The 59691-nt window shown below is 39.0% G+C and overlaps 3 protein-coding genes, 1 non-coding gene and 1 pseudogene across 7 annotated transcripts in view; 2 read left to right on the top strand and 3 right to left on the bottom strand.

Moving 5' to 3' along the window:
* LOC149023489 (transketolase, chloroplastic-like) overlaps positions 1 to 2823 on the bottom strand; it is a 6442-nt gene extending 3619 nt beyond the window's left edge. The window contains exon 1 of the mRNA XM_089142802.1: positions 1785 to 2823. Within this exon, the coding sequence (XP_088998928.1) occupies positions 1785 to 2276 (492 nt within the window). The 5' untranslated portion in view covers positions 2277 to 2823. The remainder of the gene's footprint in view (positions 1 to 1784) is intronic.
* Positions 2824 to 2964: 141 nt separating this feature from the next.
* Positions 2965 to 6339, bottom strand: LOC149023490 (putative disease resistance protein RGA3; annotated as a pseudogene).
* A 17362-nt stretch (positions 6340 to 23701) lies between these two features.
* On the top strand, positions 23702 to 24196 carry LOC149023491 (protein SMALL AUXIN UP-REGULATED RNA 12-like). The gene has a single exon (XM_089142803.1). The coding sequence runs from the start codon at positions 23735 to 23737 to the stop codon at positions 24119 to 24121; it is 387 nt and encodes a 128-aa protein (XP_088998929.1). The 5' UTR covers positions 23702 to 23734; the 3' UTR covers positions 24122 to 24196.
* A 330-nt stretch (positions 24197 to 24526) lies between these two features.
* Positions 24527 to 49892, bottom strand: LOC149023492 (uncharacterized). Of its 4 annotated transcripts, none has more exons than XM_089144022.1 (4): positions 47999 to 49892; positions 46936 to 47214; positions 32469 to 35982; positions 24527 to 24781 (listed from the first exon to the last, which is right to left on the bottom strand). In XM_089144022.1, the coding sequence occupies exon 1, from the start codon at positions 49444 to 49446 to the stop codon at positions 48058 to 48060; it is 1389 nt and encodes a 462-aa protein (XP_089000148.1). In that variant the 5' UTR covers positions 49447 to 49892; the 3' UTR covers positions 24527 to 24781; positions 32469 to 35982; positions 46936 to 47214; positions 47999 to 48057. The 4 variants fall into 4 exon arrangements, with proteins under 4 accessions (XP_089000148.1, XP_089000147.1, XP_089000146.1 ...); XM_089144021.1 differs by lacking the exon at positions 24527 to 24781 and having other exon boundaries at positions 29382 to 33706; positions 33779 to 35982; XM_089144020.1 differs by lacking the exon at positions 24527 to 24781 and adding an exon at positions 29382 to 32394.
* A 755-nt stretch (positions 49893 to 50647) lies between these two features.
* TRNAN-GUU (transfer RNA asparagine (anticodon GUU)) lies at positions 50648 to 50719 on the top strand. The gene has a single exon. It is a non-coding gene; the product is annotated as a tRNA-Asn (tRNA).
* The last annotated feature ends 8972 nt before the right edge of the window (positions 50720 to 59691 follow it).

Consider the following 59691-nt stretch of genomic DNA (forward strand, 5'->3'; position numbering starts at 1 on the left):
AGACTATCTCAATAATTGAGCATAAATTCAAAGATCAAATAATCATTCTACTACTTGTAAAAGACAATTAGAAAGATTAAATATGAATATCCAATTGAATGTACAAAGTTTGTTTAAATTAAGTAAATATTTTTCTTGCATATCATAAATTATTAGCCCAAACCATTAGTCAACCCGAGTATAGACTGTTAGGCCAAACCGTTAGTTAGCCCGAATCCAAACCGCACCAAACCGAAACAGGCTCGAAACCGTTATTTTGTTAATGGGCCGTGTTTGGGCTAAGTGTTTTTTAGCCCGAAATCGTACGGTTGACATCCCTACCACAAATTAACACAAGTAGTTTACCCAAATAAAAACAAAGGTTGCAATTAGACTAGGATTTTTGTTTGTGGCCGCGCGGATATGGTTAGTCAACGCAAGCTGCTACTTAATGACACGTGTTGGATTAGATCCAAAGGTAATAAATAAGGAGCAGTCTGGTGATTAACTCTGTCAAGTTAAAATAGGTTTTGAATTTTACAAAAGATACCCCGATAGAAATCAAATTCACAAAATAAAACCCTAAAACCTTAATTGAGATTTTATGAATCAGAACACCCTAGCCGACTGTCCTCAATGCCGGTAGCCCAATCCACCTTGAACATGTAGGTTGCAAAGGTTACATCTAGTTCGGAGGGCATTCAAATCGTTTGCTTTGTTCTCTTTTTCCTACCGTCCTCTGTAACCGATTTGAATGCTCTAATTAAGCCCTAATTTCCCACAACTCATTCTTGAGGCCAATATGATGTGTTTTTACTTCAATCGAGAAGACACCAAGGATAAAATGGAATTTCCGGATGTTAACGATCAATTACTCTATTTGGGTTTTCCTTTTGATTCTGATTTTAGTTTAAATGTTTTTCTTTTGTAAGGTTTTCTAGCCGAACCCCCAAATCCTAACCAGTTCTATATCACCAGATTCTAGCTCTCTCCAGAAAACTTGGAAATAGATGAGTTCGGAGTTCCTGACTCTTTGACGAAAAACAGATGAGTTCCTAACTCATTTAGCAGAAAGCGATGTTTTGCAGCACCTCTACTCAGTCATCAGCGCCATGTCTCAATCGCTGAAGGACCAAGGTCAACCACTAATACCTCAACCTGACTTTGGTGCAACGGATTCTGCACTAGATCGATTTTCAAACAGATCCAGAGCTTCTGGTCCTGTAATCACAGCTCTACTCGCCCTCCTATCTATGATTTTTCCAAGGGTGTCAAATGCAAATTTAAGAAAAAAGAGGTATCTTGCCATATATGAAACTGATTTCTTCTCGCTAACAGATCGCTGCCTTTTGAGAACGCAAGGTTCATCGTTGCATCTGAATAGGGATTCACGTTCGAAGAAATCGGAAAGATCAGATCCGCAACAGAATACCCGATTCTCGTCGACAAAGAAGATGGAGTTTCCTGCTAAAGAGGGATTGCAATGGATGTAGCAGTGATAAAGACAAGTTCTAATGCCCTCCGATCTAAATGTAACCGCTTCAACCTAGACGTTTAAGCCTTAAGGCAGGCGACGAGGACGGTCTGCTAGCGTGTTCTGATTCACAAACTCCCTGGTTCGGTTTTATGGTTTCCTTTTGTGAATTCGGTTGCTATTGGGGGTATCTTTTGCAAATTTCAATACTTTTTACTGGACAGAGGTAATTACAACACTACCCCTTACTTATTATCTTTAGATCAGAATCTAAGACGTGTCAATACATCAAAAAAAAAGGAATTGCTGACAAGAGATGGAACCACTTTACCTGAACCGATGAGAAACCAGCGAGATGAAGACAAACATACTGAAGCAGACACCCATGACCAGCGCTCAAAACGAATCTGTCCCTGTTAAACCAATTTGGGTTTGCAGAGTTATACCTCATAGCATGGCGGTAAAGATGATAGCCCACTTCAGCCATTCCCAGAGCCATCCCTGGGTGCCCTGCCTTGGCATGCTGCACGGCATCAACGATCAGCATTCGAACGTTGTCCACACATCTTCGGTCCACCATTTTCTGAAACTCCCCATCTTCCAATTCATGATCAGATTGGTACGCTCTTTTGAGTTCTTCTCTCCATGATTCTTTGTAGCCTTTGATGTTATGACTGGTCACGGTGTTCTTGCGATCTGGGTTATGGGTTTTGATTTTGCAGGAGATTGTTAAGTGGCTGGAGAGATTGTTACGATGGTTGTCGATGACTTTGACATGGAAGAGAGACGGTGAAGGACGAAGGAGAAGGGAAGACATGGCCATTAGTTCTAGCTTAAACCGATGAAGATGGCCAACTGCTGAGAATTCTAGAGATGAAATGCTTTTTGAAGACTATTTTTAGGCTCATCAAATCAATCATTTGCATCCATGCATACGTGTTGAACTGATGGGTAAGTGAGGCGGCAGAAAAGGACGCGTGGCTTTCGCTCTCGATTTCTTGACTTTCTGACTCCCCAAACCGACATGGTCCGACCGGTTTCAGAATTCTGGTGCTGAAGACAGGTTTGGGTCAAAATTCTGGTCCGAACCCACTAATATCTACTCTGACGCATGTCAAATGGCTAGAGGCTAATGGGTTAATGGGCTCAGTGGGCCTAGTTTTATGGGCTCAAAGATATACAAATGCTTGCTGTGGATTCTGGACTTTGACCTTCCTTTCAAGATACATATTTTACCTTGTCTTTAACCAGAGTGAGAGAAGAGGTTTCTCTTTTCACAATTCAATTCAACTGGAGTGTAGGATCGATCAGAAGATTGATGTGAAGAAACCCTCCTCCATCCATGAATGGGAAAGCTGTATATCCAATGATCCAAGCACTATTCGAGTTACAGTAAGAATAATGCAAAGAAGGAAGCTGCAATGCACATAACTTTGAAAAGGCTTTTCTTTCTATTAAAAAAAAAAAGTTTGGAAAAAGAAGGCATAAAGAAGTTGAACTTAACTTGGCATCTCAGTCTTCCCATTGATATTGATCTCCATGGACATATACTAGATTAGTGAGGTGCTTCAGTTGGTCTCGAAGATTCTTGTGCTGAGGCCAGCCATGAAGTGTAAGGTACTGAAGGGAGACAAGGTATTGGAGATCTTCTTCCCCATTTATATAATCCAGACCCTCTGAAAACTTACCAATTTCTAAACTATGAAGCATGGTTAGCCGGTGCAACCCCTCCGGTAGAGATTTCAATTCTTCAAAGCCAGTCAATCTCAAAGTTCGAAGAGAAGACATTCCCCATACATTCGGTAGAGGCGTTAAAGGACATCTTCTTATTGTCAAATATCTAAGAGATGGAAAGACAGAAGATGGGGTTGATCCCACTTCTCCCTCAGTACTTGGAAAAATTGTTTCCAGCTTGTTGCATCCAGCAACATTCAAGGCCTCAAGAACTTGGGCATTGTTTTGTAGTAACCTTTCAGGTACAACCACAAGGCTTTGACAGTTATCAATACAAAGAAATTCGAGAGAGTCAATGTTGCTCGACAGTGACTTCAGTGCTAACTCTGTACAGTTACCAAATACTATCCTTCTAAGAGAAGGGAATCGACTTGGTGTGATTTTCAGCTCAGGGCATGACTTTACCTCCAACACCTCAAGATATGGAAAGGAGGAATTAGGCAACTCCACCTCCAACCATTCAACTAAATTAGGCATTCCAGACAGCTTTAGTTTCAAAAGTGATGGAAATGCTACTGCTGTACCTGAAGTAGAAGGTCCTCCAGTACTACCAAAATAGAATTCTTGACCAATACCTTTCACCTTTGCCATTCTACTTAATGAAAGAACCCTAAGGAAAGGTAATTCCCCAAGCATGGATGGGACATATTCAAGTCTAGAGCATCCATGGAGATCGAACTCAATCAAATTTTTGTATGTTGACAAACCTTTTGCCATCCATGTAGGACATTTTGTTCCACCAAAGTATTTCATCGAAAAGCTTTTCAAGTGTGGAGGAGGTTGTAGGCCTTCTAAGACAGCATCATCATCATTCATAGGGTTGCTGTAAATATGCATACGACTCCAAGATAATATTAGAGAACGAAGATCTTGCTTCACTCCCAAACTTGCCTCCCTAGCTTCTTCTATACCACCTGTGACATTCTCCAATTGAAATACATTCAATTTTCCTTTGAGATTATTCAGGTACTTTAGCTGTTTAATACTTCGTCCCCCATCCCTGCCCACAATGAATTTTGTTAATGTTTGTAGATTTGTCAGTCTCCCCATCTCAACTGGCATCTTGGTGCATTTGTCATATACATAAGATTCAAGATGTCTCAGACTAGACATCTTCTTCATTTCCTTTGGAAGCTCTCGAAGATCATCACATTCATCAAGTTTCAATGTCTGTAAATTGTAGAGGCTAGTGATCCAATCAGGCAATTTTTCAATTGGATTCTTAGACATGTCAAGATACCTTAAATGTTTTAATTTTCTTACTGAAAGTGGCACTTCCTTTATCTTGCAATAGCTTACAGCCAACACACGCAAGCTCTGGAACTTTGTTAACTTTTCAATATCTGAGACCAAGTTTACTTGTACTGAAGAAAGAAAAATTAACGTTCGCAATTTCGTTGCCTTCTCCAAGAGTTTTGGAATTTCATCTAATATTTCGAAACAATTCGAAAAGAGCAACAAACCATGAGTTTCATCAGAAATTTGTTCAACATCATGGATCTCCACGGTGGAATAGTCAAGCCCTCCAACAACTTCTGCAAGATCATGTACAAGATCATGCATCTTGAATCTCTCTATATCTTCGAATTTGTCCTTCCTAGCATCATGGAAGAAAGAATTCCATAATAAGATATTGAAATATTCATTTCCAACATCCTCCATTTTTTTGCTCCCAAGGAATCCCTCTGCCATCCATAATTGTATCAACTCTGTTTTGATAAAATCAAAATCCTTGGGGAATACTGAACAATATGCAAAACATCGTTTCATTTGTGATGGAAGATGATCATAACTTACCTTTAATATGGGCATTATTCCTCTACTTCTATCTTGAAGTAAATTCCGTAATTCAGACTCCATAGACAGCCACTCACACTCTTCTGTTTTGGAATGCATTAGGCTTCCTAATACCTTCACAGCTAATGGAACTCCCCCACACTTATTTACCATTCTCCTTCCAATTTCCACTAAGTTGGGAGTTTCTTGAGCGTTTCTTGTGCCCCTCCTCGGCTGAATGCTCTTCGACTAAACAATGACCAACAATCATCTTCTGATAACATTCCCAAGTGATGAACGTAAAAAGGAGTCATCATATTCACAACTTCAATGTTGCGTGTAGTCACAATCACTTTGCTTCCTACAGCACCAGATGTTAATGGTGCTATCAGTTTATCCCATTTTTCAATAAAACAATCTTCTTTCCAGACATCATCCAGTACAAGCAAGAAACATTTACCCCTCAATTGCTCTTTGAGGCTAGCTGCCATTACATTCAAGTTTGATGCATCATACCCACCTCCACCTCCAGCTGATTCTATGATTTCTTTTACTAGTCTCTGGATTTCAAATGGTTCAGACACATAAACCCACATTCTTAAATCAAAATGCTTTACAATCATGGGATCATTGTAGATCAATTGAGCAAGAGTGGTCTTCCCAAGACCTCCCATTCCTACAATAGGGAAGACTGAGAGCATCTGATCACTCTTAATAAGCATATCCACCACTTTTGATTGCTCGGTGTTCCTTCCAAATATTATTTCATCATCCCCTAGAATAGAGAACGTTTGCCGGAACTTTGGGTTCAGGGTTTTGGAATTAACTGACTGAAACGTTAAATGGTTGAGCCCAAATAAGAGATTTGCATCATTTCTAATGCCAACCAACACTTCATTGATACCCTGAAGCTTATGCGCAATTTTAAGGCGAAACACAAATGGGTTGGAGCAAGAGAAGAAGTTCCGTACCTTTCTGAACTTCATTCTATTCTGGATCTCCATTTTACATCTTAAAAGTTCATAGTTGAAATCATCCAATACATCATCTGCTTCATAAGCAACATTCTTGAGCCTCCTCATCCAGTTTTTCACTGCCTCTTGCTCCACTTGTTGATTCCCAACATCGTTTAGTAAAGCTTGAATGGTGTTGAAGGTAATCTGGAGCTTTTTCAGTTCATCCGTTACACCCCATGCTTGATTGATTTCATGGGTAGCAATATAGATTAAACTTGCCAAGATTGCTTGTATCCCAAAGTCTAGAAATGAATCAGCAGCCATGTTTTTTTTTGTAAGAACATCAGTTGCAGAACCCAGGCCGGTGAGATTGTATTGAAGTTCAGAATAGTTCTGTGAGTTTTCGCAGATTGGGGAAAACTTCCCGGTGGAACTAATAAGGAATCAGAAAATGACAAAATGAAAGATAAAAGAGTTTCTTTGGTAACAGGCTGGAGGATTTAAAGTATTGGAACCAAGTCAACCAACAAGACTCATTGATATTTTTCTGGTGAGAAGTCAAACTCATTGTCAGTAACCATCGCATCAAGTGACTTCCTTACTCCTAATTTTGCTTGCATCAAATCACTTCCTTACACCCCCACCAATCCCATTTTAACTTGCTTGAAGAGTTGTAGAACCCCTAGACCAAGACCTCAATCAGAGAGCGAATTTCAAGTCTCTTCACCAATCAAGGATTTCCTGATGCAACGTCTAGAACACTCCCAAGCTGTTCTTTCCTTGCTCAACCATTTGGCATGAATTAACATTTTCATTCCTACCTTTCCTTTGGACCTTTCAAACCAAACAATTAACCAAAATACATCTAGCCTACTCCACCTGTGAACCCTCCCATCCATAGGGTTATGGATGGGAGGGTTATGAATCAAGACACCAAATCTCATAGGAACAGCCTTAGCCCATCTACAGTGGAGTTGGAACCCATGGACCAAACTTACTTGAATGAAGCCTACTCATCCAACTTAGCTAGCTTTAACCAAATCCTCCAAATGAACCAAAACCACATGGTGAACCCACCCAGTGAACCAGTATACCCACCCATTATACCCTATCCTTTTCTTCTTCGTGCCTCATTTCCTTTAACCACCGAAAACTCTTCAAGCAGGGGATCAAATTCACATAGAGGTAGAGGAAAGCAAGGAACAAGAAAGAGTATCAGCAAATCAATGGTGTGGAGAGTGGTAAAGTCACAAAGAGACCCAAGAAGAGCAAAACAAAGAGAAATATTAAAGATATTATTGTAGGTGAAATAGATGATATTAACATTGCCCATGATGATAGGGAGGATGCCACCTATAACCATTTTTTACTAAACACACCCATGGAGGCTCGGGTTTATCAGTCCCACGGGTGGTCATGAAGATCCTAAGTTGGTACTGTCGTGGCATGGGAAGCCCACGCACAATTAGAGCTTTAAAGAATCTGATAAAATCAGACTTCCCTGACTTGGTGATTATTATGGGACAAAAATCAATCAACGAAGAATGGAGTTCATTAGAAGAAGTATTAAATTCCATAAGAGTTGTGGTGTTGATTCCAGAGGTAAATCGGGTGGTTTATGTTTGTTTTGGCAAGAAGGTTTTTCAGTAAATGTAATACAGAAGGAGAAGCATTTCATTGACAATCAAATAAATTGCCCCAACGGAAGTAGTTTCTTTATAACCTGCATATATGGTGAGCAAAATTAGTGCTTTAGGTGTTTGTAAAAATTATGCATGATTATGTGTGGGAGATTTCAACTCATTTCTGAGTTGGAAAGAAAAAATGGAGGAAATAAGGATGGTATGAGGGACATGGATGCCTTCAGGAATTTTGTGGGCAACAATGGGTTGATTGATCTAGGAGCAAATGGTTTGGTGTTCACTTGGACTAACAAGAGAGCAAGCGATGCAAATATTGAAGTGAGGCCAGATAGGGCAATGGCAAATGTATCTTGGAGAATGAACTATGAAGATGCGGTTGTGGTCATTAGGCCTACGTTTAGCTTTGACCACAATCCAATGGTGGTGGATATGGAGGGAGGGATGGCAAAAGGAACGAGACCTTTTAGACTCGAGGTGGCATGGGTGAGGTATAAGCAATGCAAGGAGGTGATTAACAAGGCTTTGCAAAAAGGAAGAGAACCCAGAACCAATTATTCTTTAAAGGAAAATTTGGAAGTATCCAAAAAGGATCTCAAAAGGTGAAATAAGGACAATTTTGGATATATCCAGCAGAATATCCTTAAGTTAAAGAGCTAGCTTGAGGAAATTCAAAGTGGCTTGTGGGGGGGGAGTTTCACTAGACCAAGAAAGAGATCTACTGCACTTAAGGAGGAATTGAGCAAAGAAGAAGTATTATGGAGACAAAAATCTCGAGTTCAATGGTTAAAGGATGGTGACTCTAATACTACTTTATTTCATGCTTCTATTATCCAAAGGAGGAAGAGAAACATAATTTTAAAGATTAGATTGGAGAATGGAGAGTGGTCCCAATCGGTGGAGGAGGTATATAGTGAATTAAACCACCATTTTGAGAATGTGGTCACTTCGGAAGGGGTTAGAGAAGATGATATTCAACTGGCTTTGAATAATATTCAGGAGGTGGTTTCTATGGAGACAAGTCATTGCTTGTGTGCCTGCGCTAACGAGGAAGAAATTCACATGGCAATCAAGGAGATGGGCCCGTTAAAAAGCCCTGAATCAGATGGCTTTCCACCCTTATTCTACCAACAATTCTAGGACATCATTAAGATGGAAGTGATTCAGTTTGTGATTGATTTCTTCAAGAAGGGTGAGCTTCACCTAGACTAAAATAGGACCTTCATCTGCCTTATTCCCAAAACTGCAGCCCTATAGAAGGTTGAACAGTATAGGCCTATTAGCCTATGCAATGTGCAGTAAAGGTGGTTACAAAGATCATGGCAACAAGGCTTCAAGGCTCTTTAGCAAGTATTATCTCACCCTTCCAGTCTACTTTTGTGCCTGATAGAATGATATTTGATACTATTTTCATAGCACATGAACTTTTTCATTATATCAAGCATAGGAAGAAGGGAAAGAAAAAATTGTTAGCTCTAAAAATGAATATGCATAAAGCTTATGACAGGCTTGAGTGGCCATTCATCCTAGCTATTTTGTTGAAAATGGGTTTCTCTTGTAGGTAGGTGGAATTAGTAATGAAATGCATAACCTCAGTTTCATACACTATACTTGTAAATGGAGCTGAGAGAGGATCTTTCTCTCCTTTCAGAGGTATTAGGCAGGGTGACCCCTCTCCCCCTTTATATTTATTATCAGTGCACAAGCTCTCACATCTATCATTACTGAAGTAGAAAGAGAGAATTTCATATATGGTATGCGTGTTAAACAAAGAGCTCCTCCTATCTCTCACTTATTGCTTGCAGATGATTGGTTGATATTTTCTGAAGTGGAACCTAAACCATGTGAACAAACTCAAGGATTGTGTAGAAAGGTATTGTAAGGCAAGCAGCCAGGCAATCAACTTCCATAAGTCATCAATCACATTTAGTTCTAATAGAATGAGAAGATTCAAAGCCATGATATCTAGATTGCTGAAAATCCCTCAAGGCCAAGGACCTTCAAAATACTTGGGACTTCCTTTAGATTTCAGGTCGTCGAAAGCACAAGTGTTTAAGGAAGTTACAGAGAGGACCTGCAATAAAATAAAGGGATGAAAGAACAAACTGTTGTCCAAAAATTACTTTTTCCCAAAATGCCCTTTTCCCTTGAAACTGGGTGGGTCACCTGAGGCAACCAGGGCAGGCAACCTGTAATATCCAGCCCTATTCTAACCTTGACCCTGACCCGGATCCACTGTTGTATTCAGGTCCGAGGACCCGAAGCGGTGGAAGAAGAGATCTATGGACCATCCTGATTGATGATCATGATTTGGAGACCGAGTCCATGGACATTGACAATGATACCCCTTGCTTAAATGCATTGTCAGTGTTTAAGGAAAGTCTGCGCATCGGAGAAGATTAACATGGTTGATGTACCAAATGACCTCCTGTGCACAATCCGAAGGTATTCCTAGAAACTAGACTTCTTGATTAAATTGTGGAAGAAAACCTCACTCAATTTGACCTTGTATAGCCTTTCAAATCCCTACTTGAAGTTGCTGTTATAAACCTGAGTTTTCTGCTGAAATCATCTTGGTCGATCATTTTGGTCGATACCATCGACCAAAAGCATCGACCAAAATGTCCCGGCCCTGCCAAGTTAATGATTCCATGGAATATTCCTTTTCTATTTAATATGACCTCGAGCCTTGAGCCTTTTGCAATCATTTTTCTCACCTGGAAACGTGGGGAGAGCTTCCCAAAGCAGCTCCTTGGTTAGTGTGAAGGGTATCTCATCAAAGACACTTAGTTTATCATTGATTCTTGCCTTCATCTTCTACACTAAGGTAAGACTCTTCAATCCACTCTCTACCCTACCATTTTTCTACTCCTTTCTATTGTCATCTTGCTGATGGGACATTTGGAATGGTGCTGCAACCTTGCAACCACCACTCCAAGTGCCTACTCATGCTCAATCCATGATTCCCTCAACCATTCATTGATGCTAATGCTTATATCTCATGCCTAACATATGTATTCCATGATTTACCTATTAACACCATACCATTTGATATCAAACTGAGCTATAAAGTGTATTATGTTCATGTTTAACATTGCCATATGATTCCAATCGAATTTCTATTAGTTCCTCTAACTATTGCATGCTATTACTCATCAATGCAATCAATTCCAACTCATACCATGATGTTTATCACTTGAACTTGATAGCTCAAATTGGGGCTTTTTAATTAGACCATTGGATTGGGTTAATTCCTTGATTTATAGTGTCCTACTACTGTTGTTAAGTATGCCTCCAAATTCCAGATTGATCCGAACGCCGGAAGACTCATTTCGGACCAAAAATCCCCAAAATCCACTATTCTCGCTCCGAGGACTATTTTGGTCGATCATTTTGGTCGATACCATCGACCAAAACCATCGACCAAAGTTGTTGCTGACAACAACCTTGGTCGGTTGTTGACTCGAATGACATCCGATCTTCCCGACTTCTTTCTAACTTATTATTGATGTCTGTTTAGGGCCTTAACACTTCTATTGGACTATTCTTGGTATTCTCAATTCATCATCAACTCATCCAAGGTAAGGATGGTTATCTCCATAAACATATAAGTCATCAAATATTGAATTGTGTTTTATTTAAAGAATGAAATCCCTTATTTTTCTTTCAATCATTATAAGACTGTTACATATGTGTTAGAACAAATAGCATTTAAATCTTTATACTCTTGTTGTGTCATCTTATCATTTTGATTTACTTATGTTTATAATGATTCGCTTCAATATCATGATTTGATTACTATTATGAATATGCATTGGATGCATGAGAAATGATGAGATTGAATATGTGATTGCTTACGTATGACTTGGGATTGGAGGGTGTCCTACCGACACTTCGTCCTTGGGCATCGGAGGGAATAGTATGGGATGTTCTCCGATGGTGCCTATCGACACTTTCCCGAGTTATTGGATGACATACATAGGGGTGTCTAGTGGTGTGGTTAGGTTCATCCTTGTCGTGTTAGACCCGAATCGGAAGGGCATTGAGACCGAACAACCCGTGGTAGTGTATGGTTGGATGGGCGCTCTAGGCCGGTAGCCAATCCGGTAGGGGACATAAATCATGCTACGGATACCTGAAAGGGGCCATTTATTGGTAGGGTTGCATATGGATAGACTTGGGCTCACGGGCGCTCAAGACCGGTAACCAATCCGTGAGAGGACGTGAGAGCTTCCCGTTTACTATATGTGGATGACCAATAGGGTTGATGAGTCCGAAATCCGGGATTTCGCTGACTCTAGTGTGAAGGATACCGGAAAGGATCGCCGGGGGCGAGGAATGGATGTACCTGAATCTGACTTGACCGACTGAGTAGATGACTTGCATTGGGCTAGGCTTTACTGTGACATGCGCCAGTACTTGACCAAATGGTGATGTGAGAGAGCGGTGACCGATTCCCCTTACCATGGTTTTGATGACTTTACCGATCTTCTCCGGGCATTCCCAAGATATGGAAATGGGAGAGTGACTGACGACCCAGAGAAGTACGGTGCTATGACTTAAAGCATGTCTACCTTAGAGACCAGCATTCATAGAGTTAGACTCATATCTGCATCATATGTTCCATATCACATTGCATTATTATATGTTCCGAATGTGTATGATTTCTAATTATGGAATAACTTCTCTTGGGAGTTCTTCGAACTCATTCCTTTTGTGCAAATGTTTTAGATTACATTCCCGGTACCGAAGATTACGATGGCACCTCCTATGAGGCGGACTATGATTCCATGTACTACCCTCCGGGTAGTGGCGTCGGTGAGGATTCGTATCCTTGGAGCCGAGGAGGATTATTATTCGCACCAGGGTTAGCCCACAGGGTTGTGCGGAGAGCGGCAGGTGTCTGGGTTTACTTCATCCGTCTTGTTGAGGAGACTACTATTAGTATAGAAGAAACCCTAGCATAGTGCCCCATTCCCCTGGTGTATTTGTGGAACCTTAGATTTTGTAATTAACTTGTCTTAAATTATTCCGGTGATACTTGGATATGTAACTAACTTGATTTAATACTTTTCCGCTGCTCTGAGAGGGTGACTACCATACCTTCTCACCCTTTATGATTTTGATCATACCTTATGTATCATCTATATTCCGCACTCTGATTTCGTTAATCTTGTCTTATTCATGATACTTTATATTAGTTGTTTTTACCATTGATTATTACTGTTCATGATTGTGTTACAGTGTATGTGGGAGGCATGGACCTCAGATCATTGATCCTTGGACTGTGGATCACATCCCGGGTATTCCAAATGGGGTACCGGCTGGGTGGATGTGACACAACCAACCCCTAGTACTTTTGTTCCAAGAGCAAAGTTAAGGCCCTGAATGCCCTAGCTCTGCCTTAGGTCCTTTTCTATGCTATAGAAGAGTCCTACCTGATTTTTCGGGACCTTCTACACTTGTCAGCAATCGTATTTTTATCCATCTACCAAATCCGTCAACGTCCCAGTTTGATTTTCTTCCAAATTGACAAAAATCCCAACTTAACATCATCTCCATCTACTTCCATTGATTCGAACATCAAACCAATGGTCCCTACCTGGATGGCCCATAGTTGCCTTCTTCCCTCACTCCGGGTTTTTTGACCTACAATATGAATTTTCGGGTTAGAATTTTGGGAGATTTTACACCAACCAACTTAGACTACGCCTCCTCTTAACCTATTGGTCATCCACATATAATGGGCAAGAAGCTCTCATGTCCTCTCACAAGTTGGTTACTGGTCTTGAGTGCCCACTACCCCACACTGATGCCACTAGTCACTCGGCATCAATACCCACACCAATAGGGTGTGATATGATGGGGTACCTAATCATATTCATCTAGACCTCCTAGTCATGGCAAATAGTAATCATGAAAAGAGTTGGGGGCATCAAAGGATAGTGTCCCCCACCACCTCCGCTGATATCCCAAGCCAAGAGCACCCCAAATAGGTATTCTCTAATTAACAATCACAACAACAGCAACCTCCCAAAAAGAAGCAAAAGGTTAAAATCAACATTCGCAATCCACAATTCAATCCAAACCCATATTGCCTCAAGCATAGAAAAAAAATTTGAAGGAAACTCAAGTTTCGACTAGGTGAAAATGGGAAACCTAGGTAGGAAACTGAGAAATTTCGAGGAAATTTAGGTTTTTTTCATGCAAGTTTCGACAGGTTTTAGGGAGTATTTTAGGGTGAGACTCTGCATTTAAACTAATTAGAGTATAAAGAACACATTGGCATTTGCATTTTGCTAAAAAAGTCAAATGTAGATATGTCATTCAATGTACATAACATCAATGTAGAGTTGTCCAAGAACTACACTATAAACTTAACTACCTAAGTACATAAAATTCAATATATCATTTCTAACTTCAAAACATCAAATACAAAGTAATTAACAATAAAAGGAAAGTACAAATAAGTGCCAAAAGGAGTGCCTCGGTGGATCCATCCTGTGAGCTGAGTAGTAGTATACTTGTAACATCATCTCCTCCAACCAACGAACATAGACATCCCATGACATTTTATGCCTAGGTTGTTAAGGTAATCAACAACTGCAACTTTATAAGTCTGGTCATCAACATGCCTAAGATAACTAGTCTGAGGGAATATGCAAATTGGATAGGGAAATCCTAATGGAGGGGGTATTTGCCGTAGTATTTGGGGAAACATGAAAGAAACAAAAAAATTGAAAATTTGTGAAAGTTATGAAACTTGCAAGAAAGAGTCTTAGGTTTCCACTAAATTTCCATGTTTCCCACGAAATTTGGGAATTTTTTTTTCTTATGAACCAGCTGGTCCAGCTAGGTTGAACCAAGTTTCTACTAGTTTCGAGGTTTCGAGGTTTCAACAAAATTTCAACAGTTTCGATCGAAACTTGGGATTTTTTTTGGTCTCCTAGTTTTTCGTTTTGAGGTTCCCAAAAATGGGAAATTTCGGTGGAAATTTTCGCAAGTTTCGACCGAATTTTGTTCTATGGCCTCAAGTTTAATCCATACATCAATATCATAAACAATCATCTTATATTCTATAATTTCAAAACTTAATCATCATTCCTAAGTCTTATAACAGCAGCATGTATATCAATATGCAAGTTTCAAATCAAATAAGAAAGCGACAATGGCTATGTGCAAGCGAACGTCCTCACCTTGCTATTGATTCGCAACTTTGAAAAGACACTCAGAGGGTAAGTTCACGCATCCCAAATAGTTCCAATTACAAGTTTGTTCAAGTTTAGAAATAACCCTAGAGGTCCTATCAAAAAGAGAAACAAAACCCGAAACTATAGGGAGTGGTTGGTCAGATGGGTTGCCTGGGGCAACTAGGAGGTATTGGTCACTTGGGCTGGTCGCCCGAGGCGACCAGGTTAGGCAACCAGTCTCTGAGTACAGACAAAATTGACTCAGATCGATAGTAGGCTTCCAAATTGGGTTCTCAACTACTCTGAAAATAGATAGAAATTTTTAAAATAATAATAGAACATGATCTATCATGATTTAAGCATCAATCAATGCAAAAGAAGCGAAAACCTAACGATCCTAGGTTACGTCTTTTCCAAATTAAATCTAGAAGAACACGGGTGAACTAGAATGAAAGGGGATCCACTCTAGGGTAAAAAGAAAAGATGAATTAGGTTGATACAGTAACTTGAAGTCTTCTACTAGGTCTAATCAATAGAGAAAATCAACGGCAAAAGAAAGTTAGAAGAATGGAGATGAGTACTAACCTTTGAGAAAATTAATCGCCGAACGGAAAGCCTTTCAGTAGATCTCCACACTACGTTTCACCTTCGCGGAACACTCTCTAACAAGCTCTGACGTCCTCTAATGGCTATGGATCATAATAACACCTTATAGAATGAAAAACATTAAATAGGGCCCCAAAAAATCTAATTTTTCAAAATTACCCTTTTCCACTTGGAACGAGGCTGGGCGACCAAGCCAATCCCCTAGAACTTAGTTCCAGGACCATAATCAAAGCCCAGAAAGCCTATGGCTCTGCCCTAGCTCCTGTTCTATACTACAAAAAAGGGTCTTACCTGATTTTCAAGACCTTCTTCATGTGTCATCAATGAACACTTGATCCATCTACCTCAACATCCGAGTTAGATCTCCTTCCAAACTCTGACACAACTCCCAACTCATCATCATATCCATCCACTTCTATTGGTTTAGATTCCAATCCAATAGTCTCTACCTGGATGGCCCTTGCCTTCGGCCCACATTCTGGGTTCTTGGACCTACAATATGGATTTTTGGGTTAGGATCTTGTGGGATTTCACAATACATGTAATGCATCACCACCCAATTCCCAATACATTACATTCACAATTATAATTTGAAATAAAACGAATAATGAATAGCATAAGCAAAGAAAATCATATTACCACTCATGCATGCATGTCTTACTATACCAATCATAAGAACACACGCAACAATCATAATAGCATGAAATGGAGTATGAATCAAATACACATAATATATAATGATTTATCCCTCACCCATCAACGATGAAAATGTCTCCAAGATTTCAATAAGATCCACAAATCAAAGTGCTAATAAGCTACACAATCCCTATAAAACATATAGGTTGAATTAGGCTTAAGTTGGAGACAAACTAGGCACCAATAGAACCATCAAACACACACTCGAGTAGGGGCGATTGGTCCAAACCCTCCAAGACCAGTCGACCGCCCCCTGACTCAAACCAAGTTGACCTCTAGGAGCTCATTTCTAAACTCCAAATTTTAAGGACTTTTGGGGCTTCAATGGAATGGTATTTATGCCCAAAAATGACCCTCAAAACACCCAACAAAGTCTCCACACAAAATCCCCAATTTGGTTAATTGAGTGTTGCCCGCATGCATCTCTTAGATGGTCAATCAGCTCAAATAAAGGAAATAATACCAATCATCACCCAATGGGGTTGGGAGATATGCTAGGAAACCTCAACAAATGCTCAATAGCATCAACTATTTCAACTCCAAACATTCACCATCATCAATGCCAACAACCATCTTAAATATCTCAAAAGAATAGTTGAAAGAAGGTTTTGTGATTATTCTTGTGATTCATGCTTCAACGTGCTCAAATCCCCAAGGATTTGACCCAAAACCAAGCTCCCCACTCCACTTGAGCTCTCATCCTCCAACAAGGATAAACAATTTGTGGAAGAGGCAAAGAAACTATAAATAAGGTTTCAAAACTCGAACTCGAAAATGCCCTTTTTTGGGTAGGGAGCTATTAGTCAACTGGACCAACCGCCTCTAGGAGACCACCCCTATATTTTCTTCATCTGAAAGTGATTTCCGTCGGGCTTTGGTAAGGAGACTTCTCTAAACATGCTTGACTTATTGGTATAATTAACCTTGGCATTGGGGTCTTCTAGCCTCGATTCTTGTGTGTGTCAAAATCGCCTTTTTAACTCATCCAAGTTAGCTTTCTCTCTCCTTTCAAAATCATTTAATGTGGCTGATTCATCTCCTCCATTATCTGTGTCCATGGATTAAACATTCAGACCTACGGCCTTGACTCCGATAGCCCACAGCTGCCTTCTACTTGCACTCTAGGTTTGTGGACCTAAAATGATGGGTTATCGAGTTAGGATTTAATAATGAATCAAGAACTAGTTTATAGTATACTATATAAAGAACTAGAAAATTTCTAATAATTTGACCTCACTTCAAAGTCCTAACTAATTGATTCTAAGAATATTAAGAATTTAGAATAAAAAACATAAAGAAGATAGAGATGTATGAATTTAATCGACAAATTCATTTTGATTGATGAGTGAAGATGATTGTAGGAAAAAAAAATACCCAATTTTTTTGGATCAAAAGAATTAGCTCACCCAAGCCCCCAAAAAGAATGATTTTGATCTGTACCTTCAACAAGGACTGTTGATCGAAGTGCAGTGAAGCTAAGAGGAACAAAGACAAATTTATAATATATAGAAGCACCAATGAGCAATCCCAGTATATGCCAGTGAGAGAACAGATTATGAAACCACCATTCAAAGTCGGACACGAGCAAGCGATGAACTGCCTCTACGTCTCTTGCGTTTAGGGCTTCATATAGGGCTTGAACAACCCCTATATTGCTGGAATTTGATCCTTCCTCCGGAATTTTGCCTGAGTTAGTCAATTCAAGCACATACACACTTGCCCAAGAACAAACCCTAGAAATTGAAAAAAGACAAAAAAAATGAGTCTCCTCAAAATTGAGGAAAGAGAAACGAAAACACCGAAAATGATAAAAACATATTCATGTCAGAAATCTCTCACAATGGTGGGTGATTTATGTTTGTGTCGTTGCTAATAATAAATAAAGTCCTATACTTACCTAGCTAGCAGAAAGTACGGGGTTAAACTACGGGGAACTAAAAGGCTAAATACCAATATTGATTTGAGCAAAACCTAATTTAAATAAATCTGAACTTTTTTTTTTTTTACTTTAACAAACATAGAGAAATTAAACCAACAATTAATGCAAAAACTTTATCTATAAATAAGTGGAGGATTTTGGGATTTCGAATTCCCAATGCTTTTCACTAGCCGATTTTAGCTCTACACTCTGAAATAAGAGATGGTCTTTCCTAGATATGCTCTATCTTTTCAAGACTATCGTCCTTCATCGAAGCTTGGCACCTTAGTTTCTAACGTATAAAGCATCATCGGTCAAACTTATACATAATTAGAAACATCAACTAAAAGGCATATGACTATTAAATTAATGAAAACAATGGTTCATCTACATCCCAAAAAAAAAAAGAACTAGCTACTCATTACAACTCTTAAAACAAATAATAGTGGAATTTGAAACTCTTGCAAGAATTGATACTACTTGCGGATGGCACTTTGTCAAAGGCTTTGGTTTATGACCAAAAACTTTGTTGAACTCTTGGACAGAATAGGGGTGGAGATTGGTTCATGCTCCTCTTCTTGGGCAATGAGAGAGGGAGATATTAGTTTTTCCCCTCTATCTGTGGTTGTCTCCTCCTTTTTATCTCCACCGCACACTATGAATTAGGGATATCCCTAATGTATGATTCTGTCAAAACTAGCAAGGCAATGTTGTCAAATGGCAATAATATCCTCATGTTCTCCAATAATATCCTTTATTCCTTTTCCTATTTTATAATTTTTGGCTGCTTCCAATTTGTGCTCTTTACCTATTAATTTGACCCTTATTTTTTCCGATTCTAGGAAAACTCAAGAGTTGAAAGTCGTATTTTTTTGTCATCTTGAATCACCTCAATCCGAGTTTTAGATTAAAGAGACATACGCCCAAAATACCTCAAGTGAGTCTGTTTGCAAGATTTCCATATCTTATTATCAATTTGCTTCCTTGGACCTCCACCTATTTCTAATCTAGCTAAGATTTGTGCTCACCTTGCATAAATTAAGATTGAATCTCATCAATCACGATTCTTGGGCACGATTGAATCACATGATTTTTATTTGATTGAAATCCACCAATATCTAACATCTTTGTCAATTTTGCTCCATATTATCTATAATAACCAAAATGACCTTATTCTTGAAAAAAACACAAAAATACCAAATTAGCTCTCTTCTAATTAATTATGAGAAATTGAATCAAATAAATAATGGTAAATGCATGATTATCAATTTTAGGCAGGGGCCAACGGTGGTAGATATTTTTCGGTAGGCAAGGTTTAGGGTTGGGTATTGGAGGGTAATTAAGTCATAACACTCCCCTATGGGCAAAGTGGTCATTTTAGTTTCAAATTAACACAATAGTTAACTGCGGGTAACAAATAATTTTTTTTTTCTTGAAAGTGGACAACCAATAATTTTTTCCACTTAAGTGGATAAACTGGAGTTCCACCTAGACCGAAAGGATAACCGAAACCGCCTCCAATTCACATCGTATCGTTTAAGGGTATCCGTTCCAAAATTTTCTTCGGAAATATCCGGATATTTTTACCGGATAGGAGTTTAACTTTTCTTTAAAAATAGATGATAATGGATTCGGATACCGGTTATCGGAAATGATTTATAATAAAAATGTAAAAATTGACAATTATCAATCAATAATCGGATATTTTTCGGTCGGATTATTATCGGATATCCGGTTTCGGATTCGGTTCGGTGCTTCCCTAAATTTTGCCGGTTGTTCGTTGGTGCGGTTTGTTCGGTTCGGTCGGGTATCCGGCTCCCCGCGGCCAGTTCCACCCCACTTGAGTGAGCTACCAAAAAAAAACTCTAAATTCTTTTTTTGGGCCTGCTTGTCTAGACCCATCACTAAATTTGGTTGGTTGTTCCTTTAATGGGCCTTGACTCTAGTAGTTTGGTCAGTGACTTATTTTTATTTGGTAGATTGTTGTGTTCCGGTTTAAACTTTAAAGTAACTAAAAATTCTCCAACACTTTGAATTAAGGTAAAATGGCCTCTTAGATGCAATTAACAAGGTTTGGATGGTGGAAGGCACAAAAGGAATGTTCAAAGATACCTTCTCAAGGATCATGTGGTGTTTGTCCAGCTTCTGCTCTCACTTTTATTGCTGTGGAATTTTTTAGAGATTGATTCAAATTCAACAATGATTTAGATAGACAAAAGATGTACGTTCTAGCATAGTCAAAAACAGCACATGCTCCTTTGGCATGTAGATGCATGTGCTAGGACTAAATGCCCGTATAAATGCTGATAGAGCCGTGTTGAGGATGAAAACTCACGTGGTTGATATGTATAAAGAGATATTCTTGAAATGTTACTTTTAAGTATGTCTCCTACTTAAACTCGTCTGTACTTAGATTTTTCTACCATTACTTCTATTGTCTCTTTTTTATTTTTTTTTTTGGTAAATTAAACTTTTATTGAAAAAGGCGGGAACAACACACTGGGCTTAACTCCCTCGAATCAAGGAACCATGGAATGGAAAGTGGCCAAAACGTCCTCCTGAAACAGACGTGGCCTTCCTAGCCAGGCGGTCAGCCGCACTGTTACCTAACCTGGGAACATAGGAAAACTTACAATCCACAAAGGACATACCCAACTTGAGTTTGGATAAAATTGATGCTCTTGTGGCTGGCTTGAGTACCCAACAAACCCAATGAACACGGTCCAACCCTGACTAAACCACATCATAAACTGAACCAGTCCAACACAAATTCCTACATATTTAAACCAGTGCAGGTGTTAAACTTAAACCCAATAAAAAAAATCATTGTCCAAAAACTGATAGGATATGATTTGCCCTCTCTGGTCTGTGTGGATTTTGGGCGTTCAACGCTGGCTCTGTTGGATTCTTTGTGGTGGTAGACTTGTATGGAAGTGGTAACTGCTTACGTTCCAGATGTCAACTGAACAAAGCATGCAATAAATGCAAGAATTTCTTCTTATCATTTTCCATTAATTCAGGTTTCCAAGAAGGGAAACGATTGAGAAGTCCAATCAAATCATTGAAGAAGAAGAAGAAGAAGAATGCCAGTGGGAAGGAAGTCGAAGTGCACTGAATCAAGAGAGGAAACCCTGGCCGAAGGGGACAGTTGGCTTACCTGTTTCAGGGCCCCACCCAGGTCTGCAGCTTTGGTGGATTTCACCATTCCATCTCATTCCAGCACTCATGTTACCCCACGAGAAACCCCTCAAACCGGGTCCATTTGACTGAAACCCAAATCAACTCAAACCGAGTCAATTGTATATACAAAACCATATCAATCCCCCTCAATTAGCTGTTATGTGCCTAATGGAGTTCACTCACAAACAATTCGACTCAGTCTGTTTTATCAGCTTTGGAGCTTTTGGTGTAATGGTCAACTAATTAAATTTTGTATGAGAGTGAAAGCTACTAGAAAAAGACTAACGTCAGCCTTGAAGGATTTTTAATTATTTGGGTTTAATTATGTTCTTATGAGGTGTTTATATGTTCTTGTCATCAACTAGAAACCATTTCTAAAAATCCAAAATAAATACCAACACGTTTCTCTTTCTCTTAGCAAGCATTGCCATCCGACAATAATGTAGCTTCCCCACTCCCGATTAACTATTATGTGTCTATTGGAGTCCATTTTAGTATATGGGCACTAGATTGTGCCAGTTTAATATTAAATAGATTAAACAACTCGACTTAGGACGAGATGTTGTAGTAGGTGAAAAGAAATCTACTACCACTTATTGTTGAATTGGACTTGTCCAAGGCAGTCCTCCTACTCCAACCTGGCAACCGATTGCAAAGGAGAATGGCAGGCAAGCAAGTATGATCCATACAATCAAAGAAATGGTCAACATGCATAAGAGTATTGTCTTCAAACATGTGTATAGTGAATCAAACTGTACTACTGATTGGATAGCTAAAAAGCTCACTCACGAAAGAAATTGCCTACTATTCTTTCAGAAACCCCATCAAGGCATTGAAGAGTTTCTCCAAGTTGATAACGACTTTACAATCCTATTTTCATAACAAAAAATAAAATAAAAATAAAAAAGGACTTGACTCAATTTGTTTCATCAACTTCGAAACTTTTGATGTAATGCTTAAACACTTAATTTTTAGCATAAAAATAAAAACTACCAAAGAAAATACTGACGTCAGCCTTGAGGGATGTTTAATTATGTGGGTTTAATTATGTTTTCAATGAGGTTTTTAAATGTTCTTGTCATTAACCAGAAACGTTTTCTGAAAACCAAAATAAATACCAGCACGTTTCTGTTTTTCTCAGCAAGCATTGCCATCGGACGACAATGCAGCTTCCCCACTCCCAACATTATACAAAGAAATTGTTTTCCACCATTGGTCTGATGGAAAATCTACACAACATTAAAGTGGGGTTCATATATATTAATATATTATGATGAGAATGAGATTTATGTCAGCTCGTGGTCCTCACATCAATATGAGATGAAAATTCAAGAAGATAAGATGAATTTGCATTCGCTTGTTCAACTCCAATGGAAGTTTTGGGTGTAAATGGATCAGATTTGGCTTGATCATAAATTAATCATTAATTGAACACATACGCGTTGTCCTCCACTTCCACAATTTACTGGTGTTTCACGTTTGATACCTTGCATTAAAAAAGAGTGAAAAGAAAACTAAAATAAGAGATCAAGGAAGCAAACAAGGCTTTCATAGCCTGAGAATTAAGGACACCATTTATCCATTCTGGCCAAACAAGAAAAAGAAGGAAAGCAAATGATCGACTCTGAACATTTCAATTCTACCCAAAAAGAAAAAAGAAAAAAGAAAAAAGTCTAAAACATTTCTGATCACTACCCATTAATAAGTGATTATCACCTAATCTTGCCATCCAACCAGTAAGGATGATTTGTGTTTCTTTGGATGTAAAAGTTCTACCCAGAAAGAATATTTAAAGGAGAACATGAATGGATGCAGCACCTTGCCCAAGAAGCTCGATATCTATCCCATGCCTCTATTAATCCATACTGGCCAAACAAGAAAAAGATAAACTCTAATAACATTTCTGAACTCCACGTATTAATTAGTGATTATCACCTAATCTTGCTATTCAACCACTAAGGACGATTTGGGTCTCTTTGGAGGTGAAAGTTCAACCCAGAAAGAATATTTAAAGGAGAATGTAAATGGATCCAGCACCTTGCCCAAGAAGCTCTATCACTATCCCATATTCCCATGCCTCTATTATATCTTATCTCTTTATCACTATAAGCTTTGTGGGCCTGTGGGGTCTAAACTTTGTAATTTTCCAAAGATCAGGAAACGCTGTCTTATTAAGGAACTAGAGAGAAGGGCTTACAACTCCATCACTGCACTACTCTCATACTTCACGGGTTCATATGATCATCTTATCATTAATTTATTGGATGGATGCTCGTACGATTTCGCAAGTAAAAGTGCAATGCCGTATGTGCATGGTTTCTGATTCCAATGATTTGTCACAACAAAACAAACTATATGGTTTTCTTATTCACAGAATAGAAGTAGTTACAGCAGGGAAGAATGGCAAGAAACGGAGAATGACAGCACATTAGCTCATCTATGATTCACCCTTCACTTCAACCATTTAATGTTGTAAAAAGCAGTAGCTGTAGCTTTTCAAATTCTTATATAAACTCTCTCTTTCACTAGTGGTGATAGCACTTCTCCCTAACATCTCCCCCCCTTCTCTCTCTCTCCCACTGAACATGAAGACCAGCAGGTTCTTACGAGGGTCTCTGAGAAACTGGAGAAAGATGAGCAGTAAAGAGTATCCTTCAGATAGTTATCATGACAAGAGTTGTTCATGGGCTTTGAGGCATTCCATGCAGGAAGAAGAAGAAACCATCCCCAAAGATGTACCCAAGGGTCACTTGGTAGTCTACGTAGGAGAAAATTATAAGAGGTTTGTGATCAGAGTCTCCTTGTTAAAGCATCCACTGTTCAAGGCATTACTGGAGCAAGCCAGTGATGAGTATGGCTTCACCTCCGACTCTAAGCTTTGTATCCCCTGCGATGAGAAATTTTTTGTTCATGTTCTTCGTTGCTGTACAAACACTCGAATTCCTGAGCGATGGATATGTTTATGTATTTGAGGATCTGAGAAAGCTTTAGCTTCCCATCCCCATCCCCAATTGTACCTCTTAGAGCAGATTTTAGTATAGATCAAGATTACTAATTCTTAGATGTGAAAAATAACTCGTCTTGCAGGTTAGAGACTCTTACTGAAAAGGGATCGCTTCAGAATAAATATGATATTTCCAATCTACTGCATAGGAGATTAGGAGGTGAGAAGTAACAACAAAATCCATTGTTCCAATCATCAGAAAGCAAATTTACGCCTAACGTTATTCATCATCCAAGCAAGAGACCACGAAAAAATGTTCTTGCAATAAAATATCAAATAGCTCAAAACCGTTTAGATTTAACGTCGGCCCACCTTTTTTCCACAAGTAGACAACATTGGTCTTAATGCAAAATATTTGCACCTTAAACCTTGCTCATCCCTCTGTTCCACTTCACCAGCTCCAGATCCAAGCTGCCAGCCTTGCACAGGCTTTCTCAGTGAACCATTTTTCATTCTCATCATGTTGCTAGTAACGAACCAAAGAGTGCATATTCAAATTCCCAGAGTAGAGGAATCACAGATAGGATCAGAGCTGCTAACTAAGCTTACTGAGTAATTGCCTCCAAACTCGTGTGCCACAACCCGTGCTAGTTGTTTCGCTCCTCTCACCTGGGATGAAGAAGTTCTCCTGTCCACAAGGAAATCACCAAAATCCGCTTATCAGTTTCATATAGAAAATCAAGTATACAAAAGTTCTCATCCATGGGTAGCATTCTTTGTTATAAAGAACAATCTGCATTTACACCACAAGCATATTCTAGCTATGCAAGAACCATGCCAGAAATATATTTAGTTGGTTTTGTTTCAGTTTGAAAAGATATACTTCCTCACCAATTCAAGACCAGAAAATTGTAAAGATACTTTCCCGTTTCCAGAGTACTTTATAGTCACCCCCAAAAACCCAGCTTATTCAAGATAATAAAGCATTTCCTGAAACAAAACTTAGCAATCTGAGCTAAATTTCAAAATTTGACCATTCAAATAATTAAAAAAGAAAACTGAATTAGAATTACATCAAGAGGGGCAAAAAATAATTTCCCGAATAACAAGAATTAAAAGTATGTCTTGAAAAGCATAAGGGAAAGGCTGAATGTGTTTAGATCACACATAATGCTAAAAAATCAAAAGGAAAACAAAATTTGTTAAAAAAAGTCATTAGAAAGGACAACCACAGATAAACCCCCTGTGTTTGCAATCAATTACATCTACTACCCTTGAAAAAAAATCAATTACAGATGCCCCCCTTACTACTTCAGCAGAGCTGTCCATTTTTAGTTCTTAATTCTTAGCAGTAGGGGGGCCATCTGTAATTAATTTTTTTCAGGGGTAGTAGATGTAATTGATTGCAAACACAGGGGTCTATATGTAATTTGCCCTATTAGAAAACCTGAAAAAATCTTCTCCCTTTACTTCCACTATAACAGGCAGGAAATCAAATAAGGAACTAATAGAGATCGATTGCAGTGCAAAAAACTAGCCACACAGCTTGCAACCACACCCCACTATATCAGGAGGTAAAATGAATGTAAAGTCATTCCAAAAATCCAACCAAAAATTGTGGGCTTATGTGATCCTAATTTTATTCTGAAACTGAAAACAAACTCCTACTTTAGACCCTCTCCCAATAACAGTACTGAAAAATAATTAGTCAACATCGAACTACAAAGTGAATCCTACTTAACCCAATGTTAAGCCACATCAGCTCTCCTGGTCTTCAAAGAACTAGGACTCCCCCACGTTAGATTGTGAACCAAAGATACCATTGCAGTTATCTCAACACTGAGGTAGAACATTGATCAGGGGGACAGTCATCTGCAACTCCATGAGTGGGGGATATTACGCTCATAAGGAGACTCACACTGCTGAGGCATCTCTGATAAAGAAAGAATGTGACATAGAGTATGTACCAGTACAGCCCCCTTTTTATCATGATGGTGTTCAATGCACCAACTAGAAATAACACAAATATCAATTTGAAGGAAGACACAAGAGTGCACAACCGCATGCAAAAAGGAACTGATTCCTCTGAAATATCATATGGCAAGCCAAGAAACTAGTACCCAGAGAGTAGATATTATTCTTTACCAGCTTGCAAAGATGAGCTCTCTGGTGGGATATCTGCCAAATGATCATTTTTCTTCACAAGTGTAATCAGAATCGATCTTCTGCTTTGAGAAGCGCCGCTCAACTTCAATTTGACTAGTTATGTTGCACAAAATTATGAGCAATACTGATAAAAAAGGTGTTGTTTATCACAGTAGAACTGAACAATTCCCTCATGTCAAATCCAAACTCCTAGCCAAACCTTCTCAATTAACCATATAACTTCAAATTCTACCCCTGCACTGGAACTAGCCAGACCAAGTTGTTTTTGCTCCTCCGTGTAACCAGGTTATGGCATACAAATGTACAAATAGTAAGATGCAGACCATCTATCAGAAGCAGAAGCAGCCCAATCAGCATCAACGAAACTGTCTATCCCCAGATAATTGTGCCTGGCATATAACAGTGGTATAACCCAGGGTCACTGGACTTGGCCCACAGGATCTAGAATTAGGGTTCAGCAGTAAATTAGGGATTCAGGGGTTCTGGTTTTGGGTTTTAGATGGAATTTGGGTTAGGCAGCAGCTAAACAAGGGTTTCTAGAGTCTGCGGCAAGGGGAAAACAGGCTGAGATCCTTGCAGTTGGGTTTCCAGGTCTTAGGGAATGAGTTAGGTTGCTGTAAGGTCTAATTAGGATCTGCCAAAGCTGCTTTGGAAGTACTTTTATTGCCATTTCACTGTTTGATAAACAGCAACAGGTATCCAGCGTTTAGGGGTTGAAATTGGGGGATAGATCTGAAATTAGGTTAGGGTTCCACTTGAAATCAAGGGTAGAGGGGAAGGATGTGATGGAGTACCTAGGGGGATTTGCGTTTTGGTTGAGTGTAGGGGTGTCAATTTGCAACCCGAACCGGCCCGAACCGATTATTAGGGTTGTGTTTGGGCTGAGCAGCCCCAACCCAAACGGGTTTGGGTTGGTTCAAGCCAACCCATGTGTGGCGTGCGCTAGCCCGAACCTATTGGCCCAAAACCGAACCAGCCCATTAAACCCGTATAAATAAAATTAATTCAAATGTGAAAACCTTGATGCCTTATAGTCTTATACGGTTTCAGGCCCCTTGTTTTTTAGGGTTTCTAAACTCTCTTTCTCACTTTCTATGTTTCTTCTTCACGAAATCAAGCAATCTCTCTCACTTTCTCTGTCTCATTTCCCCGGGTCTCTACTCTTCATCTTCTTGGCTATTCCAACAAACAAGCGACTCAAGCAATCTCTTTTCATATCTTTTGGTTGAGATTTTTGAGCGGTTCTTTTGCTTTTGCTTTCTGATCTTATTAACTTTTTATCTGCAATTTGATTTTGAACTATTCCTCCTCCATTTTTAGTTTGAATATTTCATAAACCAATCACAGTCACATGCATCTCTAATCTCTGTAATTCTGTGTGTTTTTTTCCCTTTTTTTTTCTTGCACAAAGTAGAGATCAACGTCCCAATAGCGTACAGTAATCTCTCATTAAGGCTTTAGTTTGAATATTTCCTTGCATTTGAAGGATTTAAAGTTCGCCATTGACTCTGAATTTCAGCTGAAAAAATTAATTTTGTTGCCCCCTTCTCTAATTTATTTTTTAGCAATGCCTTGATGGCAAAATAAGGTCTATGTGATGAGGTTTAAACGATGTATCTCTACAAGCACCATGAAATAAAGAGAATGGTTCAGGGTGTTCCAATCTTCCCTGTCTGTGTAGTCTTAGAGGAGGGGATACTAGAGGGTTGATTTATATAGAATTAAAGTTGATTAAAGTCTTAATGCTATTGAAGGCCACAGTATTTTCATCGTGCCTTGTTTTTGAATCTGTTGCATTGTCAAAGCACTGTCTAACAATAGGCAAGGGAGGATGGCTTTCATCAAATGGATTGTGTATTATCTTCAACAATTAAGGAAGTATCTGTTTTCCAGCAGTTCAGAGGCACCTCCTGATGCTCTGAACTTCAATTCCACTTCTTATTGATGAGTCAACAGTTGAGGACTTATCTCATTATCTGTGCATGAAACCATCGAGGTTTAAAGTATGTTAAAGACATCCATTGCTGCCAGTGAGGGTTCCCTTGAATGTCAATTGCGAGCCTTTTTTTTTCACTTTCAGTGTGTCATATATATCACCATTTTCAGATTCTATAGTGATTTTCTCTCATCATTTTTTATTTGATAAACAAAATAAATAACTTTACTACAAGATGGTTTTCAAAACAAGTCATTTTTCCTTGTATTTTGGTAAATGCTTGGAATAGATGACCCCATACAGTTAATCAACCCGAACCCAAACCCAAACTGCACAAAACTGAAACCGGCCCAAAACCGTTATTTTACTAATAGGCCGTGTTTGGGCCGAGTGATTTTCAGCCCAAACCATTGACACCCCTAGTTGAGTGGTTGGTGAGTAGTACCAATTTTAGGGTTTTGGGGTTTCTCTCGAATATGGAGATGGGGTATAGCTGAGGATTGAACTTACTTGAGGGGAGATGGATGTAGATCAAACCACCTTCCATTAGGTGCCACAGGGTTTCAAAGCCTTGAAGCACTCATGCGCAATGGCTGCAACTCTCAATAATTTTATTCATCAAAAATTGATCCGAGTTACAAGCCTAGATCTGAATTTATAATCTACTACAAGAGACTCCTACTTGGACTCATAATAAGAAACCCAACCTGACTTCTAACTAAGACTCTTATTTGAATAAACAATTAAGGAGCCCTCCACTAATTAATTAAAAGGACTTCTACATAAACTGGGACTATTTAACTTTAACTACTAGGACTCCAATACAAGACCAAAGTAGCCAAGGACTCTCCAAAATATCTGGAATTATCCAAACACTAATAGGGCTCGAACTAGGGGCGGATAATGACCAAAAATACCCCTGCTAGAGGCCCCCTTGCAGTGCCGCAAGTTGCTAGTGGGCTTGGGCTTTCTTTTGGGCTTTTCTGGAATGCCTCTGGCTGGTTACATCAAACATTCCTTTCCTTGGTTAGGACTTCAAGCACTTGAGGATGTGATATACAGCATCCAAGTACCCATTCTCGCCAACATTATATAAATTGGTTCACAACCTGAACTACATAAGTGATGTCTGGGTGAGTCAGGGAGAAGTCTGTTAAACTTGGTGATGTTCATGAGTCGCAATGCAGCAGGAATAGCAGATGAGGGAGACTCCATGTGATAGAGGGAGGTCTGCACATGTCTGCACTTTCTTTCTTATGTTCAAATTCTGTCCTCACCTGCAAGATCTCTTGCATGTTCACGTGCTGACTACAGCAAGTTGTCAGTTCCGCAATGTTTGCAGGTTTGTTCATGAATAGAAATTCAAGCAAATGACCATTCGTTAGTCCTCTAAACATGGCATCATAAGCTACTGCTTCATTTAAATCTTTGAATTGGATCGACTCCTAATTGAATCTCTTCATGTAACTACGGACTGACTCTCTTGGTTTTTGACAAATCGCTGCTACATTTGTCTGCAGTCTTGTTGCTCTTCATGCTGCTTTGGAATCATGAGACAAAAACCTTGATGACTCTCTAAAATTTCAGATTGAATTTGGTCCAAGGCTAAAAAACCAAGTTGTTGCGGGTCTTTTTAATGATGAGGGAAATAATCTGCACTTCAAGGCCTCCGATTCTCTTGCCAGCATCATGACAGAATTAAATTGGCCAAGATGCTCCAATGGATATGTACTTCCATCATTCATAACGAACTTTGCCTGCTCTTGCTTGAGAGAGTTTTCCTATCTCTCTGAGCTGAAACTTGGTCTTCCACCTCAATTGGTGGAACATGTTGACTTGAATCAAAACTTTCTCCACAGCCTTCACGATTCAGATATGGCTCTCCACGATGTTGCCTCCGAGGGATTTGGTTCAAAACCGCTTCAACTCAGGAAAGAGGAGTTTGATGCTCAACAGGTAATGTTTGTGCTGCCACACCTATCAGTGTTGGTATTCCAGCTTGACGAATGTATGTTCTCATGAGATCCCGAGTTTCAAGGATCTAATGTTGCATATTTTCCATTTGAAGTAGAATGAGTTGCAGAACAAATATTGCTTGTGAAGTTCTTGCTGGCATATCTAATGGAAGCATTGCTTGCTAGTTCTGAAGCTCCAAGAGGCGAGGAAAATATCCTTCAAGAGTTTTTTGCTACTGACAAGTTTGCATCGTAGGTGTTGGTGGTGGCAATGTCACTTCTTTCGTTTTTCTTTTGTAGTGCTTCCCCCTTGATGATCTCTCTGACTCGCCTCTATGCCTAAATGAATAGTGCATCATCCTATTCTTCTGGTAAATAAGCCATCACTTTTTGCTCTTTTCCCACAGATGGCACCAAATGAGAGGGGACAGAGAGTATGGCTCTTCGTCAACCATTTTTACATTAAGGCTCCTTGTCCGCCATATCTTAAAGGCTTCTCTTCAACATAGAGGCTCTTAGTCAGCCATTTCTCATAAATGTTATTCACCACTTAGACTTTTCACAGGTCACTTAAGACTTTTCACAAGTTAGGCTTTTCATAAGCCACCGAGACTTTTCATAAGTCACTCAGGCTTTTAATCAGCCATTTCTATGAAAATTCTTGGTCTGCCATATTATCAAGGCTATGATCAACCATTTCTACAAAGGCTACAAGGACTTCTGATCAGCCATCTTATGAGGCCTTTTTATCAACTATTTTGTCAAAGCTTCTAGTCAAGCAAATGTATTTCTACTAAAATTTTATCATAGTGAAGCCTCTTTATCAGAGCAGTTAATCGAAAACTGATGAACTACAAGGAGCCTGATCAGCCTGTCAAGAAGCAAACCATAATACTGACGAGGAAAATGCTTTGTAAGCTAATCATACAACTTCTTCAGTGGGGGGAAATCAATACAATACACATGGACAAATGGTGAAGTTTGTGCAAAAGTTGCATTCTTATCTTAACAAAATCAGCGATGAAGATGCAGCCAGTGGTTAGAGATGCAATGAGTGGTCAGACATTCAAAAGTGATTAGAGGTTCAGTATATTAAAAAGAGAGACAGAGACATGTTCAGCACCATCAGCTATAAAATTTTAAATTTAGAATTCAAGGTTGAGCACCATTTTCAACAGCGTCCTCTTCCTCAGATTCATGAATACCGAAACTAGAATCTCCATCGTCAGAATCTTTTTCTTCTTCAGGCTTTTATCGTCACCTGGCTTACCTTCATCCTTTTTCGCCCTCATCTTCTTCTTCCTCAATTTCTTCCTCATCCTCCGAACCACTTTCAGATTCTTCTGAAGAACTATCGTCCTCCGGCAATCAAATTCCACGAAAGTTGAAGAAAGCCCTTCTGGGGAGGAATCAAGGACCTACTTTTAACTTACACTCATTTTCTCCCCTGAAACTAAAATTAGGCTGGACTCTGAGTACCTCACCCTTACAACAAGATTAGAACAAACTGCAACAAAACCCCATGAAGGCAGGATTCTCTTTGGCCTTATCAATGGCCTCGCAAATTGCTCTAACAGAATCATTCTACAATTTACTCTTGTCTTCTTCACGAGCAGTTTTCTCTTGAGCAATGGATTCCAGGGTTCTTAGCAGATTGTCTTCACTCAAACTCGAGTTTAGTTCTCTCTTGAGTAAAAGATTCCAAAGTTTTCGCACTTCTTTTTTGCCCTTGTCCAAATTAAAATTCTCAATTTCGGCTTCACAAAGTTTTCTTCGTAGCTCATTGCGTTCAGCTTCAAAACTTCTGGACCATGTGATTGCCTGGTCAAGTTTGATCTGAGAATTTTGCAGATCCTACTTCAAATTTTCCACCTTCTAACGAGCTTCATCTCTATCTCGAGTGGCAAGTCTGGCTCTTTTCATAGCATCAGCCTTCATGGCTTCTAATTGATTCATCTCTTCTCTTTGTTTTCAGAGTGAGGATCTTAAAACATCTACAATTCATGACAATGATTAGAACATAAATCAAAGTCTTCTTGTAAACCGTCAAGATCTGAACTCAGCTCCTTCTCCTTAACCTCTACAACTCCCAATTTTCTTAGCATGACATCCAAACTAGTTTTGAGACTTTGTACCTTATTTACTAGTTTGAGATTTTGATTGACGAGCTCTTGATTTTAAATGGAAAGGGTCCTCTGCCTCTCCATTATTTCTACAAAAGCATTAAAAGCAGCACCAAAGCATCTACAATAGAGGAAAAGTGAGTTTAGAGAGCTAATAAAAGGATTTACAGATAAAAAGGGGAAAAGAAAGCTTACCCCCATCCATGACGGTAAAGGTCGAAGTCAGTCATAGCAACAATTTCTCTTTTGTTTCGAGGTAACCTGCCCTTGGTTCCCATTCATGAGTTGCACCCCAATTCTAGGTAATTGTGTGATTCTCCTTTAGATTCCACTCTCGATGGAAGTTATCCCCAAAGTCGGCAATGCTTTGATTGTCATCATCCTGAGAGGGAACAGCAACATCAGCAGGGGCATCTCCTACGATCTACTAACCAAATGGGGTCGGAGCAACATCATTAGAGGCTTCTTGATGATCAGCCACTTCAGCCGCAACATTAACTTGGGTTCCAACTTCAATATGAATGTCAGACCCAACCACCACGGGGGGATCCTCAGAAGTTGTGGGATCATTCTCTTCTCTAAAAACTTGGTCAGCAAGTTGTTCGATAACTTCCTCAGCAGCACGAACAACAATATCCTCAACAACTTCCCTAATCTGAACATCATCAGCCTCTAAACCCACCTGAGGGCCTTCGGCTCTTGTGTCTTGATTAGGAACTTTTCTGGAGAAACACGAGAATCCCCAGCAACCTCATCAAAAAATGGTGAATTAGAAAGATTGGTGGGGTCAAAAACTTCTGAAGATCAAATGGTAGGAACAATTTATTTACCGGCAGGAGGATGAACTAGGTAAGGTAAGGATGAGACAGAAAGTCCAGAGGACAAGTCAGGAGCTGCTGCCCCTTCTGTACTCCTTGTTTCCCCAAGATTCTCTTTCAGAACAGGAGATTTGGTCCACATTTTCTTATTTTTTCTGCGAGTGGTCAGCTCTTGACCAGATGATGGGCCTATAGAACGGAGTCTCCTCCTTAAGGTCCAGTCTCTGCTAGGGACTTTCCAGCAGCACTCTCATCAACCCTAATACCAACAATTTCAATGTCATCATCTTCTTCTTCAGTCTCTCTGTTCTTTCTTTTCCTACTTTCATCATCCTCCTCTTCATCAGAGCCTTTCGCTGCCTTATTTCCATCAACTTTCTTCTTTTTCCTCCTATCATTATCACTTTCTTCTGCAGAACCATCACCACTCTTTGTCAGAATCTTGTTCTTCCTCACTAGGCTTCCTTTTCTGTGGAACCTGACCGGCAGCAGCAGCAGTAATTGAAGATTTCTTTCCTTCCTTCTTTTTCTTCTCCAAACCAGCTTTAGCCTCCTCCTCAGCATTGGCGGCATGTTAGATGTCAGCAATGTTGGATGCATTCCAGGTTTCAACTCCTAAATGACATAAGCGAAAATGGTCAAAAAAATGGCAGAAAGCATAAATGGAATAGAGGAAGAAAAATGTACCTGGAAGAAGACCATAACAGGCTAATCCCTCATCCAATTTGAACTCGTTGACATCAATCTATTCACCGGTTGGGAATAGACTCCAAGTCTCCTGGTCATAAGTATCCAAGGATGGTCTTTGGTTGAAAGGCGCCAAAGATTCTACTGAGTGAGAGGCCCATCAAGAGCGATAATTCAGAGAATGAATTGAACAAAAGAAGAACTTCTCCCTCTAACCTTTATTATCCTGAGGAATAGATTTTTCAACGAAAATTGGGCAATTTCCAAGTTCAACACCCACACTGTTCCTTTTAGCGAAGTGGAGAAAGCCTCGCTCCCTGGAAACTCTCAAGGTGTAATGATACCGGAATAAATTAACAGAGGGACAACATCCCAAACGTTGAACAAACGGCCAGAAACAATTGACAATCCTCCAACTGTTTGGGGTAAGTTGGCAACGACATATTTGATAATGATCAAGGACAGACTGAGCCCAGGGATTCAAGGGAATCTTAAAGCCAAGCCTCTAAGGACTTGCTATAAATGGCAATCACGACTAGGTCAATAAAGAAAGCACAGTCACTGGGTCCAGGGATCCAAGCTTTTAAATTCTGCAGGGAAGTTTTGGAGATAGGAAGAGAGTTTTCCTTTCTTTATTTTTGCAGGGAACCATTTAGGGCCAGCTATTTTCAAATCATGTTTCCCAACAATTTTCTCAAGTTTGTAAAGAAGTATGGCTTCATCATGAGCATAAGGGATGGGAACCCAATCTGGATTAACAACTGAACTGAAACTGGGGGCTTCACTGGGTCCAACAGGCAACAACAGGAGGGTCAACTGGGACTTGGCTTGGAAGAAAGTTTCTTTGAACAGGGGATGAAGAAGCGTCAGGTTCAGGAACTGAGGGTGGATCAATAGGGTTGCCAGCTGGGTCCATGGGAAGATTCTAAGGTAAAAAAAGAAGAGGATTCAATCACAGGGAACAAAAAGGCAAAAGTAAAGAAAGGAGATGAAAAGGTCGAAAAACATGCACGACAACTTGCAGATGAAGACTCTGGAGTTTAAAAAATGAAATAGGGTTAAAGATGAAGAAGAAAGGCATAACTGATGAGAAGAGTAAATAAGGGAGGTACAGCGACGTGATTGGAAACTTTCTAGACTTGAGGGAAAAAAACACGATGTTTCTAATCAACAGTCGCAGTTAAATCGAACCGACGCTTGGGGAAGGAGAAACAGTTCATCCGCATTTTGGAGGGAAACTTTCAAACACGTGGAATTGGCAGATTCCCCAAAAGGTATAGAGTCGTACTTCGAAGGACCAAGCATATTGGATAAACAGAACCTAGCATTTATGAGGAACATGCCAAAAAAACTGACAAAGTGGAACTTTTGCTAGACAGTTGAAATGAAAAGGGGGCTGAGCATGTTCCCAAGGCAAGAAGATTAGGCTCCGGATAATACCGAAGCAAGATAAAAACGCAACACAACCCATGGTCAGTTCCCTAGGAATCTCATGCGTCAAAGGGTTCAAATTCAGCCACGTAGCTAGCAAAAATTCAAAGACAAAGGTTTGATCAGATGGATTGCATTGAGAAAGAAAAGATAGCTCTGGTGAACTCAGTGTTCTCTTATGAACTCTCTTGATCAAATGAACTCAAAATGAATTTAAGTGAGTAGGACGAAGATTCATCATGCTAATTAAGAATATAACCTAAGCCTTTTAACCAGAGTCTAAACAAAGGTCAACCTAGTCAACAGGCTTGGGGGCTCTTGTTATGGGTAAACCATCAATTATCAGTTCGTACCAAGTCGACCAATGGTCTAAGTATGATGCGAAGTCAAACCATGTATTACATTGAAAACTAATCGTGGTCATCGATTCAGAGATAGACATCTAATGGTCCAGATGAGATCTAGATAGAAAATAAAGTCTATAAATAGGAAGAAGGCATAGGTAAGAGGGGAAACTTCATTTTATATAAACCAGCCTACAACTTTCCCACTTTCTAGTCTTTTAAACTTACGGTTCCCAGGAGCTCTAGTTCTCTTTCATCCAACATTCAACTAACTTGATCGTCGGAGATGGATTGCCGATCAAGCAAATCGGCTCCATTGCAAACATTCTTCTTTAGATTACTCGCAGGCCAGCGTACATCCAACCAGTTCAGACTAGAACAATCTTGCTTGGTGTGATCTGCTATCTTTGAAGATTTGACACCAACAATCTGAAACAAGTTTCAATTGGATTAATTGTCTAAATTTCAGATTCAAATCTAAGTTAACGTATTTATGACTTTTGGTCTTAGTTAATTAGTAAATAGAATCTTTTTATTCTAACTTAAGATATCCTAGTCCTACTTTTGTAAGGTTGATTAACCTTCTACATATACCCCAGTCTTTGACAAGAATAAAAACCTAGTATAGGCTCAGCACCTTATGTATTGCTTTGATATAGAGATCAGATTTGATGACTCAAGTTCAACTTGAAGATTCTTGGACCTCTTGGTGTTTGAAGTCCAAGATCTGGAACCCTTAGAGTTGAAAGTCCAAATCCAAGGTGGTTGAAGTTTCTAGGTGTTTCAAGCCCAGGTTTCTTGCCGTGGTTGTGGATTCAGCCTATACCTCCATTAATCCAAATTCTCACTGGAGACAAGATCAACAGGGAGGTTAGTGGCAGATCAAGCTCTTCCCCACTCCATTCTTCCCAATTTTCTTTCATTTTCTTGAATTTTTGAACTCCCTAAGACACCAGAATTCAAACTTACATCTACAACATTCTAACCATCAGGTCTGTCCATAACTCTTAAGTATCATCTTCTAACTCGAAACCAAGATACACCCAATTCCCGTCATCCTAAACACAACAACCAGCAAATTCTTAAAATTTTAATTATTGAAAGCCTGAAAATCAAGAACTTGAAAGTCATAAAAATCAAGAACTTGAATATCTTCCAAATCACCTTCAGAACCTACCAAATTCAAAGGACAATACCTGCATTTACCATTCTAGGTTCAATTCTAGTGGCAACTCTATCCCACAAGTAAAATCCATCTTTTCACATCTGAAGAAAATCATCCAATCTCAACGTCAAGGGTTTCACCCCATATGCCAAGAACTTCAGAATTCTAACCAAGGAAACCCTTTTTGTGACTCATCTTTGGTGATCCTTTAAACCATTCTTTACACTTCCATAAGAAACACCAATCAAACAAACATCCCCAAGGCCCCATTTGAGATCATTCCATTTGTCCCATCTCAAATCATCAGTTAAAGAATCTTACTTTTCATTCCATATTTGAAACCCAACGAATCTCATTAACCATAACCGATTTGAATATAAACTAAGTTACACAAGACCCCATTTGAAGATCTTGCCCCTTTTCATTCCATGCACCCCTACCAAATTTTCAAAAAACTCCTTCTTGTACCCAATTGACTTGGTTTTTTAAAACATCAAGCAACACGGCTGATCTCTTTCAATTCCCTGGGTTTCCTTACCACTTCCCCACCTCCAACTAAGTCACTTGAGCCCACCACCCATCTGGCCATCCCTTCAATATATCATCTCACAAATATGATGACATATAGAAGTGTGAATTACTGAGAAAATGCTAAAGGATGCAAGCAATTTAGGAGACAGATACTTGGAACAACCACAATTCATTGCTACAGATGGACCCACCATATGTAGGGACATGGCACCCATTGGTCAGGGAAGAATACAGCCATGTGATATAACCCCGAAATCTCCCCTGGCTGAAACCCTAAATTGGGCCCCAAGGCCCAACTATAGTGAAACAATTAGTGGGCTGACCGAACCCTTCGAGGGGCAATTTGGTCATTTGCCCACTTATTAAGTTAAATTTTTTTCCAGTAATTTTCTCTTATTTTTGCAAGACAATGTCTGATTTTATTTCCTTATTTGAGTTGGTCAAGTGAGCCCTAGTTAAAGTTGGGGTGCGATTAGGAAATTTATTTAAACTGACATTCCATTTGTATAATTTGGTACTTTTTTGCAAATTAAGTTTCTTTATTTGTGGCTGATATTTAATTGGTTGTAAGGGAGATCCTAGTCTATAAAGGATTCCCCAATTGAGTCAGTCTTTGTTTCCTAATTAAAGTCCATGCCTTGCCCTCCACTTGCAAGGCTAGAAATAGCCCACACCCCACGCATTGTAAACTAAGGTTGAATTGAATACAAATCTGATTATTGAGGGAATTGAATCGTGGTTTTCATGGGAGGGCCATGGTTGAGTTTGAAATTATCTTCTTCAAGTTCCAGCATCGATTCAATAATTCAGCAGCTTCCACAAGCAAATCAGCAGCCCCAGCCCCTTCCCCTTCCTCCTGTCTGACTCAACACCATCCCCCACCCCTCCCCTTCCCTGCGCAAACACTCCCTCCCCTCTCCCAACCCTACGACAGCCCTAACAGTCCCCTCCCACCCCTGCGATCTCCCCCAGGTTCTTCCCTCATCCCTGAGGCCACCCCAGGCAGCACCCCCACCCTTCGCTTGACCTTGGCACCCCTCGCCCTTCCATCTTCCATTCAGTCCCTCCCCATTTCCCCCTTCTTTCTCGCAGAAGATCTGAAACCAGGAGGAGGTGGAGAGAGAGCAAGAAGAAGAAGAAAACAAAGAAAGAAAAGAGAAAATAGAAAGAATCAAGAAAGAGTGTCCAAGAACTTTTCAAGATCTCCAGGAACCGTCACATACCCTACCGCAGGCCTCCTAGGCATCACTAAACACACCCATATGTTGCAGGGTTACAGCCCAGACAGATTTGTTACTCCTTTGATCCATCCCAAACCAGCCCACAAGAATTTGTTAAAACCTTAAACATCCCAAAAGCTATCCATAACAAGTTGCACATCCCTAACTCATTCCTAAGGCCCCCTGTAAATCCTAAACCATTACCATTTCAATCCCAATTAGGTTCTGTAAATCCTCATCCATACCCAAAACCTAAATTAAACAATTTTATCCATCCCATCTAGATTTAAAAATTACTTTGCCGGTTCAAGGGGAATACATTCTGGACTAACCCTAATTCTATGGAAAACAATCACAAAACCCTAACCCTAGAATTTGGCTACATCACCATGTGCAAGATAATTAGAAGAGAGGCTGCTTCCCGAGTTCAATAAGGGAAACAGCCTCTGCATGAAGAGGGTGTAAGGCTACCTAAACCATGGAAGAAATTTCGATCGAAATGCCTGCAAAAATCCAAATCGAAACGACATGTAGTAGTAGGCACGAAATGTATCCATATCGATTTCGTATCGACCGAAATTTCGGTCGATACGAGTCGATATTTCGGCCTGATACCATATCGGGCAGAAATGATACTTCCACAGCCTTTAAAGTATCCAACTCAAGCTCATTTTCGACCTTACCGTCATTTCGAGCGGTACCGAGCGATATCGCCCTGGAGATTTCGACCTCCTTTTGAAGATTTTGCTGATTTCTCTTGCTTTCATCCCCTTCTACACCTAATTTCTAGTATTTCATTTCCTTCAAACACTTGATTTGCTCCTCCATTTGTGCATTTTCTCAAATCTTGCAAGGTGAGTAACCAACTTCCTCATTTTTTTATTTTTGTTTCATTTGTGCCTTAAATCATGTTAGATTGCTTCCAAATTTATATATGTTTACTTTAGAGTGTTGATCTATGAATTTGTAGTGTCAAAATTATTTTTTGATTCTTCCTACTATTTTTTTATTTTTCTGTTATTAAAAATTATTTACTAAATTATGTATATTGTTAAAAATGTTTATGTATAGTATATGTATAAGCTTCAAATGAATGTATGTGAGAGTTGAGACACCATATTGCTGTGATGGTGTTGAATTAATTTAATTATGTAATTTTACTGTATTTAATATATATTTAAATAATTAAAAAATATATATTTAAACATTAAAAAAAATAATTAATTTATGTTTTAAATTTAAAAATAGGAGAGTATTAGTGGAAGCATGTATGCAATTTTTTTAGCATGTTGTGGATATTTTTAAGATAGTTAGTGTGTATTTTATATATTTTAAAATTATTTATATATTAAAAAATACTTATATAGTTATACATATTTTTTTTTATATTTAAAAATAGGAGGTTATTATTAGAAGCATGTATGTCATTTTTGGAGCATATTGTGGAGCTTTTCAAGATACTTAGTGTGTGTTTCTTGTATCAGGCACTCTATTTTAAAGATGTCAGACATAGCTTGGGATCATGGGAGGCCACTGACAGCTGATAAGAGGAAGAGCGAGTGTAATTACTATAAGAAACAAATAGGAGGAGGTGGGGCCACTAGATTGAAGGTGCATCTAGCTGGTGGCAACAGGGATGTAAAAGGGTGCCCAAAGGTGCCTGTAGAGGTCAAGAAGGCAATGGCCTCATATATTAGTGGTACAAAGCAAAAGAGGAAAGAGAAGAGAACACAGAGGGATGAGTTCGAGGATGCCTGCTTAGATGACCTTCCAAATCCTGAGGGTTATGGTAGGGATTAGCCAGGAGACAGTGACCCTGATCCAGAGGCCGATCAGCTGAGGAGGGCGATGATGATGAGTAGGGAGCAACAGAGGATTGATGACATCAGGAGGCAACAGAGGGGTTTGGGTTGTGGGTCCTCTAGAGAGCCAGTAGGTATGGGAGGCATAGGTGGCTCCCAAGTCCCTATGAGGAGGTCTCAGAGTGTGAGGCAGGAGGCTCCTATCCCACGGGCCCCTACAAGGAGTCGAGCTTCCTCAGCACATTCTACAGATCCGAATCTTAAGATTCTTCGCAATGATCCAGCCCTATTTGCGAGGCCTGAGCATAAACAGAGAAAGTTGAAGCACTTATGGGGAGTGTGATGGAGAAAGTGGGGATGGCTTTCTCCAAATGGGCGCATTACCATAGTGTTCCAGCACATACAACCCAGGGGCCCTACTACAGAGATATGATTGAGCAAATAGGCAGGGATGGGAGTGGTGTACAGGGCCCCACTCCATATGAGATATATAATGTGTATCTGCCTAAGCATAAAGAGGACATAAATGAGTACATTAAGGGATTAAAGCCCATGTGGAATCATTATGGAGTGACTCTGATGGCTGATGGTTGGACTGGTCCCACTAGACAGTCCATCATCAATTTCATGTTGAATTGTGATGGGAGGACAATTTTCCTCAAGTCAGTAGATGCATCCGGTGAGAAGAAGGATGCAAAATACATTTACAAATTACTGAAGCAAGTGATGAAGGAGGTTGGAGTGGAAAATGTAGTTCAAATTGTGACTAATAATGGCTCCAACTACAAAAAAGCTGGGTTGAAGATGCAGGAGAACTCCAAGTATCTAAAGTCTAAACATATAGTATTAATTTTCATTTGTAAATACATATATTTACATTACACATAATCACATATACATGTACACTTTATAACTTTGTATTAATGGCTTGATGCCTTGATGGATGGACAGATATAGGCTCTTTTGGACTCCTTGTGCTGCTCACTGCATTGACTTAATGTTGAAGGAGATTGGAAAGGTCAAGCTTGTGAAGAATGCCGTGGACCAAGCACGACAAGTTAGCACCTTCATATATAACCACACCTATGCATTAAGGATGATGAGGGACAAGTGTCAGGGTGAGTTAGTGAGGCCAGGCATAACCAGATTTGCTACTAATTGGATAGCACTGCAAAGCTTTGGGAGTAGGAAGACTGGCCTTAGGAGTATGTTTGCATCAAAGGAGTGGTTTAACTGGGAGGGTTCTTCATCAATGGGAGGAAGGAGAGCTCAATTGACTATCCTTGATGAGACTTTCTGGCACAATGTGAGGATAGTGGTGAAGATGCTTGAGCCTGTGGTGAATGTGTTGAGGATGGTAGATCAACAAAGAAAACCTACTCTAGCACACATATTTGCTGCAATAGATAGGATGAAGCAGCAAGTTGCTCAGGTCCACCCACGCGGCAACAAGAAAGTCCTTCAAATCATCAACAGATGGTGAGTTATTAAGTGTAGATTTAATTTAATTTTTATTATGTTATCACACTATTAAGCATTAACTATTCCCTTTTATGACATACTTTTTCTTACACAGCATACTATTTAAATCCCAAGGACAATCTTGGGATGAGGCAAGATTTGATGGATGCTGTCCAAACTGTAGTGGAGAAGTTCGAACCGGAAACAGCTAAACAAGCAATCATCCTTATGGAGGTGAGATAGTGATTTGAATCATTTGATATTCACAATTCGTAGTTTTATACTAAGTCATTATCCTAGTAACTAGTTATTGTTTTTTCTCTTTATATATTAGATAAAGGCTTTTAGGGATGCCACTGGGAGCCTCGGTCGTGCTGTGGCCGTATCGGGACGGGAAACCTCCCCTACAGGTAAGTCCATTCATTTATTTCATTATACATTTAATTATTATATTCTATCTTTAATTTAGTTATTTAAGTATTAAAGGAGTCTATGTTTGTTGCAGCTGAGTGGTGGTTGCAATTTGGACGTGATTCACACAACTTGAGTAGGATTGCAAGCAATGTGCTCTCCCAAACATGTTCTGCCACTGGTTGTGAGCGAAATTGGAGCACCTTCAGCCTTATTCACTCGAAGAGGCGCAACCGATTGGGTGTGAAGCGTCTAGAGGACCTTGTCTACTTACACTATAATATGAGAATGAGAGAGGATCATATTAGACAGGGGATGGATAGAGAGAGCACCAATATCGAGTTGGCCGACATATTTGAGATTGATGATGATGATAACCCAGTAGTTGACTGGATCAGGGATAGTGGAGACGGATTGCTGGATGAGGATGGAGGTCTTCCTAATATCAGATTGTAGAGGAGATGGGGGCTGATGTGGGGGACTTCATGGCCCAGGAGGGGAAGCCACATGCAGAGCCCGCCCGTCCCTTCGTGCCACACCCTAATGCATCCACCCGAGTGAGGATTTGATTTTACCGGTCCGACACCGAGGATGAGGTGACTCAGGCCTCCGGCGATGACGACGATGGTGGTGATGATGACGGTGATGATGATGATGGAGGGGATGAGGAGGGTGTGGGACCTCGTGATCAGGATTCAGCTGATCCTAGGGACAGACCACCACCACCACCACCACCAGTACGTGAGAGTCAAGGGGGGGGGGGGACGACCACCGAGATTCACAGGAGAGAGTCAGTTCACCCACGCGACACAGGATCCAGACCATACTGGAGCTACATCTCGAGGCAAAAATGTTTCCTCTACATATTCAAGGAAGGGGAAGGGGAGACAACACGGCTGGAGCACAGAGGACATGCCATCATATGGGTCCTACCGTCCATCCGATGCCGAGAGCTTGGTGGGATCTATGAGATCGATGAGCATTGATGATGCTAGAGACTCCTCCACCTCCAGAGGATCCGGATGGCATAGGCCTGCAGAGTCCTCATATGATACTGTTGTGGAGAGTATTGGTTCTACCGAGTCGACTTATGGTTATGGACCATATGGTGTCCCTCCTGGCTATCGTATTCGGGGTCGGCCGCCGAGCCACGACTGGAGCCTTATGGTTATGGAGCGGCCTATGGAGCTTATGGTGTCCCTCCCACTGTCGATTATCGAAGTCAGCCACTACGACCTTATCAGTATCCTTATCCTTCTCCTGAGAGCCAGGGGCAGGGTGCTCTTTCATTTGTTGAGCAGATCTTCCACACTATTCCACAGCCACAAGGCCCACCACCACCAGTTCCTTCGAAGATTCACAACTTCCCACCGTTAGGGAATCTTATGCATGTGGATGAGGCCACATACAGAGGTGCAGTTCTTGACCATGTTCAAAACTATATGGGGCGGGGGCAAACATCATGGGAGTTATATTGTCATTTGTATGGGGTGCAGACGGAAGAGGGAGACCTTGAGGCTTGAATAGAATAGACTTGTAAGCAATAACATTCCAACTTCTTCTCTGATTCATGTACTAATGTAGTAATGTACTACATACTTGGAATGTTGGATGTTACATTTTCAGTAGTTTTTTAGTAAACTAGTAGTTTTATAGTGTTTATTATGCTTGAAATAGCTAATATGCAAAAATCCAAATCAATTTGAGTGCATTTGAGGCTCGAAATTGAGTTTTCAAGAATCATGAAAAAAGTATCCAGTTTCGGTCGAAATGTTCATTTTGATCGAAATTTTTACCTTGTCCTAAACACTATGATCCTCCAAAGTCCCCGAAGTGGTGGGAGCTGCATGCAATAGGTACTCCCTTCTAAGCTGGGTAAGCCAAAGAAGCAGCAAAAATTCAACCCTAAAAGTGCTGTGAATCATTTTCCAGGGGCAGCATAGGGCCTAGGGATGCTTCACCAAACCCTATGGCCCCTAATCTCACCAGGGGCATCTTTGTCATTTTGGGAAATTGTGGTCTCCAAGGTTAAGGTGTGATTGGATCCAGCTTGTTTTTAGGACCCTATATCTATTTTTGGTTTTTAATTTGAGTCAATATTTTGTGAGTTATTGCAATGTCCATGTGTAGGTATGATTCCTAAGTTGTGAAGGAATCCTAGTTTCAGTATGTTTCTTGTTAGGATTCCGTTCTAAAAGAATCTAAATTGGAGTCTAGAGTGTGATATGGTAGAATCTTTGTTTGTGTTGGAGTCTTGAGTCAAGTAGGAGTTTAAGTTTGATTTATATTACAACTAAGAGTCCTAGTATGCTTTCTCTGAAAGTCAAGTCCTTAAATGTTTCCCTTCAAGTAGGATATAAATAAGCAATGATAGAATGTAACAATCAGTCTTGAGTTATTGAATAAAATCAGAATCTGAAGGGAAGAGTGGAGTCATGGTTCCTAAGAGGAATCCCACGGCTGTGTGTGAATAGTTACTGCAATTCTTCATCTCCTTCATCAGCTTCAAGCCTCAAGTCCTTCCACCCAAGTATACAACAGCCCTTCCCCTACCTCTTAAGCCCATGCAACTCTTCCCCACTCAAAGTGGCAGCAGCATCACCCCACCCCTCTTAACTCCCTAATTCCCACATCTTAATATCCACTTCCAGTCTAGTAGGATCGCACCTAACCTTACCCCATCCCTACTCCTATTTTCTATTCAAAGGCCTAAAATGTAGTCCTAAATTTCCTGCATTTCATCTTTTTCATTAAAAAATTCTGCAATTCGTCTTCAACCTCTAGACCATGGTAGAAGATCTCGCTCTCTCGAGAGATCTCGCCACCTTGAAAAAGAGAGATCTCGACCATCTCAGTGAGATCTAGGTCAAGATATACAATTTTTTGGCGTCAACTCGGTGGCCCATCTTGGTGGGTTTTAAGGTTCCAATTGGCTTGAAATTTGGTATTTAGCTAATTTAAGGCATTTTGAACACGTTGGTCGCCTTGGATTTGTTAGAAACAACCATATGTATGATTTCTAAATCTACCCATAATGTGAAACCGAAATGTAGTAGGATTAGGGAATGCAATGTTATACAACATGTAATATAGAACCTTTAAGGCATATAAATGAAAAGCAAGTATATCAAATGCATCAACTAACTTAAATGTTATCAAAATTCCATCCATATGAGTATCACAATCTCAATTTTCAAGAATAAAATAATTATACAACCATTAGAAGTTCTATATAAGTCATTAAATCATAAATTCATAAGACAAGTGGAGAATGATTGATCTTCCTTGTTGTATGTGCTAAGAGTAGTTGCAAGTGAAAATTCAGCCAAAATCTACAAAAAAAAAAAGGTAAAAGTTGAGAGTTCCAACAAGATCTAGGGCGAGATATGGCGAGATATGGCGAGATCTCAAGCGAGATATCCCAACTCTCTGCTCTCGCCCTCCATCTCGTCTCGCCAAGGTGAAAAAACGAGATATCTCGCGAGATCTCCCACCACGCTTTAGACCTAACCAAGATCAACCGAAACCCTCACTCACACTCCAAATCACTTAGGATTAGCATTGCATGCCCCTACTCTACTCAAACTTTAAAATCCTAACCCTAGTTGACTTCCCTAAGGCACTGTTTGTTTGCTGGAATAAAGGTGAGGTGGGAAAAAGTTTGAAAAAGCAAACTTTTCCTTGAAATCCCAAAAATGTGGTTTGTTTAGTTCATGGGTGGGAAAGCTAGCAGACAAGCTTCCTTAAATTAAAGGAGCTTGCCTGATGAGGTGGCATGCTAACTTTCCCACCCCGTGCCTTTTCTAAACCCCACAAAATAGATGAAATTTTGTGAAAAAGTGTTAAATGTGGGTCTCACTATGTTGTTTTCCACACTTTTTCACAAAATCCAACCTATTTTGTAGGGTTTTGAAAAGACATGGGGTGGGAAAGTGCTTCCTTAATTTAAGAGGCTTGCCTACCAGCTTTCCCACCCCATGAACCAAACAAACCACACTTTTGGGATTTCATGGAAAAGTTTGCTTTTTCAAACTTTTTCCCACCCCACCCTTATTCCAACAAACAAACAGTGCCTTAGAGTCTTGCTCCAAGTAGTAGACCTCAAACTAAACCCAACCCCTTTAAGACTCAACCTGAGGTTATGAAATAACAGCTACAGCATTAACCCTAGCGTAGACAAACCCTAAAAACCCTCCAATTAACCCTAGATCCCTTAAACCCCAACCAATTGCAAATCCATATCTGAAACGATAACCACAGCAGGTTTCAACTTCTTAAACATAAAACCCTAAGGTCCCCTAGCCTGGCTGAAACCTATTCTACCCTAACCCAACCCTACCACCTACCCTTTGTTGCAAAGACCTATATTGAAGGCAATTACAGCCCTAGAAGACTGGTGGTTTCATTGAAGAGGATCCTGAGAGTAAGCCTAATTTAGGGGATAATTCCAACAAAGTAAAGCCTAGATTTTCGTTCACATAAGAAACAAGTTATAAAAAAATAAAAACGAAAAAACTAATATTAAACAATAAAGAAGAAAAAAGAGCCAGACCCTTCTGCAATATCAGGATAACAGAAACCAATAACTGGAAATTTTCCAAGTAAGCCACACCCTTTGTAAATTTCTTATGTAACTATGATGATGAATCAACATGAAAAATAAATTGCATAGGACATTATTTACAAAAAGATTCATATATTTCTCAAGAAAATACATACAACATCACAAAGAAGCCAGGGAACAACACCAAAAATGGCATCTAACCACAAGAACAGCTAAAAAGGTGCATACCTCCATACTTTTACAGTTACAGTTGAAGCCTCTAAGTGCACCTTCTCCATTAAGCCGTGGATCGTCTAAGACCTTTAATGTAATCATCCAATTTTCTCTGACCAAACCTCCTACCATCCATATTTGCATTGTCACACCTTGCAGCAACCTTACTACCATACAATAAACCTCCACCACCAACTGAAAAACTGAGGCTAGCAACTTCCCACCAATCTGAGTAGGAAACCATCTCACAAATGACCCACAAATGATGGCTTCATAACATTTTATCTGGATGGCCTGGTAAAACATTTAAGATATTAGGAAGCATCCTTCCCTCATGACTTCTGAGCCATTCCTCCTTGTACCCATGATTGCAACCCAACAATCAACATCAATAATGAAAGCCACAAAAACATTCAACAAGAACTACGTACGCAGAAGCTCAGAGATCTCTGGCTCAAACCCTGAATCCATTCAAAAGTGATGGAGAAGCCCCACCAGTTTCAATCCCAAAAACATTTTTAATAATGAGTACAGGTTCTTAATTTTACCAGAAACCAGAAATCTGATAACAACTAGATATCATAACCTACACCTGACTTTCTGAGCTACCTTGCTGCGACTCTAACCGCCACAAACCTTCAGTTTTTAATTTCATCCTTAAGTTTCCAATTATGGAACTTTACAGTTAATGAGTACACCTGTTTAAGCTGAGTAGCCCAAATTCATGGTGAAGAATTCAACCCCAAAAGGAATATGTTCAAAAAAATAATTTCTTCTTAACAAAGAGAACAGAACAGCCTACAAAATCAGGATCATAGAAGCCAATGAGTGAAACTTCTCCAGTATAATAAATCATGCCTCTGTAAATTTCATTAGTAATTATCATGATGAATCGAAGACACAAAAAATAAAATGCATGGCTAATTATTTACAAATGACGCACTTCGATGAAAATATACACCTCATATATTTCTCTGACAAAGTACATACAACTCAAATGGCAGCCAGATAACACCAAAAACGGCATGGGAGAATCGCATAAACAGCAAAACAGGCACATCCAGGCAGCAGATGTTACCAGTATTTTTACAGTTACGGTTGAAGCCCGCAGGTGAACTATCTCCATTTAGAAAAGGATCATCTAAGACCATTCATATAATCCTCCAAATCTCTCCTACCAAACCTCCTCCCATTTGAATTTGCGTCCTCACACCTTGCAGCAAAGTAGAATATCAACCATGCTACCATAAAATAAACCTCCACCGCCGACTGGAAAAATGAGGCAAACAACTTTCCACAACTCCGAGTAAGAACCCATCTGACAAATGACCCACAAAGGATGGCTTCATAACATTTTATCTGAATGGCCAGGTTTAACATTGTAGATATTAGATAGCATCCTTCCTTTACGACTTCCCTCCCACTCCTCCTGGTGTCCATGATTGCAACCCAACAATCCACTGCAAAGACGAAGGCCACAAAGAAATCCAACAAGAACCACGTAAACAGAAACCCAGAGATCTCCGACTCAAACCCTCGAATCCAGGGAAAAGTTATGGAGAAGGGCATAAGTTTCAATCTCACAAACAGCTTAAAGAACGAGTACTGATCCTCAATTTCACCAAAAAACCAGAGACCAAGGAGTTGGGTCAAGGCATCTCTAACAGCCCATCTCATGAGTATAAACCCGGAAACCCTTCGAACCCCCAAGCGCGAACCAGCGTAAACCGTTCCAAGAAACGACTGATACCTCCCAAGAAGCTCGGTGACGACAGTATAGAACACGATGCCGAGGATGCAAGATTGTATAACCAAAAACCCAAGAATTACCCAACCATATGCTGCCGATAAGAAACTCACTAGGAAGAACAAGGCCGCAGCGTCGCGGCGACCAAGCTCGAAACCCTTAACAAATGATTGAAAATCCGCAGAATCCCCATCCTCTCCCTTCTCCGAGAGGGCCTTATCAGTTCTCTCACCATTACCATCTTTATCTGCGCCATCCGAAAACGAGAAACCCTGCGTCTTGAAAAGAAACCCAGAACCAACAACCTCCGAAAGCCTAAACCCGTATCTCTCCACAGAATCCGAAGACCCTGATTTCTCCTGGTGACTGAAAAAATGGCTGAGCTTCACAGAACTGCCGTTGACAGGGGAACGACGGCCCAAACCGAAAATTATCCGATCATCATCTTCTTCGCCGGAGAAGAAATCATCGTCTAGGGTTCCGACACGGGTGAGATGAAGAAAAGGGCGACGTCTTCGATTCACGGCGGCCGAAGATCTGAAACCTTCGGATGATCTGACATTCTTCCCTGCAAGATCGAGGCGAGATAGAACGGCTTTCAGAGAAGGATCCTTATCGATGAAAGAAGTGACACGTAGGGTTCCAGTCTCGACAATAGTACGAAATGAGAAAAGCAGAAGAGACAGAAAGAGAAATGTGTAGAAGCTCGAGAAGAAAGATGCAGTGGACTGCTTGATGACCTGAGCCGTAGTGCGAAAGTCTAGACGAGGATAGGACATGGCCTTCTTCCCTTGCTCTGCAAATTTTGAATTCAACCCAGATTATAGAAACACCAGAGACCCGAGAAGAAGAAAAAATCTTGCTTCCAATCTTCAGGCGATTCCAAGTCCCATCACCATCTCGTTTAGTCGTTCCCAACACCTTTACGGAAGAAAAAAATATATATTTCTTTTCGAATGATTCAATCGGCGTGCCACACCCTTTGAACCGAAATCAATGCGGAGAAAATCCGCGACTGCGCTATAGAAACTGAAAATTACTCCATGTCCAATCCTGCTCTGACTCGTCTATATATAAGCGTCGGTGAAAGGCGTATTTATTTCCACCAAAAACAAATTGATGAACATAGAACTATACAAGATAATCTGAGGGCTTTATTTGCTCGAAAGAGAACCAGAATTCTTCTCTAACCCCAGAAAAGAAAAACCAATAAATCAAAGAAAGTTCAAACATTAAACCCCTTAGATATATTTTTAAGGGCAAATTATATATAGAACTGTATTTGTATTCAGTTACATCTCTTATCCTTAAAAAAAAATTAATTACAAATGTTCATTTACTATTTCTGTAATTTTTCATTTATAACTTTCAATTATTAACAATAAAGGACATTGTAATTGATTTTTTTTTTTTAATGTAGTAGATATGACAGTATATATAATAGATTGCAAATATAAGGGATCCATATGTAATTTACCCTATTTTCAATGCTGACACTTAAGTTATTCTATTAATTAATTCCAACTCCTAAATTATTTAATTTATCGATTAAATCATTTATATAAAAGTATATCAAAGACATCCTCTAATATTATAGAATTACAGTTAAGTGCGGATGCAAGCAAGTTAAATGTTTTGCAAGTTCTTCTTCTCTCAATCTTAAAGCTTCACTGGGTATGGGAGATAAAGTTTATGGATATTGTCTTTAAACTAACCATTGAAAAGGTTGCTCAATTTGTAATGACCAGCACTTCTTAGTAAAAATGTCATGGATTTTATGCTCCTTAGGCACCATTTGTTTGCAGGATAAAATAGGGTATGAAAGTTTTACTTTTGAGTCCCACATGTTGGTGGAGTGGGAGACAAGAAAAGGATTTTTCCCACACATACTTTCCGGGAGTTACGAAGGAAGCTTCGGGTTCATATTGGTCGTGGGTTGAGAACGGGAATTGAACTCTATGAGATCGAATCTCCCGTTGTTCCTCAGTAGCTCAGTGGTAGAGCGGTCGGCTGTTAACCGACTGGTCGTAGGTTCGAATCCTACTTGGGGAGATTTGATTCATTCCGAATTAAATGAATTCAGAATGAAAGGGCTCGCTTTGACCGTTAGGAGTAGGTAACCCGTTCCCTGTCTTTCTTTCTATTGCATTCTATCTTATCGTATCCCATTTGTTTGGTTGGCATGGAAAAAATACTTTACCACCCCAATACTTGTTTGGTTGGATGGGGTGGTAAAATTGTCAAAATCATGATATAAAATTACATAAATGTCAAATAACCTTTGTTAAACTTTTATTTTAGGGGAATTTATTGAATTCTATTTTTTACGATGTAATAAACCGATAAATATTATATAATAAATATACTTTAAATAAATTATTATAATTGCATTGACCAGCTCCATTTCCATGTGAGCTAAAGAGATGAAGAGAAAATAAATCCAAAATTCATCTCAAATTTATATTCAACAATTATAACCTTTAGAATCAATATTAAGATAAAGCATTTCATATGGTAATCTATATACAAAATAATGCATGGACCTCAGAAAAGTCTTCAGAATTGCTCTCGCAAGTTGTCGAGTAAAATTGACTCTTTAATGTGCCTTTGTTGCAAGAGATCCCAAATTATTTATAAAAAAGGAAAAAAAAATTAAAGCTATGTTAAATAGCACAACGGCCTCAACGGTTCTCTGTTCTAGGCCTTTTGCCTAATAAATTTTTTAAAACGCCCAGTGCTGAATTTTGAGTTAAAAATTACCGATCTTACCATTAAGTTTGTCCATTTTTACCATTACCCTCTTCCATTCATCTATAACCTTTTTAAGAGAGTCCACGTTCCAAATGTTGAAACAGTTCTCTGTAAATAAATCTTATACCACAATACCCATATGTTTAAGGTTTTCTTATAATATAAACCTTACACAAAAAAACAAAGTCTCCATAAATTTGAAATCTTATATCCACTGTTGTTCTGAGGTTGCCATAACCTTTGGATAAATGATGCTCTACGTGAAACGTTGAATGTCACGAACACATTTGCTTTCATCGGATTTTCACTCAAATATTCAAATGGCCTTTCAACAATATCAATGAGAACATTGAGGATCTCTTGTATGAGAAAAAGCAAAGGTGTCAAATCATTCTCTCAAAATGCATTTACCATCACATTTAAACTTTGAGCAATATTGGTCATTTGTTGGGCGTACAAACCTTGTCTTTCCCCTCTGTTTTGATGGAGTAGTAGGCTGACCTTGATGATTAGTTCCCTCTCCAAAAGACTGCGTAATTGGAATTTGGGATTAAGAAAAAATTGTTGTGACGCATTCACTTCTGACCCCATTGGAATATCACCAAAGTTGATTTGATCCCCATCCATTGCCTCTGCTTGGTTCTGGTGGTAAGTTTGACTACTACTTTGAGTTTGAACCCATTGCCTAGTTGCGGTTTCCTCATCAAAAAGATTTTCCCAAATCTCAAATAACTCAAATTTTTTGTTGATAAAAAGGTTTGGCTTCAAGATGCTCTTGCAAAATAAGAAATATATTTGAATTCAATACACAAAGCCAATGATAATGTCCAATATAAACTATATAAGGAAGTAACTTACCAAAACTTAACCGTTCCAAACACCTTTTACTTACTTATATTTGCTTGGGTAGGTAGATGGGACCAGCAAGACCAAGTATGGAAACCCAAACCAGGCTTTTGCTCCTATCTTCGATTTTTCAATTAAGTTACTAGTTTGTTTGACTATGCGTTGGCTTAGACCAATTCTAGTCATGTTAGGAGCCATATTTTAATAGTTGATATCTAAAGCCTTTCATTCAATCATACAAATTTATGAAATAAAAATGTTTAATTTTTAGATTTCTTGGTGCATGTAATCTGGTTGAGAATTCAAACTTGAAGTAATTTGGATGATAAAGAAGAAAATCAGACTAGCACCCAACAATACAAAATCAAGTATAAGTAATCTGTTGTTAAAGTTGCAATGTGAAAACACATGTTGGAGGGTTTGATCATGTATCAAAGAGTATAAGCATTGGATGGTTCTTCAATGCTAACTAGATATATCTGTTCTTCCAACATTTGGGAGCTTACCATTGTATTCTTCCATGCATTGCTCCTATGGCCATGGTTCAAGAACTCGATCTCACTCCCTCAAAAACCAAGGTGGGATGTTTGGTCATCCCCCCCCCCCCATTCTTTCACCTGGGGTGCAACTCAAATGCCCATCTTAGAGAATGTTGATAAGGACAGTGCTGAAACATGGTATATAGCCTACTTTAGGCCTTTGAACACCACATCAATATCAAATTTATGGGGAAAAAAGGATAAAACTTGGAGTTTGTCTACTATGTAGGTTGTAACCATGATGATGAACCAAGAAGTCTAAAGATACCCTTTTCTACGAACAATTTAATTGCATAAAGTACTCAAATCATAGAGTTTGTAAAACTTCAACCAACATTAGAAATGTTCAAATTACTTTCTTTTGGATGTGTTTGAAAGAATGCTAGATTGGTTGTAGATGTAGTAGCAATGATCTATAAGGTCATCTCCAATGAATTTTCAATGAACATAGACCAAAATCTTGAAAAACTAAGCTAATATTGAAACTCAGTCAAGTTATGGTGAGATATCTCGTCTCAATCAAGATCTAGGTCTTTTTATGTATCAAGCTAGTTCATAATCTGATTTTACGGGATTCATCTGGAGATTTCAAGTCAACCAATATATACCACTAATTGGGGTAGTCTCCTAATTCACCATTTATCTTGTTTAGCTTTTTCAAAATGGAAAGAAGTCGTCGATTTCTCGAGTTCCAAAAATACTTATGGTCAGGTTTGGCTCTAATACCCGCATTAATGCAGATAAGGAAGATGGATTTGCTGGTGGTAGACCGTGAATATTAGTTTGAAGAGCCAAATGAGAGATGCAAGCAACATCTCATTGCAACAATAAACAAATCAATTCCATTAATTCAATCATGTAGAAGCTGGCTGCTTACTATAAATTTATAACCTTCCTTGATCATAATTGGAGAAACTAGACTTACAAAAAAGGAAACAAAAAGAAAAACAAAACAAAGATAACTTAGGAAACAAGATGTGCATGATGCAGATCAACCAACTAGGACCAATTCAAACCAATATTGGAGAAGGAGATGCAGAGGAAAGAGGGCACAAGAAGAGACAACAAAGAGGGACTGTTGACAGAGATATGAGAACAGAGAAGATTAATAGCAGTAGGTAGGAGAAGAAAGAAGCAGAGAAACATTATTTTCTGGAGGAAACAACAGAGGTCGTTAAATCTTAAGAGAGGAAAAAAGAGAGAAGAAAATTGTTCAGAAAGTATTTCCTTTGGGCCGGTCAAATTTGGTCTAAAATACCTTGTCAAAACTACCTAGAATTATCAAACATATTGGTTAAAATTGGTCTAATCTTGGTTATTTATTGGTCAAAACTATCCAAATTTTCGCAATGTTAACTAAACTGTGTCAAAATCTATCAAAACTTAGTATTTTTTTTTCAACTACCTTGATGCTACATCTTGGCTACCTACATAACCAAGTAGTTGTTGTTTTATTTTTTTTTTTGGGGAGGAGGATGAACTTGGAATAGATTGGAATAGATTTCCCATGTGTATCAAAGCATCCAACCCCATTTAGTTCAAATAAGGCTAAGTTATTTTATACATCAATAGTTGGATCCATGTTCAATAACCATTTGGACAACGAAAGTGACAAAAACAATTGCATCTACAAGTCAACAAAGAGGCAAAAGAGGTTCCTGCAACTCTAGGAATTACAACTTCTTTGCATCTGTTTCTATATTTTAAATTCATTAACCAATTACAAGACCACAAAATATCCATATACAAAGCATGGCCCCAGGAATATCCATATACAAAAAAGATTGACAACCAAAAAAGGATACCTACTTAATAAGTTCTACTACTATAATCCAAAAGACTACTAACACAAAGAACATGACATAGAATGCACCACTTAATTCACCATGTACAAAGCATGACCCCAAAATATCCATGTACAGAAAAGATTGCCAATATCTATTGGATGCATCAAATTCGGCATTGATAGCGTGCTTGCCAATCACCCCACATTGGATGCGTGATTTGATCCTTCAATATAACCCCTTGTCGACCACTCTCAATTCTACTAAGTTGTGGCTCAATAACTGGCATTGGATAAAAAACATGTGTTAAAAAATCTTTATCCACTTCATCCAATATAGAGTCTGGTGGCATTACTCCGCAAATGAAGTTGTGCACTGATGTACAAGCTAATAGAATATCTATTTGCTTATTCAAGGAGTACTTTGGTCTTATATTTAATACGTCGAACCTCTTCTTCAACACAGCAAAGGCTCGCTCAATGTGATTCCTAAGAGAGGAGTGCCTATGATTAAATAATTCCTTTTATGTTGTTGGAATTCAGCCCCGTATTTCATTGAGATGATAACGAATACTTTGAAATGGAATAACAAAGTGTCGAAGCAAGGGAAAACCAGCATCAGCTAGATAGTACTTACCTGGCCATATAAACATAAGCACTAAAGATTAGTGCTTGAATAAAAAGGAAAAGTAAATCTATCTTATGTTTAAATATAATGCCAATCACAAACTTGGAGGATACACAATTCCATTTTCCATTGTAATGACACTAGCTAATATCCTTTAGTCTAAAGCCGACCCCTCCCACTCAGCTAAAACCATTGTAAACTTCATATCAAAATCACAAGCCGCTAGCACGTTTTGTGATAACCATTGTTTTCGGCCAAGAAATCTACCTTCAATCTCTTTAGGTACCGATGTTGGTACATATGTACCATCAATTGCACCTATACAATCCTAGAATATCGTTGATCTATTAGATTAACATCCATAATCTTGAAACATAAATAAACAAAATTTTGGAATTTTAAGGATTCCATAGCTTGAAGTATGGCCATCATTTATAATTATGTCTAATAATTGAATGTGCCTCTGTAGACGATTTTCAAATGATAAATTGATCTTGCATGTCAATAATAGCATCCAACACTAAGTTGAAATACCTAATTGTTTCTCCTAATCTTCGCCAATAATATAGATTGTTAGGGGTAACTACACCAAATGCTATAATGTGTAAGAATATAGCAACTTGCTATTCAACACTACAATGAATTGTGTCATGGAATCTTCCGGGTGATTTGAATAAGAATGTGAACCTATAAAAGCACTTTATGTTCATCTGAAGCATATCATGACATCTTATGTCATTCCCTTCGATGTCTATTAATAAAGTCATTGTAGTCAAGTATGAATTTCTAGGTGGTGATGGTCCATTCTCTTCTTCATCTTGTATATTAGCCCTGTTATCCAATATGACAAATATGCAAGCTATCATAGCTAGAGAAAATGCAACGGCTACAACTTTTTTTTGTTATTCATAGCTACTAACATCCATACTTGACATCATTTGTTCCTATAAAGAATTGTATATACATAAAAATAGAAAGAAGAACATTACCATCCACATAGAACATAAGGGTTTTTACTTTACCCAAAACTTGACTTAAAATGTAACATCCAACCGAAAGAAATCACTCAACTACAATATTTTAATTAAAGGGGGGGGGGGAGGAGGAAACCATTCCCCAACCACCCAACCTCAAAAACCACAAAAGAAAGAGTTTTCTAGGCAAAGAGGAAACTTTTTAATGTGCCAAGAGTAGAGGCTATGTCATAGAGTTAGTTTTATTTTTTTATTATTATTTTTTAATCCAAGGTTCATCCAGACAAGCTTGTGCGCACCACGACTACATCCTCAGGGGACCTTTTATATAATTAAATATAGGCGGGGCTTCGCCCTTGGCCCCGAGGGGATTTGAACTTTGACCTCCTATGTGGAAGCGTTGGCCTTTTGCCAACTGAGCCACCCCTCAGGGTTGAAAATTTTCTTATTAAGAAATGAAATTCTTAAGCTACAAATAGCAACCAAAAGGTTTTACCCCATCTTTGACCACCCATACTTTTGAGAATATTTAACTTACTCCCTCCCTAATAATGTGATAGCCAAGTTTTAATATAAAAGAAAAACCTGATATTAAAAGACTATCTGTAACCTATAGTCTAGTAAATTGAGATGGCTATAAGGGTTCTCTTTTTAACACTAGTGGCAAGAAAAGAAATTGAGATGGCTATAAGGGTTCTCTTTTTAACACTAGTGGCAAGAAAAGAAAAAGGCAGAGGCTGTACGTATAATTTTTTTCCCCTTGGTTTGGTTAGGAAAATGAATAAAAAAATACAAAAAGAAAAAATAATTCTCAAATTATATGGAGAAATTATACACCCACCTCCCCTCCCAAACTCAACATTATGATATTCAAAGAACGAGTCACATTAATTGTTGGGGTAATTGTATTACAAATTCTTCAAACATACAAAGATGAAATCGCAATACAATTGAGAGATGAAGATCGTCTTTAGCAAATTTGAAGAGCTTGAAGTAGCAACCGAACGAACCACTGATTGATGAGGTTGAGTCACACCTTGATGCTGTCTTTAAGGTAATTGATGCACCTTACTACCAAGGGTTCTTCGCACCACCACCTCCAAGATAAAGCAACCTCCAACTAGAAGATGAGGTAGTTCTTCTAGTCCCTTTAAAGGAGCCAAAAGCTAGAGCACAACACTTAGACAACTCAAGTAAGAAATGAACTTTGTAAAACAAATAATGTGAGTGAGGAGAGTCACAATAGCACACAATATGCAAGAAAGGGTTGGGTTTATATAGGCCCAAACCACACCTCCCCACAAGGGGAGAATCAATTCTCCACTAATGGAGAATCAATGGTTTGTCCCTCCTCCACTAATGTGAATAAACCCCCTTGACCTAACCTCCCCACTACTTGGGGAAGTAACTCTCATATTCACTTCTTTGGAATGAATAGGCTTTAACCCATTCAAAGACCTTAACCCCCACTCATGGTAATGGCCATGAATGGTCATGAAGTTGAAATGAGAAATAAAGGTCAAGAGTTAGAATTTGAGTAATTCCACCATTCAAGTTAGCCCACCTCATCACCATGATCAAGACCTTTAAGACCCATGACCAATGTCATGAAGAGCCTCATAACCAAAGCCATGAAGGGCCTCCTTTAACCAAGGTCATGAAGGGCCTCCTTAACTCATGGTGCCTCATTACCACCCTTACCTCATGGTGCCTCATTACCACCCTTACCTCAAGGGTCCCACACACAAACAAAACAATTAAATAAAAGAAATGCAAAAACTAATTTTGAAACTTAATATATAGATAATATAGATTTTAATAAAAAACCTAACATTAATGACCACTACCCAGCTTCCACCCACTTTTGACAGTTGAGGTTATCCAAGTTCTTTCAGTCATTATCCATTCATAGCCAAGCCAAGCATTATCATTCACTAAATCTCCAGTTTAAACCAATGTCAAAGAAAAACATATCATTTTGATGCTTTATTAATAATCAAATGATTGAAACATAATAAAATAAAATTAAAAAAATAAAAATAAAAAATAAAAAAAATAAAAAAATAAAAAGAAAGAGAGGAAAAGAGAGAGAGGGAAGGGGAGATGAGACAATTTTATTTAAAAATGATATTACCCATCAGCCAAGCCAAGCATTATCATTGACTAAAGCCCCATTTTAAACCAATGTTAAAGAAAGCATATCAATTGGATTATTGATAATCAGATGACACAAAAAGAGAAAAAAGAGGGAGAGGGAAGGGGAGAGGAGTCAAAAATGTTATTTCAAAATGATATTCAATAATCAAGGCATATGCCTCACCATATATCCCCATTTTCTTATAAGAAGTGAAATTTAAGGTACAAACAACAGCCACAAAGTGAAACAGCACAAAACACACTTTTTACTTACTTTTCAACTTCAGAAGTCGACGTTGAAAAACTGCAAATTAAACAAGGAACCCAGGGAATTGTTAGATTAAACAAGAAATGTAAAATAAGAAACAAAAGAAAAACCTACATTTTAGTGAAAAAAGATAAACCTACACTTCTTATAAGGGTATGATATGGGATTGTTTGTATCAAAACAACAATCTAGTGACTGAATTACGATCAAATACATACATACATAAAAATAGGAAATCGAATATGAAAAAAATGAAACGATTGCTATGAGTCCAGTTGCTCAACCATCAATTTTTTTAACCAAATATTCATCATCTCAGGACCTACGTTTGGCAAGAATGAAATCCCCATGTTTTTTTTTTGAATATGAAGAGTTTATATATATGGTGGGGGAAATATTACTAATATAGGTGCCGCCGGATGAGTGCGAACCCAGGACCTCTCCTTGGGAGGAAAACAAAATAAAGAAACAAATCTCTTGCACATTAAAATTGGAGAGGCACAAAAATGGAATTCAATATGTAGAAAATAGAATGGAAGATGAAGAAAAATAAGAATCAATGGAAAAAGAGAAAATCGAGTTGAAGATGAAAAAAAAAAAGAATCCAAATGTTATGTCATCTTAGGACCTATGTTTGTCAAAAAATGAAATCCCCACGTCCAAAACGAAATTGGAGAAACAAAATCTCTAGCACATTAAAACTGGAGAGACAAAAAAATGGAATACGAAAATAGAGTTGAAAATGAAGAAAAATAAAAATCGATGGGAAAGAGAAAATGGGATTGAAGGTGAATAAAAATAAGAATCAAAATATTTCATTATCCCAGGACCTATGTTTGGCAAAAAATGAAATCCCCACGTCCAAAACAAAAATGGCGAGAAATTCTATGGTACATTAAAACTAGAGAGGCAAAACAATGAAATCCAATATGAAGAAAACATATTTGAAGATGAAAAAATAAGAATAAATTTCTGAAAAAGAAAAAATGGAGTTGAAGATGAAGAAGAAAAGAGTCGATCTAGGAAGGAGAAAAAGGAGTAGAAGATGAAGAAGACGGTAGAAAAATGAGTAAAAAGATGAAGAAGACAGTAGAAAAAT

This window comes from Hakea prostrata, chromosome 2, assembly GCF_041222555.1.
Source record: "Hakea prostrata isolate BN-2017 chromosome 2, UWA_Hpros_2, whole genome shotgun sequence".
Taxonomy (NCBI): Eukaryota; Viridiplantae; Streptophyta; class Magnoliopsida; order Proteales; family Proteaceae; genus Hakea; species Hakea prostrata.

Bases quoted from the DNA above. Each gene is read 5' to 3' on its own strand.
- LOC149023492 (XM_089144022.1), bottom strand. From the start codon at position 49,446: ATGTCCTATCCTCGTCTAGACTTTCGCACTACGGCTCAGGTCATCAAG.
- LOC149023491 (XM_089142803.1), top strand. From the start codon at position 23,735: ATGAAGACCAGCAGGTTCTTACGAGGGTCTCTGAGAAACTGGAGAAAG.